The sequence below is a fragment of the Dryobates pubescens genome, chromosome 4, assembly GCF_014839835.1.
Source record: "Dryobates pubescens isolate bDryPub1 chromosome 4, bDryPub1.pri, whole genome shotgun sequence".
NCBI lineage: Eukaryota > Metazoa > Chordata > Aves > Piciformes > Picidae > Dryobates > Dryobates pubescens.
This window is the reverse complement of record NC_071615.1, coordinates 36,480,954-36,553,042: the sequence shown is the minus strand read 5'-3', so window position 1 is coordinate 36,553,042 and position 72,089 is coordinate 36,480,954. Positions and strand designations below refer to the sequence as shown.

At 39.0% G+C, this 72,089-nt stretch overlaps 1 protein-coding gene across 1 annotated transcript; it reads right to left on the bottom strand.

Moving 5' to 3' along the window:
• Positions 1-17,455: 17,455 nt before the first annotated feature.
• On the bottom strand, positions 17,456-45,086 carry LOC128897197 (uncharacterized). Its single transcript, XM_054161277.1, has 2 exons — positions 44,896-45,086; positions 17,456-18,866 (listed from the first exon to the last, which is right to left on the bottom strand). The coding sequence occupies exons 1-2, from the start codon at positions 45,084-45,086 to the stop codon at positions 17,456-17,458; spliced, it is 1,602 nt and encodes a 533-aa protein (XP_054017252.1).
• Between the last annotated feature and the right edge of the window lie 27,003 nt (positions 45,087-72,089).

Genomic DNA, 72,089 nt, shown 5'->3' with positions numbered 1-72,089 from the left:
TAGGACATTTTAAGCATCTCATCTATTTAATCCTTTAAAATGACACACTCGGTTACATGTGAGAAAAAGAAAAAAGAAAACAATACTTTTTAAAAAGTAGAAGATTCACATCTGTTCTTCCAAGAAATGTTATCATTGTTCAACTTAATTTTTATTTAAGCTGACTTATTTTTAAACAAAAGGAAGAAGATTGAATAAAAATTGATATCCACAGCTGATTTTTCTTCCATCCTAAAATATGATGCAATGCAGTTGCTCATGCAGTTTATGTTGAAGGAAGATTCCATACCTGTGCCAAAATAAATGGTTATATCCATTGAAAACATAGATTATAGAAAGAGGGACAGAACAGTTTTTCTGGTTAATTTAAAGACAGAATCTAATTTCTACAGATGAGTAGTACATGCCAACATGGATTAAACAAGCACAGCTGTATACACACAGCAATCAAATGCAGCTATGGGGACAATTATTGACAGCAGAAAACTGACCATAGAAAGAACAGATGAACCATAGATAGATCAATATTGAAATAAATAGTAAAAGGTCATGCTTTTCTTTACCACTGCCTAGAACCACTGCAACAGTGTCTTGAAAGAGAGCAACCAAATGCAATTTATCTCCTTTTTATTTTTCCAATATTGATTTCAGTCAAAAAGAAGGCAGAGAAAGAAGAATAATAATCTATTTTTCTGTAAGATATCAAAAGCTGCCTGTAAGTAAATATTGACACTTGGCAGATGTGTCAGTTTATTGGAAAACATTTTTCCTTTTTTATCCCTGTAATTCTATAAATCTTCATCTGACATACTGGTGTGAGCTTTCTGGGCCAGATGTTCTGCATTTCAGTGAAAGAAAATAGAAGTGAACTCAACTCACAAAGACTGCTGTATAAATCCCATTATTTTTCATATGAAATATCACCCTGTTATGCTGTGTAACTTAATAGGTGACAATTATCATTACCCTTGAGCTGTAGTAGCACACACACAGAACCTTCTTTCCACTCTGATCGCTGTTGTCTTTTAATTGAATCTGAATATTTTATGAGCAAGAGATAGTAGGAACACAACTTTCTGGCCTTGCTAGGTCTTGCAGAAAACATTTTATATGATGCTACTAGGTGCATAATTTAAAACTAAAGGATAATTTCACAGCTCTTAGGAAAGGAGCAGTTACCAAAAAGCCTAAATGCACATTGTCAGAGCATGACATAACACAGTGGAAATGAGAAAGCCATCCCCCAGATGAGATTCAAAATGCCAGTCCAGCAGATACAAAACTAGCCAGTCCCAGCACAATTCATAGGTAAAGAACTACCTACCAATGTGAAAATCATGTACTAATTGGAAATCAATCACAAATTAAAGGAAGCACGTACTTTGTAACCTGCACACCCGCTTCTATTTCTGTCCTTTACAGTTCTGAGTGGATTAAAAGACACAAGCACAAAAATAAGAAATCAAAAGGAGATCATGCCACTCAGTATCCATATTCTCCTGATGCATCAGACTTCAAATGTCATTGTCAACAAAGCAGCCCTAACTGACATATTAAGAGTGGGCAACCGTTTCTTTGACAGAGAGTGTACTGACATTCTAGAGATTAGTAACCTCAGAAACCCAAAATTTCTATATTTTTTTTAATGCATAGACTTGGTATTTTATCCCAAATCTAGACATACCTGAACAGCAAGAGAATATCACTATTCAAGTGTAACTTTATAATCTATTTGACATTTCTGAGAAGGAAGTTATATATCAGGCTATGGACTGGGTGGAGCAAAGTAATATGAGGCAGATTAATAGCCTCTAGGAGAGAGATAGGAATTACTGTTCAGTGAGGCAATAGGTATCACTCACTATAGGATTTAAAAGATGAAAATTACCTAAGATCATCTTTTGACATTTAACTGACAACCTGATTCTTAGTTTACAAGTAGGAAGAATGTAATTGCTAGATGATGAGCAGGCTAGTATCTATTCTCTAGGGTGTCTGAAGAGTACTCTAATTAATGGTTGTATAACAACACCTCTAAATTGCTTTCTAAACAGATATGTCTGCTTCTTCAGCTTCAGTGAAACAGCTTCAAGATGTCAGAGAGTTCATCTTCCTGCCAGATCCTGCAGTTCTCCAGTGGCACAGCAATCTGTGGGAGGTGACAGCTAGCTGAGCATGTATGGTGAGACACCTCAGAATCACAAGCATTCAGGTTTGTTACCCTTAAGTGTTGTATATGAAGGGCTTGTGGTTATCAGGCTTTAACAATGGAACCTAAAGTGCATAAAACCTCACAGATGTAGCTCCACAATTGTGATCAGGTTTATTTTTCCCATCTAAACTCCAAAAGATAAATCTCTCTTAAGTAGCAGAGAGCTGAACCTATAGGTTGGACTTGATGATCTCTGAGGTCTTTTCCAACTTGGTTGGTTCTACGAGTCTATGATTCTACAGTAGCTATAAGCTGTGTTTCCAGTAAAACAGTAGATTCCTAAGAATGGTTTCACAAACTTTGATAAAAATTACTTATTCTGTTTTCACATTGTTAGGTCAAGTAATTTGCTCTATCAGTGTAATCTGGAGATGAGATAAAATCTGGGACAGATCCAAATTACCATTAACAGATTTCAAAATAACTTCAAAAATGCTTTGCATTTGCTTTTCTGTCTTTGGGATAGGGACTGACTGGTTGGAATGGATGCAAGAGATTTAAAACATTGCATGGAAAAGGAAATGAGAAATCCTGCCTTGATTCCACCATGCACACCAAGCATGGTTGCTGCTCCATGTAGATTCATAGAATCAATGAGGTTGGAAAAGACCTCAAAGCTCACCAAATCCAACCTGTCACCCAGCACCTCATGCCTACTAAACCATGTGTGGATTTACAGACCAGATCCAGGCAGAAGACAGAATATTTTCTGACTGCAACCAAAATGTATTGACATTCACTGCTCACTGTCCTTCTTCCTGTCTTCTTCCAAATAATGCTTTAAATAACCTGTGGGAGGCTCTGTTTCATGCTGCTCCATTTCAAATGACAAGATACTTCACACAAAAACAATATAAGGGGGGGTGGGTGTGGGTGGAGTGGAAGAGAAAACCTTCCCTTTTCAACATCAGTAAGGAACAATTCCTTTTGTGAGAAGAGAAAACACGTTTCTTTGTTTGGGTTGTTTTCCCTGTTCAGTTCCTTCAAAGAGGACCAGCTACTAGAATTACAGAGATGGTAAAAGCATTCTGTGAACAACTTCTTGATTCATTATGCCTAGCAAAGTATTTAAACCTCTTATGTCACATAGATTTTACCCATTCCCTGGTCCAGAACAGAAAGACAACTTCAACAGCATATTTTTCTTCAGATAATACTGATTTTTCAGAACTTCACTTCCACTTTTCCTACACATTTATACCTTAGGGTGGAGTTTCTGATCAAAAATAATGTGGGATGCCTGCTTCAGAACAGATCACTGTTTGTTAATGGTTATACTTAGTTATTTGTGGTTATGCTTGGGCTAGGGCAATTTTTGGTTTGGTTTTCTTTTTGTTGTTTTTTTGGTGTTGTAACTGTAATGCCCTTTGTGAATAACTAATGGCATGGTGTTTAGTGAAAGACTTGATGAGATAGTTAGGAGTGTTTATAAATTGATTATTTCAACAACCTCTCTCTACCAAAGAGCAGTGTATTTGTGCTTGTTGAAATCAGTGAAGTCAATGGAAGCAGTGGTATCAGTGCCTTACTCTGAGCCATGCCTGACCGTTTAGTATATATCTTCCCTAAAAAGCACAAACAATTGCCTTGGCACAGAAAAATGTCTCATAAATTCTGTACAACCCTGTTCAACTTATCAAACTCAATGTAAAAAAAAAATGCCAAGTGTACTGATAAGTTTACCAGTAAGCCATACTCTTTTCTGAGAAGCCTGTGTTTTGCTATGGGAAAAGAAACTTGAAGAACAGAATCTTCTGCTTTTTAAAACTTGCTATTTTTCTTATTTAGAATGAAGAATTAAGCACATTGGTATTCTTGTCAAGAAAAGAAGAAATAGCACATTCTGAAGCAAAAGAAAAAAAAGTAACATAGCTACCTTTGTAAAGCTGGCATGGGGTAGGAAACATGAAGGTTTTTCTAAAAGCTGAATTTAACAACAATGTTTTAAGTAGATTGCTACATGGATTTCCAGAGTCCCATGGTACATAATAATGATGTTTTCTGCTGCAGGATTTTTAGCTGACCTGTATAAGCTCTGAATGTTTGGATGAAGCACAGCAGCAGTAGAGAAACACAACAGGAGGCATATGAAGTCTTACAAACAGACTTTGCCTTTGCAGATATGAAGTTAACTGCACTTTTTTCCCCCCTCCACCACTCTCTTTTCTCCCAGGCTGATGCTGAAGGTGAGCAGCTCTGACTTGAACTATGTGAAGATGTTCGTGGTTGAGTGACAGCCTCTCTCTGCTCCTCAGGTTCCTCTGTAAACACAAGTGCCACACTGCCACTTCTTTCAGATTTATCAGGATAGTTTTAGATGCTTTTGTGTGTTTCCTCTCCTTTCTTGGTATTCTTCCTAGCTTTGTCTTTGTTTTTATCCAGAGCTGCTTCATTATTTAACCATACTGTATGACTCCCAGTCATTCAAAGAACTTAGCAAACTAGCCCATAAAGTGCAGCTAAAGATACATCAAGGTGACTCACCCAGGCTTTTCCTTCAGTTTTGCCAAACTTCTGCACTTAAGTATCCATGCTAAGTGTCTGACTCAGCTGAATTCCTGTGAAAAGCTGTGCTTTCTTAGTCCTTGCTGGTATAAACCACCATAATTAACTAATATAGGCAATGAAATTTCAAAGCCTTTTTTCACCATGAGAACAGATAGACATTGGAATAGTCTCTCAAGGGAAGTAGTGGATTCCCCTATACTGGACTATTTTAAGACTCAGCTTGACAGGGGGCTGGGTCATCTCATTTAAGCTTAAAGATGTCTGTGGATAAAGCACTGGATAATGTGATTTTTTAATTGACTTTCCCATTTTACAGGGTATAACTTTTTCTTCTTCATCAGCTTTGCCAGAGTTTTCTGTGCTATAGCCTTCCTGCAAAGCTCTTCAGGAAAGAGAAATCAGAGGTCTGCTATGACCTCTGAATTTCAGTGAGAGTTTTATTGTTGCCAAAGTCCAGCCTGTACCAGATAATTTCTCTCTCACAAGAAAATATCAAAAATCAAAGGTGAGAGCAATTGTGGCTTTATGACTTTCACATTTAGCCATTTTATGGATTCACATTAGCAAGATAACTCTGTTATCCTTTGAAATTATGTAAAACTGAGTCAGCATTTTCTCATAAATTTGAAAGACCAAACATTAACAGATTAATTGGACCAGCTGCCAGAAATAAGCAGTAACACAACTGTAAAAGTTTTTCAGATTGCTGTCTTTGATTTTATCATGCTTTCTAGCTTGCTAGTTTTACAACTGAATATGAGCTGAAAGTACTTATTAAAATAAATTATTGCATTCTATTTATGACAACTGAGCTGTAAGTAAAACTGCATGAAACCACATTTTTCATACTTGCTAGTTATCCCTTACTTTTGAAAGTGGTTTTCTGCATTAAGAAAGACCCACCCAACATTAACAATTTCTCTGCTGTGCCTCAGTTATAGGGATTTAAAGAGAAAGAGTGGTCACGGAAACTCCTGAACTGGTTTCTAACCATTAGTTTACTGAGATTTTATCCATTGAAGGATTTTTTTCTAGCATGGGAAAAGAACTATGGATGGAGTATAAAATATTTTCCAGGCACAGAAAGAGACAATTTTCACTGACTAATTATAGATAGAGGTAGCTAGGGAAAAAAACAACAGAAAAAAAAAAAACTCATGAGGAAAGTTAATTTGGAGGTGGTGGAAATACAATTTGAAAAATGTTTGGTAAATGATCATAAACTTGCCCATTCCTCAAAACAATATCCGTGTATCTGCCCATAATAACAGTGGTTTGATCACAGACAAGTCATAAGGCATATTTTGTAAGGGTACTTTACGTGTAGGTGTGTGTCAACTAAGTATCAGAAACGACAGACTTGGTGTTGAAAACATAATGCCATCAATATATTCCTCCTACGAAGACTCTGGTTTTCTTTTTCCTCAGATTTTAAAAATGAGATTTGATAAGGCAGGAGAATATAACAAATTGTGTGGGAAAATGTTGTGGCCACATCAATAATTTTGGATAATGAGGACCCTAGAGAAATTTCCTACTCCAAAGGTATATCACCTTCTTGGATTCACAAAGGAATACAAGTATTCTGGTAACTTTTTTTTTTTTTCTTGTCTTGTGTGTCCTGAGAGTACATTAATTAAATGATTTAGTAGTTGCAGTTGTTTTCCAATATTTATCTTTAAGGTCTGCAGCACAAAGAGCAGAATGGACATCCTGCACCCCACTGTAATGCTATGGGGCAAATTGATCACTCCAAAATTAGAGCCATGGCTGCCCATAGATTAGCTGAAGGTCACAACAGGGAAGAAACAGATTTTCTTTTTCAAATGCCACATGTTCCAGGCATAAAGACCTGCCTAGTCTATCTGGAAAAGAAGCCTTGATCTATGCTTTGGATTTGCTGTCCTCACCTTTTTATTGAACATTTCTATCAAAAGATGAAAAGGTTTCTCATTTCTGCTGAAATTGCTTCTTCCACCCTTTCCACTTTGCACTTTGTGCAAAGAGGACATTCTAGTTCGGTGTCTTCATCTGCTTTAAATACTCCTTTCTACACAGCCCATTCTTCTGTCCTATTTAGTGAAGAGTAGGTGAGAAAGGAGAGAAGGCTTTTAACTTCTTTTGATGATGTAGTATAAAAATAAAAAAAAAAAAACCAAAAAGGAAAGATAAAAATATTCCTTTGCCCTCTGCTAAGGAGCAACATAGTGTATGGATTGGAACCTTCACTAGGGAACCAGGGACAGCTGTTTCCTGTCTCTCCTTTTCAAATGGGAAACATAACCAATTGGCTAGAGAGTTAATATTTCATTCTTTGTGAAAAATCAACAATTTGAGAAGATGAATACGAGACTATCAGGCTGCACCAGTTCTAGCCCCCACAATTCAAGAAAAGAATTACAGACTGGAAAGGGTCCAAAGGAGTGTCACAAAGGCAATCAAAGGCCATCACAGGAGGTTTTTAAGACTTGACTGGACACGGTGCAAGGCTTTCTTTCACATAAGAGATTGGACCAGAATATCTTTTGATGTCCCTTCCAACCTGAGCTATTCTGTGCTATTCTTTTAAACTCCTATCCAGTTTTGCTGGTCAGAATTCCAGGACAGCCATGGACTGCAGGCCATCAGCAGTTCTGAGTCAGGCAGGACGGCTGACCTGAGTTTGCTATAGGTGTATCCCAGACCATAAGCATCACATTCAGTACAAATAAAAGAGGAAGTCTGGAGAAGGCAGGCTCCTGCTCAGACTTCTCAACCTGCTCTTCTCCCCTCTTCTGCTCTTGAGGACTACCTTCCATTTTCATTTCAATCTGGGGATCTTTTCTTTTCCTGATTGCCCTTCTCTGCTGGAGAGGAGTTGTTGGGTGATAGCACACCTGCTCTAGTTTAGCTCCATAGATGGGCTAAATGTAGGCAACTCCAAAGTAATTTATAAGGGTGCTTGATGAGGATTAACTTCTGGGATGAAGAGTAGTATGTTTGAAATACATCAAAGGAAAAGAAGTCAGCTGAGGACTCTCCTATCTGAACTGCAAGATTATTGTACAAAATATGCTCTGCTTCCTCTTCTTTTCAGCATTGTCTGTCAGAACAGTTTGTTGCTGAGCCAGGGGCTGCTGGCGTGAAACTTGCTATCAGATACATGCTCAAAGGCAATGCCCAGTGACATGTTGAAGACAGAGAAAAGCATCTCTGGAGGACACTCAGAGTTCTCCTTCAGGTACAGGGACAAAAATCTTCTTGCTGTCTGCAAGAAAACTAAGCATTTTGCTCTCAGTCTGTAAATGTGGACTCAGAATTTGTAAGTCTTACAACGCCTAACTAATCTGAGTACGGCTCAATCAATTTTCCAGGTCAGAACCTTTATTTCTCTGCAGTAGAATTTCTCTGTCTTTTAAAGACAAATACACTTAAGATGATGAGCCTTTGAAAAGGGTCATTTAGGATGGGCCAAAGAAGAACCACCAACAGACATATGCACTATGCCTTGATACTCTGAAGGGAGAATGTCTGTTCTCCAAAGTCTTCACAAATCTATGGGAGGAATATGGTCATGTAAGAAGCTCTCATAGGTAAAGCAATCATCCTTCAAGAATATTGCTGCTATAGCAACACAAAGATTATTAAATTTCTGGTCCACAAACTTTGTTAACGAAAAGAGGAATAACTGGGATAAAAATCTCATTTTTTCTTCTCATTCACAATTAAGTACAGCAGGGTTTAATAGCTGGGTGTTTGAGAAGCATTTCAAAGCTAGGTGCAAAATTTTATATCACATTTGTATGTATCATACAACTCACACAGAAAGTTTTATATATTTTACACTCTCTCCTGTAATTCCTTTTAATGATAATGGAAGTTACAAATAAGTTGTGCATTATAAAGACCACAGAGATCTGGCTTTTTGAACCTAGGCTCTTTTGCATTTTTAAATAAAATTCATACATCATCAGGCTACAGAAGAAATGAAGCATTACAAACACAGGGAACAGACTAAGAAGTTAAATAGGGGTGTTACAGAAATATTAGCCTGTTTTGCCATTCATACTCTGAGTGTAATGCACTGGAATTATGACTGATTATCTTCTCTACTTGCTTTTCTCATTTTCTATGGTCAACATTATATTGGAATTATTGCAAGGGCAAACACCATTGTACAGTTACAAGTACTTTCAACAGGTAAAGTATACAGTATAAAGTGTCTACTGTTGCTAAGTAAATGTCATCTTTCCCAAAACCCACTAGCAAATATTGATCAAGAATCTCAAGCTTTTCAGTGAACTCCTAGGTCAGAGTGAAATAGTTTATACAGTTTTAGAACGCTTACAGTTCCAGTGACATCAATCTATGTTGTTAGGTTATGGATGTGGAGTGATTTTTGTAGTCCTCAACTGTGGAAGATGGCTACCTGACAGGCTGTGTGAACAAGTTACCGTGAAATAAGGTGGTTTGTACCTCTTTCATGAAAATCTTGAAGAACGACAATTCACGAGTACTGAGGGAGCTGGCTGTGAATTTTGTGGCTACTCTCAATCTTTGAACAATCAGAGGGACTGGGATAGATGCCAGAAGAAACACTACTCCTACCTTTAAAAATGGCAAGAAGGAAGACCCAGAGAACTATGAGTCTCACTTCAATCCTTAGGAAGAAGATGGAAAGACTAATCCTGGAACCTATTTCTGTACACATGGGGGAAAAAAAAGGGTGAATGAGAGTAGTCAGCATGAATTCACCTAGGAGAAGCCCTGTTTAACCAACCTGATAAACTTCTATGACTATTATTCTCTGAATATCATAGGTCCACATGTCATTGTTAGTAATTTTGAAACTTGATCCTGCAGTAAATATGGCTACATACTTCATATGATTTCTTTCATTACTATTTCTGAGTCTTTTCACTCCTTTTCTTTCTAGCTGGTTTTGGTCCCGATGAAGAGCAACAGCCAAGAATTTCCCAGATTCATTTTGGCAATCACAGACTTTCAAGAAAGTGTTTCATTTGTGGATCAATAGATGATTGTCCTATGTATCACTTTGTGTGGCGAGTCAAACTCCTGGAGATTAATCCACTAATTTTCTATCATCAAAGTGATTGCACTGAATAACATAAACAAACAAACAAAAGACCATGGGCATCATCTGGTGTTCTTCACTTTACTGATCTATCTAAAAATCTTTAACAGAGGGGGTGCATATCTGGAGCACAGTGGAGGAGTTATGGGATATATTAGCAGTGTCCTGAATTACTGCCTTTCCACCTGATCTGTCACAACCCATAATGTACTTTACACTCATGTCAAAAATGGAGTTCTTGCTCTGCAGGTGCTGGGTGATGAAAGGTCATCTTTGTGAGGTTCCTAAAAGCTATCATCCTCTATCTAATAGTAGATGTAGTCCTATACATCACAGGTCTGTCTTGTCAAGTGTTATATCTTCAAGATGGGCCCAGAAAAACAGTTTAGAAAAAGTGTAGAAACTGGGTAAGCTTGCTGTACCATGGAAGTCTCCCAGCCTCTGCAACTTTGCTGAAGTGTTGGAGGTTTTTCAATTTTTTAACATTTTTTTTCAGTGTAGTGACCCTTAGTAGATTTTTTTTGTTTCATGAATTTGGTTGTTTCCCTATCACTTTTCCATCAGTTTAACATTCAGATCTTTCTACAGCAAGAGCTTGTTATGAAGCTATGTTTTGAAATCTCCACCTGCCATTTTATGCCATTTCTTGAAACCCTGGACAATCATTCTATTTTTCTCCTTAACTGCTGTGATTTTACAGACTTCTATTATAGCATTCCCCATCCATTTGTCTGTGGTGGGTTTGATTTTGTTTTGATTTGAGGAAGATTCCAATCTGCTTTGTCCTTCTGTCAAAATGTCCCAGCCCAGGGATAAACTCAAAGCCAGAATGCCTCAGCTCAACAAGACATCTGCTTGTCTAGACATTTTTTGCAGATGCCATCTAAGCTTTGGCTTTAAAAATATCCAGGGTATGCCCTGGTACACAATGCATAGGCACATCATCACAACTGCTAAATCATGGTTCACATGAGGCTGTAAGATGAAGTATCTAATGGTATCTCGAAGATCAGACCTCCATGGAAATTACGGTGCAGAGGCCTTGCCCTAAGAACCCAAAACCGTCAAAGTCCACTGGGCTTGGGATGTGTCTTAACATCTTTAACTAATGATTGCAGTGGTTGTCATAAAAGTTGTTGCAGTAACTGAGAGCAAAAGCTTGGACTGATGGAGATGGCATGCACAGCAGTGTCATCAAGCTCTGCTCCTGGGATAACAGCCAGGATGGAGGTAATAATTCCTGACAGAAACCAGGGGATGAATGCAGTCCAAAGGGCAGGCATTCATAATGCAAAACACTTTTGAGAAAAAAAATAAAATAATAATTCCAGAAGTAATGAGAAAGGTGATACTTTATGAATTCTCATTTCAGGGGCAATTTTGGAATGTGGACAGAGCCAACCAATAGAAAAATCATACTTTCTGTAATGAAGAAAATATATGCATGGAACTGTGCCTATATTTTTAATCCTTCAAAAGTGTCAAGACTTTTTGCTGACTTTCATGAGCTTCAGAAGTTATGAAAGGACTTGGTCTGGTTAAAGGTTGGGATTTTGGGGATATATTTGGCCTACAAAAAATGTTGGGTTCCTCTTCATCTTAGATAGGTTGGCTTGTCTGGTAGAGTGCCTACAGAGATGGTCTCACTGTGCAAGGATATATACAGTATATTGTGAAAGAAAGTACCACCTATGAATTGCTTACAGTTTAAGTAGAAATGGTGTCCAGACAACAGAACAATAAAGAGAAAAGTCAAGCAATAAGCAAACTTCAGACAACTGTCACATTCAACAGGCAGTGTACTCGAAGACACTGCCAGAATATTCACTACCTTATTCTAAGGTTAATAAGTTGTCTCTTAAATCACTCTCCACCATGTATAACTTTGCTTTTCTAAATAACCTGGATGCTGTCATACTGTCTCGGTCCGGAGAGGGAAGGAGACTAGTTCTTTTGAATATTCCCGTGTTGTGAAATTAAAGGCATAAGCGAAGCCAAAATATCAACAGCTAGACTATTTATTATATAGAGAAAATGGAAATAAGAAAGGGAGAGGGTGAAGAAAATAGAGAGAGGGAGAGATAGAGAAGAGGAAAGGAGTTAGGGAAGGGATTATATTACCAACGGTCAGAGGTAGAGGGGAGGTTTTCAGAGTCCAAGATCCGTTGTGTTGCCCCGTGATGTTTCCAGCGTGTGGTGCCGTCTTCTTTCTTCTGACTTGACAGTGTTGCTCAGGTCTTTTTATACAGTTTTTTAGCCCTTAGGCAAGTGTCCAGGTGTTGGTCCCCAGGACATTGTTCTGGGAAATCATCCTTAGGTAAGCATCCAGGTATTGTCCCCCATCAAATCTTTCCAGGAGATCATAAGTATCCAGGTATCGTTCCCCAGGAAGTCTTTTTGTGTATTCATGTGAGTTTGAACAGTGGTCTGGATGGAGGGGGGGGGGGCCTCCGCCTCCTACCTCTCCATCTCCCTGTTTACCCACTTCTCACACATCAGGAGACAGGTGGAGAGTCCATTGACTCATCACCCTCCCTTCCTGGGGGTATCTGATAGCTAGGAATGATCTTGTCTTGAATGCGTGATGGCGGGGTCCTTGGGCTATTGTGGTAGTCCAGCTGCAGTCCGGTTATCCTTTGTTGGGGCACCTCTTGATCCATGATGTAATCACAAGGTGATTTGCATCCAGGATTGGTAGACAGGATTCCTACACCACCCCATGACCTCAATAAAGGATAAGAGAGGGACGGGAAAGAAAGAAAGAGAAAGATTTGCAGGGAAAATATGAAAATGGGTTTACACAATTTTCACAATAGATTTTGATCGCCTAATGGCACGAATCTGTTTTACATCATCATTAGTTACAAATTGCATATTAGACACTACATGTTGAATCAAATGTATAAAACAGGGAATAATACAGGGTAAAAGGAGTAACAAGGCCAGAACACATAACAAATAATACAAAAATTGTTTCATCCACGGTCCTCCTGGGAGCCAGGAGAGCCAGCTCATATCCCATCCCTCCCAGGATTGGACAGGGACATGTGTTAGCTTCCTAAGTCCAGATGATATTTTTTTTACTACTTTTCCATTGTCATCAATTTGTAAACAACAGTTGGAATCATTTAATTTCCCACAAACCCCTCCTTCTTCTGCTAACAAATAATCAAGAACCATCCTATGTTGCAGAATGGCTGTTCGCATCTGTGTAGCTTGATCTGCTAATAAATCTAGGGCACGAGCTGTCTCATTGCTGATTACTTCTAAGATGGCTTGCAGCCTTATGATACGGTTTAAGTTATAGATTGGTTCTCGAGCACCACTAATCCATTCATGGGGGTTCCAGGTGGCAGGACCGTAATATTCAATAATCCGTTGGGGAGTCCATTCACCCTTTCCCCATTGTTGACTACTACCCCCGGTCAAGTGAGTGGAGATGGACCTCTTCCTTTTTCCCAGGTTATCATATACTTTGATCCCCAGGGCATTCCCTTCTCCACCTGGGAGTAGGGAAAATAATGGGTGGATTAGTCCAATATAGCATATCCCGGTCCAATTTGGTGGCAATTTTTTATAGGCCCGGTGCCCGCATATCCAATAATGGCCTTTCAGTGCAGTAGTTCCATTCTCAAACAGGCCTGTGGGGGTTGTAGGCATTTGGAAATATGTAGAATTTATCATGCCCAATGGATTGGGGAAAAGGACACGGTTCCATCTCCCCTCAGGGTGGGCATGACCCACCATTGTACAATACCAAGCACCCGAATCATTTTTCCACTCACACGATTGGTAGAGGAGTGGACCATATCTTTCTCTGAAATCATATACACGAGACACATTTTCACTTGACCAAAACCCCTCAAAGTCCTTAACTCCCCCAGTTTTGTTAACCCATATCCACCCAGATGTGTGTATTTCTCGTTTAAAACTGGGCCTTTTCTTTTGGTTTTGTGATCTCAGATTGCGGTATGTAAATGTCCATTGACATGTACTTATACCTACAAAAACACCACCAGGTTGTGTGCGGTTTAGACAATAGATTCCTTGGCCTGGATACTGGATTGGCCATGGGGCTGTATCGTCTTCAGCCCAAAAGGTGTTTTTGTCCACTTCACTAAGGGAGCTCACAAGCCATTTGGGAGCTAGTGAAGTTGAAACCCACGGCCAGGCTTCGAATCCCTGCGGCCCTCCACACACCCAACAGTTCGTAAGGTTGTATACAGAGGACACTTCTTCTGCTAACTGCATAAATAGATTGGTCACAAGAAATCCCTCATTTGGATCTGAGGAAGCAGATGCAGAAATATCAAAAGTTAATGCTCCGAGGGTACACCAAAAGAGAGAGACAAGCATCTTGTTCATATTATAGGGAATATCACATAGACAATTATAACAAGGCGGTTTCCCAGAAGGTCATGCAGACGATCAATGCAGATGATCAACAGCTCCACGTGTTCTTTGAGGCAGACCTCGGATCCTTCATCTGGAAGGGAAAAAGAAAACGGACTCGGTCCATTTTAGGGAACCGGTAGGCACTTATTATTAGAAAGATGGAATAATCCACCTTGTATTAATCTTGAATTCTTTTCCGTGAGCATCTTTTGCCCTCCAGGTATATTTATTAATTGGAGTTTCGAGTACCAGAGGTACTGTTCCCACAGTGGGGAGTTCAGTCAAAACTGGTTGGCCTGGAGAGTATGAGGGAGATTTGGGATACTCATGGTCAGGTATGGTTGGCATGATTTCTGGGGCTTTGGGGCAAAAGGCTGTAATTTTTGGGCATCCGTTTACCCCCCAACGGCTATTAACGCTGGTCAATGCTTCCCTTAGCCGCTCAGCCCATCCTGGCATATGGGGTTTAAGGAAACGTTTTAGCAGGCCATTGGTTCGTTCCACGATTCCATTTGCCTGTGGGTAATAGGGGGTATGATATACCCAAGTAATTCCCTCCTGGGTTGCCCACTCTTGAACTGTTTTGGCGGTGAAGTGGGAACCATTATCTGATTGGATGGACTGTGGTTTAGGGAATGTACCAAACCATCCCTTCAGTGCCTTTACTGTGTTTTCTCCTGTTGCTCTGGCAAATGCCTCAGCTGAGACCAATCCTGACACTATTTCTACCCCAACCAATACATATTGCTTCCCTTCTGATTTTCGAAAAGGGCCAATATAGTCCACTTGCCAAGCTTCCCACAGCCCTTTCCCCTCTCTTAGGTGCAGGGGGGCATTTTCCAGAGGGTGTCTTTCCAAACGGGTGCGGCATTGGTCACAAGCAGAGACACAAGTCTTGCACTCTTCTCTGCTAACTGGCCAACCCCTTGCTTGGGCCTCACAATACAGATCTTTTATTCCAGAATGTTTTCTTTTCACATGCAGCCATTCTAGCAATCGTTCCCAATTTTCTGTTATTTGGGTGTTTTGCAGGGGAGCCAATCGGGCTAGTTCATCTGCTCTTCCATTCCATTGGCTAGCAGAGGAACCATCCTCTTGGTGGGAAGCCACCCATCCCACTGCAAATTTTCCTTTTTTAGCAATGGCCAGAATATCTTGCCATTTCTCCTTCTGCCATACAGGTATTCTATTAACTTCCCATTCATTCTCCTCCCAGAAGAGTATCCATTCAGTACAGCCCTTAAATACAGCATAGGAATCAGTATAGATGTGGACAGGAGAAGTAGATTCAGCCTCATGTTGAAAAACACTCCAAACTGCAATTAATTCCCCCACTTGGGCACTACCTTCCCCTTCAGTAATTATCTGTTCATCAGTGTCCACACTGAGTGCCACAGATCTGTACTTCCAGGTCTTCCCTTCCCGCTTAGAGGAGGCATCTGTGAACCATGCATTCAGTATCTGTCCAGAGAATGTAGGGGCTACTTGTATTACAGAGGAGGGTTTGTTAGCCTCCCAGTCTGGACCCATTTCTTCCTGGAAGGTCAACATTTTGGTGGTTCCTTCAGATACTGAAAAGATATCACAGTAGTGCTCTATCTGGGCATACCATTTCCTCACAGAGGCCCTTTGAGCCACCCCCTCAGGTGGTGGAGTTCCTGCCAGAATTGTCTTAATTACTTTGAATGGGCCTCTCAGCACTATTTGTTGTTGTTTAATGGTCTTCTCAGCTTCCCGAAGGGCTAAACTAACCACAAACAAACCCTTTTCCCACACCGTATACCTTTTTTCTGCATCCTTAAAGCTACGACTGTAAAATGAAATTGGCCTGACAGGGGCTTCTGGACCCTTTTGCCATAGGTGTACTGATAAACCGGACTTAGCAAATCCCCATTCAATGTGCACAGGGTCAGTAGGGTGAATAGGACCGAGGGCTTGGTGGGCAGTGGCTTCAAATACTAGCAGCTGTAATGCTTCTTCGTGGGCCTCTTCCCACTGCCACTGAGCCCCTTTGCGTAACAAATCATATAGGGGTCTTGCAATAATTGAAAAATCAGGAATATGTTTCCTCCAAAACACAAGTAATCCTAGTGCATGTTGCAAATCCTTTTTGGACTCTGGCATTTTGATCTGGTCCAGGGAGGAAAGGGTGTCTGGTGGAATACAGGTCATTCCCCCCTTCCACCAGATTCCCAAAAACTTCACTTCACTTGAGGGCGTCTGAATTTTTTCAGGTGGTATTCTCAGCCCCAAATTTTCTAGATGTGAAATTATATTATCTTGGGTTATTCGTACCCCTTCAATATTTTCTCCTGCTACCAGAATGTCATCAATATATTGGTAGATACTGACCCCTGGTTCCAGTTGGATCTTTTCCAGTTCCTGTGCCAGGGCATGGTGGGCAAAAGTGGGTGAGTGCTTAAATCCCTGTGGGAGACGTGTGAATGTGAATTGTTGACCACCCCATGTAAAGGCAAAGCGGTCTTGGTCCTCAGGTTGCAGCGGAACCATAAAAAACATATCTTTCACGTCTACTGTACCCATAATTGAGTGTGCTTTCTCCTGGATTGTAGCTATGAGCTCAGCAATATTTGGCACTGCAGCTGTTAATGGTTCAGTATTTGCGTTAAGCCTGCGGTAATCAATGGTTAGCCTCCATGTCCCATTAGGCTTTCGTACAGGCCAAACTGGGGAGTTGAAAGCAGAGTGGGTGGGAACCACGATACCCTGTTTCTTTAAGTCCTCCAGTACAGGCACTATTCCTTCTTTAGCACCCAGAGGTATAGGATAAGGTTTGACATTTGTAAGCTTTGAGTGGGGCAGTAGAGGTACTGCTTTCAGCAGCCGAATGCTCATTATGGGAGACCCAAAAGACCATTTTCGCCCTTTGTTATCTGTCCAGGTCTTCCCTTTTAAAACATCAAGCCCTAGGAGGTTAATTGGAAACTCCCCTACGACCATTAACACCTTTGTGTCCTTATCCTCTCCCGGCAAGCGTAACCGGATGGTTGCTAATGCCTGTGCATGGGTGTTACCCAGAGCATCGGTTACCAGCAATTTCTGTTTGGAGAGCACCACTCCACAATCAGTAGCATCCCTTGTTTTAATAGCTGAAATCTGAGCCCCAGTATCTACTAAAAATGTAATAGGAATTTGTTTTGGTCCTACAATGCCAGTGATTAGTAAATCGCCCTGGCCATTTTCGGTGAGCTGACGAATATACATCCACCCCTCACCCCTCCGCTCACCATTGAGGAGTGAAGACTTCAGTTTCCCTGAGGCTGAAAAGAAGGCACGCCTTTATTCTCATCAGATAAGTCTATTAAGGGGGGAGCGGTGGGCTCAATTTTCTGGTTGGGCTCAGGCCAGTTCTTCACAATCATTTCTAATTGCTTTGTGTTTAGCCCATCTATTACTTCTTTGGGGATATTTTTCTTTAGGCCTAAACCCCACCAATATTGCCGGGTGTTCATATGTTCCCTGCCCCCTGTTCCAAGCCGGCTGGGGGCACGGTTAAACCCCTGAGAGTTTGAGGGTGGGTGGTTCGTTTTTACATGCCTCAAGCCCCTAGTGTCAGGTTTTTTAATTTCTTCAGGAATACTATATTGCCTGGCATAGTCTAATAACTCCCGTCCGACTTCCTCCCATGTCCATGGTTTCAAGTCAGAGTGACTGCCCCCGGATGTCAAGTTGTCTCTTAGAGCAGCCTGCATCCTGGAAGAAAGTGGGGTATCAGCTATTTCCTTTTGGAGCTGGATACCTCTTATTTTAAGCGAGTCAGGGAGACCCCTGACCAGAGGAGTCATTCTGTTTGCATCCACCAGGAGAGAAAGGGGGGATTCAAAATGATGCTTTAGTTCTCTTTCATAGATCATTTGCAGGCATGCAGCCCTTTGCACATTCTCCATTATCTGATTCATCCCTCCTCGCAAAACTACAGGTTCTCCTCTCTCCTTTGGATCAAACCCCCCTGCCCAATACGCAGCTCGCTGGGTAAGGCTCCAGGGTCCACTCCTGTTTTTCGTGGTTAGAAAAACATTATCACCCCAATAACCCATGGCTTCAGCTTCTGTTAACATAATCTGATCACCTCCAGTTTTTGAAACTCTCCACACATATTCCACCTCAGACTCTCCAGCGGAGCGTGTAAATTCTTTACGAATTTTGGCCAGTTCAGTTGAAGAGAAAGGCATCTCTTTGGTTGTGATAGTGGGGGTAGTTTCCCCATCCTCATATAAAATTTCGGTTTTAATGAGAGGTCTCATATGCACAGCAGCTTCCTTAGCTGCTGTCAATTCTGCCCGAGGATATAAGGAGACAGGATCCGGGGAATTCCCCTCCTGCTTTGCTTCTAACTGAATTTTAAGGTCTGCTATTACATTTCTTAAAGTGGCAATATGGCTTCGTAGTGAGCCTACCAAGTCCTGCAAAGAGGAAATAGTTTTATTCTCTTGGTCGTGCCACTCCTCTCTCTCTCTCACTGCAGCTGCTAAACAAGCACCTAATACTGCACAAATAAAAGCTTTCCCTTTTCCGGTTTTTGCCCTCGCTTCCTTTTGCAGAGCCAAAATACGATCAGCCACACTCTGGAAATTATTCCAGTTTTCATAAGCCCAATCAAGACCTTGTATAGATGGGCGAGCACCGTGTGCTTCTAAAAGGTTAAAAAGCCTCTCACTCCGGGCCATCTCTTTTGTTTCACAAAGCATTTCTTAATAGGGCACTAAGTTTCACAGGGAGTCAGATCAAAACACTGTTTGTACGAACAAAATCTTCCCCGGAAAAATTTACACCTTTAAAAGCTTACTCCAAACTAATCTTCCCCAGGAAAAATGCACAATAGATTTTTCAGGAGAGGTCATACACAAGAAAAAACAACCAATCTGGGCTTCTCAAGGAGGTAACACGATTTCCCTGAGAGAACCCACACTTGCAAAAGCTTCTCGGCTTTTGTACCTCAAATTTTCTGTTACACCGGGACAAGAAACCCTATGTTTCTCAGGGAAGAGTCACTCTGTTTCCCTGAGAGAACACACACTTTACAAATATCACAAAAAACTGGGTTTACCAAAACAGGGTACTGAGAATCCTCGGGGAGGCCACACTATAAAATCAACGTTTGTACCCCAGTTAATCTTCCCCGGGAAAGCACACACATGTAAAGCAGGGTACAGAGGATTCTCAAGGAGGTCACACTATAAATTCAACATTTGTACCCCAGATATTCTTCCTCGAGAAAGCACACACATAGAAAGCTTTTGAGAACTCCCACACAGTCTCTCTGAAAATTTCGCTTCGTCCTTCTCCGGCCACTTCCCTCGCGGGAGAGTGAAAACGCGAATCTGGACTCCGCACTCACTTCGTACTCAGAGTACGTCTCAGACACACACACATATCTCGGGGTTCTCAGAAATACAGTAGTTTTGCTGTGATACTTTCACTGCACGGGAATCCTGCCGACTACGCCAATTAAATGTCTCGGTCCGGAGAGGGAAGGAGACTAGTTCTTTTGAATATTCCCGTGTTGTGAAATTAAAGGCATAAGCGAAGCCAAAATATCAACAGCTAGACTATTTATTATATAGAGAAAATGGAAATAAGAAAGGGAGAGGGTGAAGAAAATAGAGAGAGGGAGAGATAGAGAAGAGGAAAGGAGTTAGGGAAGGGATTATATTACCAACGGTCAGAGGTAGAGGGGAGGTTTTCAGAGTCCAAGATCCGTTGTGTTGCCCCGTGATGTTTCCAGCGTGTGGTGCCGTCTTCTTTCTTCTGACTTGACAGTGTTGCTCAGGTCTTTTTATACAGTTTTTTAGCCCTTAGGCAAGTGTCCAGGTGTTGGTCCCCAGGACATTGTTCTGGGAAATCATCCTTAGGTAAGCATCCAGGTATTGTCCCCCATCAAATCTTTCCAGGAGATCATAAGTATCCAGGTATCGTTCCCCAGGAAGTCTTTTTGTGTATTCATGTGAGTTTGAACAGTGGTCTGGATGGAGGGGGGGGGGGCCTCCGCCTCCTACCTCTCCATCTCCCTGTTTACCCACTTCTCACACATCAGGAGACAGGTGGAGAGTCCATTGACTCATCACCCTCCCTTCCTGGGGGTATCTGATAGCTAGGAATGATCTTGTCTTGAATGCGTGATGGCGGGGTCCTTGGGCTATTGTGGTAGTCCAGCTGCAGTCCGGTTATCCTTTGTTGGGGCACCTCTTGATCCATGATGTAATCACAAGGTGATTTGCATCCAGGATTGGTAGACAGGATTCCTACACATACCAATGCCTTTATTTTACATAGAATAGAATAGAATAGAATAGAATAGGATAGGATAGGATAGGATAGGATAGGATAGGATAGGATAGGATAGGATAGAATAGAATAGAATAGAATAGAATAAACCAGGTTGGAAGAGACCTTCAAGATCATCGTGTCCAACCTATCATCCAACACCACCTAATCAATTAAACCAAGGAACCAAGCATCCTGTCAAGCCTTGCCCTGAACACCCCCAGCACCGGCAACCCCACCACCTCCTCAGGCAGCCCATTCCAACGGGCAATCACTCTCTCTGTGTAAAACTTCCTCCTAACCTCCAGCCTAAACCTCCCCTGATGCAGCCTGAAACTGTGTCCTCTTGTTCTGGTACTGGTTGCCTGGGAGAAGAGACCAACCTCTGCCTTACTACAACCCCCCTTCAGGTAGTTGTAGAGAGCAATAAGGTCACCCCTGAGTCTCCTCCTCTCCAGGCTAAGCTCAGCCTCCCTCAGTCTCTCCTCACAGGGCTTGTGCTCCAAGCCCCTCACCAACTTTGTTGCCATTCTCTTAAATATACTGTAGGTCCCGGTTTTTTCCACAGATTTATCTTTCTTCTGTGCAACCTCTTCTAGGTGAACCTGCTTTATCAGGGGAGTTGGACAAGGTGATCTTCAGTGGTGCTTTCCAGACCCTAGTGTTCTGTGATTCCACGAACCACAAAACAGATGTAGAACAAGAATTCAATGTTGAATCTGCTAATTAACACTGTAAATTTAACAAGTCAATTCCATTTCTGTTGACTGTTGCCAGCCTCTATGTAGATAATTAATGGTTATGCAACCAGTGCAATGACAGATATGAATCACTTGCATTGAGTATCAACACAAATTTTTAATAAATATTTAAATAATTGCTATTCTTGAATCATTACTGATGTTAGGTGTACTAAAACACTTAACAGAAGTAAAATATTGAGAGAGTTGCTCTACCAAAAAAAAAAAAATCGTAGATGCTCCTGTCATTTCTTGGATGCTTTGCTTCAGAAACAGAGGTAATGGGCCTTTGAAAGAGGTTTTAAATTTCTGCAGTGGTGGATTGCCCTGTGTGCTTGGGCCAAGAAAGTAACATTGATCTTTGAAGCACAAGGCTTGGTAAAATGGGTACAAGATCTTTTAATAATGGACATATAACAGAAATAGAAAATTATTTGTTTCTTTCCCTTGGATAAAAACTGTGTCATTGAAGCAAAGGAACTAAATATTTGAGAATAAAAAATAATGAGTTGTATCACTTCACACATTAAATTCTTTAACATATACCTATGTGATTTGTTGTTGTTGTTTTTCCTTGTATTTTGAATACCTCCTATTCAAAAACTCGTTAAAAAATAAAGGGAATTGATTATGGAAAAATCAAATTAATTCCTCAGTCTGTTTTTCCTTATTTAATAAACATTCATAAAGGAACAATAAAGAAGAGCTTTATCAAAAGCTTATAATGGGGAAGACACATTCTCCTAAAACATAAAAGCACAGTATAACATACAAGTAGCTGCAGTTAAGTGTGTAATACAAGCCTAATACTCTCTACTTGGGCAGCAAAATATATTTACAGTGTTTGCTACTTGATTATGTTGTCAAATAAGTAAAAAAACCATCCAGACATTGAGCGCTGTATCTGAATTTTAACTCAGCTGAGATTTAGTTCTGCTTTAGATTTGAAGGCCTGAAACTCATTTTAATCTAAGTGATATTTGCTGTTATCACTAAAAAAATCAGATTTGATCTTCTTGTTACAAATTCAAACTTATCTCTCTCACAGGGTTGTCTGTAAATTACAGAACGAAGATACATTTAAAGCTCTTGGGTCAAACTGGAGGAATTTTAAACAGGCAAACACAAACTGCCTTGTGAATCTTCCAGGTTGCTTGTTTTGACTTTTACCATTTTAAAATAAGAATTTGAACTGGTCTTTATTTGTACTGTAAAGAACAGAATTGCTTTCTTTTTAAAGAGATGTTTTAGTAACTTGGTCAAGATGTCATATATAACATCCTTAAAATGAATTGCCAAGACAAAGGTTTTCTGTTAAAATAAACTTCTGGGAACTTAGGTTGTTGAAACTTTCTATATTATAGTCAGTAATGCCTTGTCTAGAAAGTGTACACAATTTAACTTTGAGCTCATTTAATTTCCAATGTGTCTCCAGGAAAGAGATTCTTACAATTATATTAAAAGACAAAAATGGCAAATAAAGTACAGAGGAAGATATTTCATTGGAAAGGTGTTGGCTTAGAATCATCTCTGTATTTCATTATCATCCAATCAAGCAATCAAACTTCTTCACCTCTGGATTTCACATTCTGCTGATTATCATTTATGTACTTTAATTGGTTACATTGCAATTTTGGGCTAGACCCTTATGAACAAAAGGGCTGTTACTGATGGTTCATTTACAGTTCTAGTCCCCTTTTTGTAGTTGGCTAACAGATTCCCTCCAGATTTCTCTATCATCACCTACACAGCACTCCCACTGGCTATAAAATACTGCAGCAGCTTGTAGGTAATTGATCAGACAAGTGAACTGTAAAATATTCATTTTCTACTTCAACAGCTAGATAAATCTCTTGGGAAGTGGATGAAAATATTGCTTATGCACATCAGGGTCGGTGTAGTAATAGCAAGGTTGCTGATAAGCAGGGGTCTGCTACAGAGTTAATGCTTAATTCTGTTCCACGCCAGAGATGGGAAAGCATGCAGCTTCTCTTTGCCTCCAGCTACCAGTCTCATTATATACTGAACCCAAGGCATCAACACCAGTCCACCAGCCATGGTGCTTCGGGAATGGTGCTTCCTATTTTAATCAATCAGGTTCATCTTGGTGTAACATGCCAAAAAACAAATTAACACTTAGTTACTGTAACCAACATGCTAAATACCAAAATATTAATGAACAGAAAAGCAGGAGTGAAAAGGGACTGACAGAAGAGGGAAAGGAGAGATGAAACCCGCTTTTTCTTCCCCCCACCCTTTCATCAACATTCATCTTTGCAATTCCCTTTCTGAGGTTTTACTGGGTTTGGATTTTTTCTTTCGTACCAAGATTTTAAGTCTCTCTCAAGGTGCTTTACTTGAAAGCCTTTAAGAGCAAACTGCATACAGACTTGTAGAACAAAAGCAGAAGTTAGTGAATTCTTTGTGTCTTTATCTTGCTGTGTTGCCATAGTCAGAGAATTAGCAATAGCTTTGCTTTTATCTCAAGCTAAATGTATGTTAGGCAACCTTGCTCAAGCCCAAACTATACTAATCTGAAAAGACATGCAGTCCCTCTAACTGTTTTCTTCTCACACAAGAAGGAGAAAGCTAAAATTTAAGAATTGGAATATTAGCAGCATTTTTTCCCCAGTGGCTATTTTTTGAAGCAGCAGAGAACATACATTTGTTTCCAATGTCCTTGGAGTGTGGTGTCAGTCAGCTTAAGAAGAGGCATTTCAAGTAAAAAAGTCAATACTATGTATGCCACGGTGTTCTGACCACCTGGGGAAGACAAATGGAGTGCTGCAATTTTGCAGTGGAAAAGTGAGTGTATTATAGGTGCTGCAGTGTCTACTGTAGAGATGCTGACAAGTAAATCAGCCTTTCTTGGATCAGAATAGTCATTTGCTGCAACAGCACAAGATAGCTTCACATTTCTTTACATATCAGCTAACTTCTGTTGATTTAAATTTAGTGCCAGAGAAAATGATGGTAATAAATTGGCCAGTCAGAAAATTTGGATAGCTTTCTAACACCAGAGTGCATTAGCCAAAGATATTATTTTTCCCATTATCCTAGTAAATTGACTTGTTCACACATAATCATGGTCTTGAGGTGAATCACCCAGGCTGGAATCAGCTCCATTACAAATACATGCCTTCAAGACTCTTTCAGGTGTTGTCTAGTCACTTGACAATCCAAGTGTTCTGAAATGTATTCAAACACCATCCCACTTCCAGAAAAGACAGGCTGTGGTATTCTAAACGAATTTCATTGGCCAAGTTAAGGTGGGAGGCGAGGTTAGTCCCAGCGCGGCTGGAACTTCCTCTCAGTCTTCCTTCCTTCGCTGTCCCTTTCGGCTGGATTCTGCTTCTGGGATTCTGGCCAACTAAGATAAGAACTAACTCCCTGTGCATAGGCCTCTGTCTGCTGTACTAACTCCCCTTTCTTCTCGTCTTCTACCTCTTTGGGGGAGAAGGGAGGTAGGGGGGTGAAGGGGGCACAGGGGGAAGCCCCCTCTGTGGGGGGGTCTGGTTTCTGGTTGAGTTTATTTGCTGTATATTCCTGTATATATTGTAAAATACCTGTATTTGTTGTGTTACATATAATCTGTTTCCTTGTAAAATATACTCTCATTTCTCTGACTGGGTTTAGCTGTGGTATCTTTCTCAGTGGGGGAGGGAAAGCAGAGCCTTTCCTTTCAAACCACTACAGTGCAACTAAAGAAAGTAACCTCTTTAACATACATTCTGAAAAACATTTTCTGGTGCAGAGTGCAGTTCCCTATCTCTCTTTTTTTTTTTTTCTGAAAAAGATTGGTGAAGATGAAAGTACCTATTCATAATGAGAAAACTATTCAAAACAAAGAAATATTAGATAACAACACAAAGCAGAGAAACAGAAATGAAAGCAAATGCTGGAAATACAACACAGTTTCCATTTGTGTCCTCAATACAATAAATTCTGCTATTTTAGCACTTTCTAAATTCTCACTCAGTTAAAAGGATAATTAAAAACAAAAATAAAGTTCCCTTAGTAATGAGGTGATAATGAAGTACACCATGAAAATCAAGTGTCTGTTTAATAACTGTGTGTAACCTTTGCTCTTTAAATACCAGTTGTGATGATGGCAATGTATTTAAAGGGAAATAGATGGATCAGGAGTTGTCTTTTCTATCTACTATTTAAAGGATATTATTTTCCTCTAATATGTAATTAAAGTAAAATAGCTCCTTCTTAATTTTTCTTTTTTTTTTTCATTTCCCCTCTCCTTCTCTTCTTTCCTTCCAGTCTTTCCCTTTCAATTTTCCTTTCCCTCTCCCTTTCAATTTTCCTTTCTCTCTCCCTTCTCCTGTTCCCCCTCCCCCCTTCTCTCTCTCCTTTTTCGTCTCTCCCCTCTTCCTTTTGTCTTTATTTGGATAAAAGGTGTTATGAAAAGGCTTTAATTTTTTTAATCTGAAAATATTTTGCTATTTATTTCTGCCCTTGTTTTCTTCTCCAGGCTTCTATTCATACTTCACTGAGCTGTACAGATTTGGTTTTGGTAGGTTTCTAGGTAACTCTTTAGTATAAGCCACTCATCTCTGAAAATAGAAATGCCTTTGTTTTCCAAGACTATCTTTATATGATTTTAGCATTTCCTTTTTATTCCAGCTAGCTACTGAAATTAGTAACAGCCTATTTAAGCATGTACTGGATTTTACAGGTTTCACCCAGTATTAAAATCATCTGCTTCCCATGAAGTTTTGTGAAGGACCAACTCTCCTTTATGGGTCAGAGCTGCTTGGAAACATTCAAGCACTGCTGAACCTTAATCACCTTGGGTACTTCTCAATCACCTTTATGTCTATCTCATCACTCTTTTTTTCCTGCCTATATGACACACAAAATACATTTAGTCTTCAAGCTGATTTTTTTCCTTTTTTTTTTTTAATAAATACTGTGTTGTTGAGAAGCATGAAGAGGACACTGAGCTATGCTCCTGTGGAGAAACTACTAGAGGGAAGATGTCCAAATGTTTGTCGCTGCTTCTCAAGCTTAAGGCATTTTGCAGAGCACTGGTGGTGGGTTGGAAAAGGGTTGAATGTGAAGAAAAAGACAAAGGCTGCAGATCTTCCAACACAAACAAAAATAATGGCAGAAACAAAAATGAGGGAGAACAGGGCTAAAGTTAAAGAGGAGACTAGAAAGAGCAGAAATCCTGAAAGAAGAAGGGGAAATAAATACAAGGAAAAGCATAGATAAGGCAAGGCAGTTCTCTTTCCTCTTGCTCTGCCCTTTAATTACAGGTTTCTTTGGTTGTTTTCTTCCACTTAACTGGTATGAGTTCCTTACTGTAAGAATTATAGTAAAAAGAAGCATTTTTTTAACAGAAAACCAGGCTACAATCAGACTGTGGCCGCCTGCTTTGAAGTCATTGTACTCTCCTAGCTGCTGCTGCCTGTTTCATTAAAAAGGAAATAAAATTCTCTATGCATCTCTGAATCTGCTCCCAAACATGATTGTCTCTGTTCAAGCACCTTGTTACTTGCAGCAGCCTAAGTTCAAGAAAGTTCTAGAAAGATGTTTTAGTCCTTAGAGTAGTCATTTAAACAAGATATAGGGTTTGCATGGCAAGATTTTGATATGAACCATAGCTGCAGAGGATGTCTTCTATGAGGAAACAGTAGAAGCTGTGACCCTGTCAAATTCAGTTCTACAGGGCTCCAAGACAGACCCACTTCTGGCCAAAGCTGAGCCAATGAGCAATGTTGGAGGTACCTCTGTGATAACATACTTAAGAAAGGATAAAAAACACTGTGCAGCACCCATGAGAGAGGGGAGTAGGAATGTATAGGAGGATCAGTTGTGCAGATAACAGGGTCAGTGAAGGAGGGGAAGAAGGTGATACAGGCACCAAGGTAGATTCCCCTACAGCCTGTGATGAAGACCAGGGTAACGCAGGTTGTCCTTCTGCAGCCGATGGAGGACTCCATGCTGGAGCAGGTGGATGTGCCCAGTGGCCCTGAGGAAAGCCTGCACAGGGGCTAGCAAGACTTATGACTCCATGGAGAGAGAGGCCCACAAGGGAGCAAGTTTTCTGGCAGGATGTGTGACCCTGTAGGGGACCCATGCTTGAGCAGTTCATTTCTAAAGGACTTCACCGTGTAGAAAAATCCATGCTGGAAAAGGACCCATGCTGCAGAATTTCATGAAGGACTGTATCCTCTAGGTGGGATCCCTCACTAAAGCAGGGAAAGAGCATGAGGAGGAAGGGGCAGCAGAGAAAAAGCATTATGAAGTCATCCCAATCCCTGTTCCCCATCCCTCTGCACCACTCATGGGGAAGAGAAACAGAATTCATTTGAACCTTGCAAGAAGAAAAACATGAGGGAAAGGCATTGTTTGCTCTTATTTCTCACTACCCTACTCTATTACAATTAATTTCAAATACATTAAATTATTTTCCCCAAGTCAAGATTGTTTTGTCATGACAGTAATTAGTAAGTGATCTCTCTGTCCTTATCTCATTCCATGAGCTTTTCGTCATCTTTTCTTCTACTGTTCTGCTGAGAAAATAAAGTAAGGAGAGTGGTTTCTTGGGAAGGTGGTGGCCAGCCAAGGCCAGCTCACCCCAAACAAGCAGCCAGGGATTATGTTCCACAGATGTATAAGAAATTACAGAGGGATTTTTTTTAATTTAAAATTTTCTTTTAAATGAGGAAGACAAAATGATCAGGATCTACTTAAAATAAAGAAGGAGAATTGCTTCTACACAGCCCTCCTGTTCTGGGTAACACAGATGCAGACCTGTCACTTCCTAGGAAATGCCATTGTTTCCAAGCTGTGCTCCATACTGTCTGGAGTGTAAGGAACAGCTCTGATGAAAGGCTGAATTGCAGTGCTCGGGGCTTGCAAATGGGAGGGTCAGGTATTCTGATCCTTGTCTCACAGAATGTGTTTTGTATCTTACATCTAATAGCAGCTGGAAAGATGAATGTCATCTCATGAACAGACAGCTTGGTGTGCAGTATTGATATAGTCCCAGAGGAACAAAAGCTGTGTCTCCTGCTTAACAGGTAAGACCTCTAAGCTGCAGGCCATTACAGAAGATGATCTGCAAGTCCCAGATCCCATGTGTTAAGGAAACAGAAATAGAAGATGCATTCTTTTCCCTAAGTATAATATTTTCTCTGTGAAAGTAACAGTGAATTTAAGACCACTTTCTGTGGACTACTATATATAGCAAAAGTCTAAATATTTGCAGCAATATTTCAAGTGGGAAAAAAGCTAAAAACTCACAGGAAATAATGTTAAAAACTCCAAAGAAATACAAATCTTAGTACACCTTGTATACATCTATAAGCAGAATAAAGAGAGCTGTCTTATTGTCTGAACATCCTTCTGCTGCTTTTCATCCTCTCTGAATACTTTATCTGGCTGAACTTGGCCATTTTGAGGTTCTTTATGCTATGACAGTTTTTCTTTTAACCACTGTAGTTTTTCCAAGCTTTAACAATAGTTGTTATATAATTCATTTAAATGCTGATAAACCTTTTCCTTTTGTTGTACAAATCTGATGTGTCAGTTTTCCCCTCAGCACTCAAGTACAGGGCTCTATGCAAGATAGTTCTTTTGTTCAGTTAATCATCTGCCTGCCTTTCCATAAAGGACTCTAACCCATTTTCAGTATTTCAAAAGCCCATTTCACCATTTTATTTTCTTTCCAGTTGTGGTTGGTTATCAGAGGTCTTACTCAATAGATGTAGTCAATGCCTTTGCAGTCAAAAAGTTCAATTACTCTAGTCACTGCCATGAATCTAGATCATTTACAAAGATCTTACTTCCCAGTTCATTCACTTTCTTTTAAGTAGAACTCTCCCAAGTACTGTGTACATATACCAGCTGTGATTTGCATGAATACCACATCTCCAGCGGGTTTGGGGGAAAAGAACCAAGAGAAAGGCAAGTATATATGGCCTTGATCAAAATACTTGCAGATTCACAGATTTTTAATTATTTAATATTTATTTCATTATTTATTATGTCCCTTATTTGAGTCTCATCACCTCTGTGCCCACTTGATTCAAATAAGGTGGAAATAAAGATTCTTTTCTATTTTCACATTACCATTGCTCTTACTCAAGCCTTTGCATGGTTATTTAGCAAGACCTGGATTGCATTCTCACATTCAGGGATTTTTTCAAGCAACTGGGATAATTCATTCCAGAATTTCCTGTGCAAATGGGGTAGTTGGAGACCAAAAGGAGACTAGACAAGAAATAATTTGGAGCACAACAGAGGAAAAAGAAATGCATTCTACAGAAAGAGGGAAATAAGTTAATCCTTCCTATGGACAAGAGAAAACAATGAAAACAAAACGCATAAAACACAACACAAACAATCATGAAACCTAAGAACATAGGAATTATACTTTTTGCTAGAGCTATTCCTTGGTGGTGCAGTTGACTTTAAGACTACACCTGGCATGGCAAAACTGGCAGGGGGAACCCTCATAAAGAAAAGTGCCTCCTACACTGATCATGGGCATTTTATTCAATACAGTGCTTATTTAGTCCACACTCAATTTCAGATGGTCCTCTCCATTTCCAAAACCTTTCTTTCCTTTTGAAAACATTTATGGACTTTGCTCTGGAGTTTGGCAGAAACATCTACCATTAAATCAGGATAAAATTATTGGTTTACATGCAGATACTTAGGACTCTGATGGCCAACTGTTTGTGTTTAGAATGCATCACACACCATCCCATCTCTAATTGCACAACTGAATGCCTTGTATCCATGCCCAGAGCTGTGTTTTCACATTCATAAAATCACAACTGTGATATAGCATCACTCAGCTGGTGTTTTGGGAGAGTATATCCAAGCTAACTACTATCAGGAATTCAGATTCAATATAAGGTTGTTAAAAAGCAATTCAGCTGTGATTTAGAAGCAGCAAAAGAGGCATAGGAAACCCAGTGTGTTTGTGTTTGAAGCATAATCCCTGAGAGTTTATAGAAAGCATAGCAAACGTTTAACATGTTTACAAAATTTAACACCTTCATTGTTGTTCTACACTATACTTTTCATAACCTATCTTTTGAAACAGAAATCTCACATTTGGCAAGCTTGAACAGCCAAACTAGAACATGAAAGAAATATTTTTACTACTGATAAAAATACATCCCCCCCAAATGACAAACAGAGTAAGATAAAATGTGTAAGTCCTTAGCCTTTAATAGCAAGCTGAAGAAGGAAGATCTATTTTTCAGCAGCCATTTCATTGTAATCCAAAGAGCAAACAGATACTTCAAATGAATGTTTGATCCATCATTGATTTATCTTTTTAGAATTATTATTACAGTTAGCATATTACTATATTTAAAAAAAAAAATATGTTCCTGTCTGCTTGTGTTAAGGATTTTCACATATAAAGAGGGCAGACGCTGTCTAGATATGTACCCACCCAGTAAACATCTTGCAAAACCACCTATTTAAAGTACAGGTTTGTTGCTATTCAGTCAGTTCAGGGCACAATTAACTGTCTTTCCAGATCTGTTGTTGCCTTTTGTACCAACTGTTCTGCAGAAGGCAGCTTATGCACAGTATAAGGATAAGGAGAAGAGCATGTGAAAAGAGCCAACAGCAACTTGGAATACAATGAAGCATTGAGAAAAAGCCTCTGGTTGCTCAGTGAAGAAAGAGTAAAGCCACATTAAAAAAAGTATTTCAGAAAGATTGGGGAAAATAGTAAGAATGATCTTATATGTATTTTAAAGAGTTCCTTTTGAAAGGAAACTAACAGAAATGGTTTTCCTTTTCTTGTTTCCTTTGCAGGAAGATGGTTAAAATTTTATCTTTGGGTGTTCATAGAATCCTAGAATTAGAGAATGGTCTAGGTTGGAAGGGACCTCCAAAGTTCATCTAGTCCATCCCTCCTCTGCAGCAAGCAGGGGTATCCTCAACCAGATCATGTTGCCCAGAGTCCTATGAAGCCTCACTTTGAATATCTCCAGGGATGGGGCCTCAACCACCTCCTCAGGCAACCTGTTCCAGTGTTCCACCACCATCATGGTGAAGAACCTGTTCCTAACAGCCAACCTAAATCTGCACTTCTCTTGAGTTCTGCATCTTCATGCAAGTACTTTGAAACTCCAGCCCTACCACTACATGCTGTTTATTTGTTCCAGTGCCAAAAGGCATTAAAAAATGGGGACCCGGTGTGCTGGGCACGGTCCATAGTGAATGATATCTCTAGCCTTGAAGATGCTGTTCCTCTAAGATGCAGGAGAAAAAGCAAGGGATAAACCAAGTGAGCTAGAATGAGATGTTAGGTCAGATAACACACAGGCAATGAATACCTGTGTTCCTCTGGCCTGCTGCAGTAACTGTTCTTGTTAACAGGAATTGCATTTTACTGTTCACAGTTGAACTTAAATGGATTCTTTGATGTAATGGAGGGAAATGAAGACTCCTCACTGGGATGATATATTTACAGACATCAAGTATGACACATTAAAAAGTCTCTGTGGAAGACTTGTTGCTTCTGGGATGGAAAGGGTAGTATCATTAGTCCAGTATATCTGAGAATGCTCATATTCTCTACTAAGAAATAAAGAAATAAAACTTGGACAAAATTAACATACCACTTCTCTTTAAATAGATGTTCTGAGGATGCTATATTTTTCTGTGATCAATACAGCAGGAGTTCATGCAAGTTGCATTTAAATTAGGCAAAATAAGTTTAATCAGATTCAAGTTTCAGGTTCCCAGAAGAAATCTCAGACATCCAAATAGAAATCTATGTCTGGCAATTGTGGAAAACCTGGCAATGTTTCTTAACCTCCTACAATACCACTAGTGTCAGAGAAATCAGTGGTGTTCTTTGACATATTTGAAGTCATACCTATGCAGAACAGTATATAAAAGCATTTACAAATTAGGAATTTAACCTTTCTAAATGATAATAATTTTATCTACAGCCTGCAAAGTTCTTAGTTTAGCAACATTATGGAAAGTAAATATGTTTTTCTGTGTTCTTACTAACTCTTTTAAAAGAAAACTACTATTACCTGTTAATTTACAATTAGTAGCTAATAAATGTTGAGTTTTCTTTCCTAACAACATTCACTTTTCCAGTGAAATACATACCCTTTGGGATTCAGACATTTTTCTGGTAATGAGCAGCTTTCTCCTTGCATCATTTCAACCTTCTCATTGTAAAATCTGACTCCTATTAGAGCCAGCTCTTTTAGCTCTGCAGATTCTTCTTCTCCAATTAAGGCTTCCTGTCGAGTAGACCAGATTCCTTCAGGAGAGAAATGTTAAAAGTCAGTGAATTATAAAACATCATAAAACACACAAAAGCATAAAAAAGTGTTCCTAAATTAAAATGCTTTCTTGTATAATAATTGGTTGTAATTTTTGTTGAATATTCTGTAAAGCAATAACACGGTACAGTCCTCTTGATCATTGTGAAAGGTTGTGAGCAGCATTGAAGGAAGTGAAATGCCAAGAAGGATTTAGAGTCGGGGGAAAAAAAGGAAAACAAAATTTAGATTGGACAAATTCAGTATAATACATCCATGTGAAGATAATCCAAACACACAGATACACACACAGGAGAGACTTTTAGTAGCCAGGCGTGTTGGAAGAGATTTAAAGATTGGATGGCACACAGATTAGGTATAAATTGTAATGTAGTATGGAAAGGGAAAAAAAAAGTATTAATCATTTTTTTGTCACAAAATTTGGAGCAGTAAAATAGTATGGGGTTTGGAGCAGTAAAATAATACCCTTGCTGGCTTGACCCTGTCACTCATTAGTTTTCCTTCCAACCTGTTTGAGAGGTGGATCAGCCTTTCTAAGGAATTAATCCACTTAACATTCTGTGAAATCAATAAGAATCTATACAATAACTTTGAGATCTGTGAAAGAATTTTGTACTGTTCTGGGCCACTTCTTAGTAGAAAGATATGCTGCACAGAAATCAAGGAAAAGATCCCATGCAAAGCTACAGAGGTGTTAAGAATGGATGTCTATAGTATGGCTACAAAAACGCATACTAACAAAGAGGACAATTAAGAGAAAAAGAACAAATTTCTGATTATAAACAGGAAAAATAGAATAAAATTCTGACAGCAACCTGCATTCAGCAGTGGAATAGTCTCCTTACAAGAAGAGTTGGAGATCCATGCACAATGAAACTTTGAATGAAAAAACCAAAAAACTCATTAGGAAAAAATAAAATTCTGAAACAGTGGTCAGACATTGGAACGGGGAGGTGGTGGAGTCACCATCCCCGGAGGTGTTCTGAAAACTTGTAGACTTGTCACTTCAGGACATGATTTACTGGACATGGTGGTGTTTGGTTGATGGCTGGACTTGATGTTAGAGGTTTTTTGCAACCTTAATGACTCTATGATAAGGGAAAGGGAGTGTAAACTAGCAGAAAGGCGGCCTTGTTGCAGTTTCACCATCCGTACGTAGTCTTCCAAAGCTTCTTCCTTCAAGTGGCAGCAAGGGTTTTAAACTGATGACAAACAGGAATTCACATGTGGCTATCAAGTGCAAATACTTTCTTACATCCCTTCCAAAATTACATTTGTCACAACCTGCTGAAGCTGCAAATTGTAGCTCTTGGTGTGAGTTTGCCATGGCTATAAGTGCAGCCACAGCAGGAAATCTTTTGTGAGGTGTTGCTTCTGAACAGCAGGATGAAATACCTGACGGAAAAGCTTTTAGCCTTATTTTTCCTCTTTAAAACAAAACATGCTAACTAGAGATGCCTCTATGACAGCCTTGGGTAAGAAGGGCTTCACTAGGATAACAATTTTTTGTCAACTCCTCCTCTAAACAGCTGTGAATATCTGAACTCCTTTTTCTCACATATCTGAGCACATTAGTGTTAAGTAGGACAGTACTTTTCATCCATCACTGCAAAGTAAGCTCAGTTTAGTGTATTTTGGAATGTCAGCTCATCCAATTTCCTTTCATTTGCCCTGCTGAGAAACAAAAGTTAAGCTTGAATAGAATGGACCAATGCATAGTCAGATTTAGTAACTTCAGAGTGTTAGTAGCTTGGACTAGATTCAACCTTCTAAGCTGAAGGAATAAACTGCTGTAGACATCAGCAGGATAGGACACCAGACTGCATCAGGAAACATGGGAGCTGTTTCTGTCTGAGTTGTGTGACTGGGAGTTGCAGAGTAGTGGTGAGAAATGTCCCCTTAACAGCAAGCTTGCTTCTTTCTGCAGTTCAAATGATCCACACCTTTTAGCAAGAGAAGCATCTCCAGTCTTCAGACCATCTTTTACTCTTAAAACATATATATTTACTTGAAATAGCATAAGCTGTGTTTTTAATTCATACTCTCAACACATCTACTTAAATCACAGAATCACTAAGCATTAGGAGTTGGAAGGGACCTGGAAAGATTGTCCAGTCCAAACCCCCTGCCAGTGTAGGTCACACAGGAACATATCCAGGTGGGTTTTGAATATCGCCAAAGAAGGAGACTCCACAACATCTTTGGGCAGCACATTCCAGTGTTTTGTCACCCTCGCAGCGAAAAGGTTTTTCCTTTTGTTCACATGGAACCTTCTATGCTCTAGCTTGTACCCATTGCATCTTCCCCTATCATTGGGCATGTCTGAGAAGAACCTGGCTCTGTCTTCCTGACTCTTGCCTCTTGCCCTTCACATGTTTAAAAATATGAATGATGCCACTTCCCAGTCTCCTTGATAGTTAACTTTCAAAAAGCATTTTGGCTTTGATTTGAAGATTTTAGTATGATTTATAAATCAATTTGATCTCTGGATCATTGTTTTATGATTAAGTGGTCTATACAACCTGTGTGTAGTTGGGCTGACAACCTTGACTTGAAGGCAACTACCCTAGCCCAGCAGTGCTGAGATCAGCTTGTTGTGTGCAGAAGGGCAAATTAAGTCTACTGGGAGGCGAAATCAGCAGTGAGTTTGGCAAATCTCCTGAGAAATTCAAGTCCTCCTGGCTGGTGCTACTTGATTCAGCTGATGTTACTTGATTCAATCCTCTTTGCTCTTCCATGAGGCAGGGTTTTACCAGAAAATTTTTACAGCAGAGTCAGTCCAACCTCAGAAATAGAAACAGAAGACTTGTTTGCTACTGAACACTGAAGAACAACTTGGGTTTTTTAAACCACCTCTGCAATTTCACTCACCAGTTGGTACTCTTATTACGAAGTCAAAGTAAAGGCTTAGTCAGGCTATAAAAACATTTCAGGAAAGCACAAGAATGCCAAATTTTTGTGAAGACAGTTACACAGCCTCCTTCCCAAAAGTTTTTTTGTTTGTTTTTATTTATTTTTATGTTCAGAGTAATAAAAGTGCCAGCGATTTCTCACTTTCTACACAAAATTAAATGCTTAATAAGCTGAACAAGTTTCAGCTAAATTTCTCTAATTGCCGACTTCAGGGTATTTTTTATTTGCTAGCCTCCCAGTGGAAAAGAGTACACAGCATTTCTAAAATAACAATAAAACACTGGAAAATCTGCTCTCCTGTACTATTTTTCATGGACTTACTAGTAATGGCTTCTCATTTTCTGGAGACGATGAAATATATCCCAGAAAAGTAACAACAAAAATATAGAGCTTATTTGTCAGCTCTATGATCCCCAATGTGCTGACACTCTTCATATAGAGTTTAACATCATCATCATCAAGCATCTTTTGAATGGTGATTTTTCTTAGGTAAATCTCAAGTGCTCAGCATAAGAAATCAATATGCTTGCCCTCATTTTGCAGCTAAGGGAGCAGAGGACATGAATCAAGATCTTTCACCAAGCCAATATCAGAGCTGGGAAACATGAACAAGAGTCTTAGTTTATTTGAATCTTAGTCATTGACACACAAACATATGGAAGTTTCTTACTCAATTCTATGTTAGAAGATGATAATAAAAACAAGCATGCAAGGTGAAGAAAGGCATCTTCTTGAAAAGTAAGGGCTTTGACATGCAGTACGGTATTTGCAAAAGCATTGGGAACTTCACAGAACAAAATACTGGGTAGTTTTTGTATCTCCCAGGACAAACAGGACTGTTAGAAAAGTCTGTGGTATCTACAGGACTAAGCTCATCAATTATGAATTTTTATAAATGTCAGGAAGTTAATTTGATCAGAATCTGCATCAGAAAATTCAGGGGCTTCTGTTTTCTGATAAAAAACCCCAACAAATTCTAACCTTGAAAAAAATAAACAAACCCCAAAATGTTACAGAAAGCGCAGTCAGGAATATAGAGGAATATACAGGCATTCCTTCCAAAATTGCTATTTTGGAAGAAAAACTCAAGGAATAATTAAAGGGAGTAGAAACAGATTGTGGCCATTCCACGCATACATTGAATAGAGACAAAACCTCTCTACTATCTTTGCACGCAGCTGTAGCTGAGAAAATATTCCACTCAGTGACTGACTAATCTAGCTGCTAATAAGAATCTGATAGTTCTTGGTTATTTTGATTCCAGTTATTATGGCAATAAAATGAGTTAACAGAAATCCAAAGCAAGGCAGCATTGTGTAAATTATTTTAAAGACATAACATGACAGAGATAACAATAGAGAATCATGACTGAGAAATACTGAATGATTACTTTAAAATCTGGAAAGTAAGGGGAAAATTCATGATACTAATTAAACTTCTCATTAGAGTCCCATTTTAAGAAATAAGAGAAAAAGACTCTCTATTTCTCCAGAGACAGCTTTAGCAATATGACAACAGCAACAAAAAGAACCCACAAAAAAACAGGCTTAGTATTAAATCATTTGTCTCTTTCCCTTACAAGCACACACACAGTGAATTGGATTGCATTGTAGATGGTAAAGGGATGTTATCTAAATTACAGCAAATGCTTAACTATTTATAGTTCCCTCTTAAAAACAAAACAGACATCTGATGGGTGTGAGCATGTGCAGTTCTCTGCCAGTGGAGAAGATTCAGCAATCTTTGGTACACTAAACAGAATGCTGGTATTGAAAACTTGAAATTGAGAATTAGAGATAAACCTTCAGATTACACTCTCAGTTCCTACTGAGTCTAATTATTTAGGTGAGTGGTCCAAAGAGCATTTTCTGTCTCATCATTGTCATCAAGAATTGGGACCTCCATACCCCAAAATCTGGGCTAATAGTCAAGCTAACATCTTAGCATGTGTTTGCAGCAGCCTGCTCTATAATAAGTTAGTGGTTAAGTTACTGAGCCTCTTCAGTGGAATGCAGTCTCTATGGATTTACAGGTGCAGGCCCCATGGGAAGAGGCCTAGCTGGTACCAAGTACCTGTACCTGTCAAGTATGATGGATGACCCCACTGTCCCCAGTTATTCCTTTGGAACCAAGAACTGGAACTGTTACCAAAAGGGAGCGATGCTCTGGTATTGCTAAGGGAATCATGGACCTTAGTGAACTTTGCTCTTCATAATGTCATCATAACATGAAAACATACCTCCTGGCCTAAAGCTACCTGCCTCCAATGCAGACCATGCCTTGGGCATGATTCCCTGGGCCCAAACCACACCTCAGTCACTCCTCCTTGGGCATGTGTGGAAGCCTTACACTTGAGGGGGACATGAGGGGTGGAAAGAGGTAGTGTTCGGACATCGGCAGGTGTGAAATTGATTATAAAAGATGTCTCCTTTGCAACAAGACTCAGGGAGCTTTTGCCACCAGGATCCAGAAAGGATCAGAAGGACCAGCAAGACTTGACCCGGAACCAGAGAGATGTCTTTGGACCCTCGTGTTGGTGGAAGCTATAAATCTCTTTCTCTTTTCACTTTACTTTACTTTTCCCCTTCTCTCCTCTCACTTTTCATTACCTATTGTGTGCCATCTTATGAACAAATAATAAAATGTACTGTTGATTGAACTGGTGTGGTTGCCCTGAGTTTTGCACTTTGAGATGACACTAATGAACCATCATGGGTCCTCTTCATGGGCCATGACAAAGACCATAGATACACTTCATACCACTATGTGATCTGCAGACACTGATATAAAAAAAAAAATCTCTTTTGCCCTCAATATTTGGGGAATTCCTGGAGTGATAAGAGCAGCATATTTACTTCAAGATTTAGGAAATGTGTTGTGTAAGCAGAGGAACGGTGCTTTCTGACCCCAAATACATGCCTTCAATAAGCTCTTGACCAGATGCTCTGTTTTTTCACATGTATTTTGTTTGTACACCTACAGTGTAGGTGTGCAACATTAAGTAGCTCCTCACTGATTACCTTAATAAGACTGACCTGATCTATTTTGGAAACTTGGATTAATAATTTGTGAAACAGAAAAAACCCCAAACCAAGCAGTTTAGCATTTTTGAAGAAAAAGCTGCTACATACTTACATTTAAGCCTTACAGCTCTCAGATCTGCAGAAGTATGTGTGGAATTTTTAAGCAATCCATGCAGATGTGAGTGAGCTGATCTTGAAGATGTGAGGCTCTTCATTACAGTGTAAAAGTAGTTGCCAAAGTGGTACAGTTCAGAATCTAGAAGTGCCTTCAAAGCCTGGCTTTCAAGAAGGTGTGATCTCAAATCGGCTTTTTAGATGTTTACACAAAAAGTACCAGGATATGGAAACAAGAATTTGTTCTTTCAGGGTTCTTATCTGGAAAGAAAAGTTCCTGTTGGCAGATGTGGTCACATGCTTTCAGATGCAAATATTATTTTGCTTATACAATAGGAGGATGACAGTGAAGGTCAAGAAGGTTTGGATTAGGACTTAATATATGAATGAGCATGTGTAGGTTTGAATGTTATGAAAAATAGCATTAACATACACAAATGTATCATACAACAATTAAATATCAACTCTATAACATTGATTTTTTTTTCCTTCTGAAGATGGTAAGTTTCAACCCTTCTCAGACTTGATTTTGTCACACTTCGAGTCCTCTGTTCTCCTTGATGAAAGACCCTGACTTTCATGATGCTCTGTAAAAGAGGAATTAGCTTTCCTTCAGGAAAATGAAAGATAGTGCTGTTCAATATAAATATATTTCTTCTGTATTTTCTATCTTCTCTTTCTGATTTTCCTGTCCATCAGTTTTTATTTATATTCTACAATGAAACCCCAGAACACTGGAATGACCATGAAAGGTCATATACATCTGCGAATGTGGCTGGCTCAAGATACTTGAGAGAAATTTAAAATACCTCTGAGGTAGATTAATCTGAAGCAGCATCCTATTCTCATTGATTTCTAAGAATTACAGTCTGAGTTAAAACCCAAAGGAAACAATAAATGCACCTTTAAAAATTGCTAACAACATTAAGTAGTCTTGATTAACACATATTTCTTATAGTTTTTTGTTGTTGTTGTTGACATTGATTTTTACGGGCAAAGTATTTTATGGCTTTGCTTAGAGAATATGACGAAGTATTTTTTTTTCCCCCAAATCATATTCTTTCACTTAGAAATTGAGTGCTTCTCAGATATATTAATAATAATAAAAAAAACAAACCAGCAAATCTTTGATTTAACATTACACACAGAATCATAGAATCACAAAATTTTCTGGGTTGGAAGGGACCTCCAAAGAGCATCTAGTCCCTCTGCAGTAAGCAGGGGCATCCTCAACTAGATGAGGTTGCCCAGAACCCTAGAGCCTCACCTTGAATTGGTGAGGGACCCCAACCACTTCCTTGGGTAACCTGTTCCAGTGCTCCACTACTCTCAGGGTAAAGAACTTGTTCCTAACATCCAATCTAAATCTTCTCTTCTGTAGCTTGAAGCCATTGCCCCTTGGCCTATCACTACAGGCTTTTGTAAACAGTTTCTATCCTTCTTGTAGGCCACCTTCAAGTACTGGAAGGCTGCTATTAGGTCTCCCTGGAGCTTTCTCTTTTCCAGGTTGACCAACCCCAGTTCCCTCAGCCCATCTTTGCATCAGATGTGCTCCAACCCCCTGATCATTTTTGTGGCCCTCTTCTGGACCTGCTCCATCAGGTCCATGTCCTTTCTGTATTGAGGGCTCCAGACCTGGACACAGTACTCCAGGTGAAATCTCACCAGAGAAAAGTGGCAAAATCACTTCACTTGCTCTACTGGCCACACTTCTTTTGGTGCAGCCCAGCATGCATAGTATTTATGCCACTTATGCCATTTATGGTTTAGTTGATTAGATAGTGCTGGATGATAGGTTGGACTCAATGATCTCATAGGTCTCTTCCAACCTAGTTAATTCCATTCCATTCCATTCCATTCTATGATGTACACATTTAAACCTATGTGTCACTTTATGTTGATTCTTTCCACTATTCACCTTCTTCTGAATGTAACTCTTCCAATCTTTCAAACTGGTTTTTAACTTTGCTTTCACCAAAGCTGTCACATCCTCTTTTCAAGTACACTTTGGTTATGACTACTATCCTGGGAAAGGCTATTTGTTTAAAAAAAGGTGTTATGTTGCCCATTTCATCATCATTCAAGTTGTTGTAATATATTACTATATAACATATTACTGTTTGTGATTGAAGTAGCACATGAGTGTTGACCTCTGCAAAGAAACCTGTAGGATGATTAGTGTTCCGCTGCTTAATTTAGAAGTGGTTAATTTAGAAAGCTACATTGTGCACCACATTTTTAAGGTAGTTCCCTCCAGCATGACCAGCACTGATAAACTCTGCTTGCATGCTACTCATTCGTCTAATCCATTTTGTTTCTCTGAAATTCTTCATGGTCCTCCTTATACCTGAATAACATTTTTTTCCTGATTGCACTCTTCAGATTTCAGTTTCATTCCCCTCCCTTCCAGTTCATTAGTGAAGAATAAATGAAGCCATAATGAGAATTCTCAATCATTTCACATATTTTTCTTCTGTAATGAAAGCTCTCTAGATGTGATGCTCAGGGGTATGGTGTAGTAGTGGCAGCCCTGGGAGAGGTAGATAATGGTTGGTCTTGATCTTTGAGGTCTTTACCAACCATGGTGACTCTGTGATTCTGTAAACGGTTTTTTTTCCCCTGTTAGGTGCTTTTTGATCCTGCCTTGTCCCACACATAAAGGAAACCATTTAGTTTCCAGTCCTAAGAAATCAGAAATTCTAGAAGTCTAAAGAAATTTTTTTAAAACCTTTTTTTTCCTTCTGAAATATAACAATCTGGGAACTATTGTATTGTGAAATTTTGTTTTTCATAATTTATAGAATATCAGGTTGAAAGGGACCCTAAGGACCATCTAGTCCAACCTTTCAGGGTAAGACTACAGTTTAAACAAGATGGCCCATCACCATGTCAAGCTGGGCCTTGAAACTATCTACTTCAGGCAAGCTTCTAAAAATAGGCAAAAAAGTTGATTTCCAGTTTACTTTCTTTAAACATAGGAGGCATTTTTTTTCCTCCTCCATTTCTGTGGAACAGTGAGTACTTATAAGGAAAAATTTGGGAGTCTTGAGGTTCACTCATCATCTTTGTTATATACATGAAATTACAGGAAACTTTTGTAGTATGTAGGGCTTTAGTAGCCCCACATTTTTACATATCACTGTAGATTTTATAGTAACCATCAAAAAAAAATTACTGAGTGAAAATTAATGCAAAAAGTCATTTAAATTCTCAGAAGCATTCTTATCTTTCTTTGCTGCTTTCCAGGGGTTTAGAAAACCTGTTGGTTCTATTGCAGTTGTCTTCTTTCAGATGTATTTCTACAGATTTTGAGTATTGGTTTTAAAAGACTAATTTTTTTTTGTGGAAATATGAAGGCACTTCAGCACCTCAGTGATTTATTTGTAAAGAGGCACCCAAAACTGAACCAAATACTCAAGGTGTGGCTTTACCAGTGCTGAATACAGGGGCAAAATCACTTCCCTGGTCCTGCTTTTCATACTAGACACTGATCATAACTTCATCTGATCATAATAACAAGGTCAGATAAAGTTGTATCAAGATGTGAGCCAAAATCACAAATTAATAAATTGTATATGCCTTTTGAACCTGTTCAAATTGGAAACAATAATTTCTATTGCCCTTGCTTTAAAAAGATAGTAAATTTATACTTACTGAAGGTTCCGTAGCACTTTTGGCAACCATTTTACATCTTTAGTGTCTGCACTGTTACACTGGTCTTGTTTACAGGATATTTTTCATCTTATCTCTTATTGCATCCATGTAAAACTTTAATCCTTGATGCCCTCATTTCAACAACCAGAAAAACAGCCATTAGATATGAAGCAGCACTTAACTATATAAGCTTCTCTGACACTAGCTATAACCTGTTAATTTGCATGCAGTAAAGGGCTGCATATTTACAGAGACCTCAGACAGCATACCTTGGAAAGCAGGAAAGGAATTCAAGATAACTAGCTTTTTTAAGGGTGCAGCTGTGAGTTGTGACAATCCTAGACAAGCCATTTTATAATGGCTTCCCTAATGAGCACTTTCTTTCTGTTGTTGAGAGTTCTTAACTCTTTTGTTTGTTTATGTCTTGTTTTTTTATGTGTTAGCAACCATTATAGTAAGAACTTGTCCATCATACTGAGATCTCTAGAAATTCCTATATAAATATCAGCCTTATTTGTCCTGTCTGGGCTGGAAGGTCCAGTGGAGTGTTCTTTACCTTAGTAATTTGGTTGTTGTTATCCAAAACCAGTAGGTGAAGGAATAAATTTTAGGGAAAATATGTTTTACAAATCATTTAAGCAGTGACTGAAAAAAAACAGATTCATTTTAAGTTTAAAACTAGTATCAGAATTGCTTCTTTATCCCAATTAGTTATTTACTCAAATGTTCTACACTTGTCCGAGCACTCTTAAAAGAGATTATTAACAACCTGATAAAATAATAAATAAAAACACTGAAGGAATAAGAAGTATTGATTCTTGGAAGTCCAGCCTAGGCAGGTCCAATCCCTCTCTACTCAATACTTGCTGCTCTCTCTAAGGTTCCTGTGATAAGCTCCCATACAATCTTTTACTTAATCAGACCCTTTTAATGTCCAGTATATCCTTCCACTGAAGGAAATAGATATGGGCACCATTTTTTTTCCATGAATTTATCTGCCAGCTGCCCATTACTTTTGGGACAAATCACATCTTCTAGTACAAGTGTTTGCAGTCAGTGCATGAGTCATTGAAGTTAGCTTGTCAAATTATTAGATTATTGTAATTTTAGGATAAAAAGGATTCTGTTTTCATTGAGGTGACTAATTTTTTTTCTTTCTTACCAACTGTTTTAATCCAGGACGGTATTTATTTAGTCATTTTCTTCATCACGCTTGTTCAGGCAGTTACATTTTGTTCTGTAATATTAATAAAAAGTACAAAGATACAGTCTATAAGAAGTTATGTCATCAACAGAGAGGCCCTGAAATGTGATTGAATGTGACAAAAACTGTTCACCATGCTCAGGTACTCTTTGTTCATACCTACTCTCTGGCAAAATCGTATCTTCTCATATATTAATGTAAGAAAAATTCATGTTGTATACTGATGTTATGTAGTAGAGGTGATTAAAGTGAAGAAAAAGTGAGAAAGAGGTAATGGAAGGAGTGGAATTATAAAAAGAAAAGTCACTGCCAGCCAGAAAGACAACACTGAAAAGACGATTTTAAATTGTTCTCCTTAGTAGTTTTTCTAAACTTGCTAACAGTCTTTCTGCAGCCAAATTTAATGGTCTAATGAAGTCTGAGCCAACATTTTGGAGTTTCACTTTATTATCATGTAGAAAATGTGTGTGATACTTCATGGTAATTTCCTGTTTTTCTAATGTGTCCTTGACTGAAATGTCCCAAAATGTAGTGAGTTACATTTTAGGGACTAATTCCTCTGACCAGATACGGAGCTGAAAGAGATGCAGAAAACTGAATGTGTAGAAATAGAATGACTCAATGTGAGAATTTGGAAGAGAACTAGAAACCCTGGTCTTAAAATGCAGATTTAATATGAATTGTGGCTGCCTGACTTTAGAAAACCATAGCCAGACTGTTTTAACAGCAGGCATACCTGCTTTTATTTTCTTTTATGTTCCTGTCACACACACAACAATCCAGGCTGCCAATTCAGCATTGAGAAGTGGCCATTACCTAGGAAAAAAATAATAATAATATTGTTTTAAAATACATACTTTGGCCCTGTAAGATGGCCAAAGTATTAAGCTGTGACTTTCTTTGATGCTGAAAATGATGAGCACCAAGCTATAAGGGTGAATCTGAAGGATACTTGAATGGGATGCCTGCTGCACTTTGCAAAGAGAGGTTTTATAGATCAGTTTTAAATCACTTTGTTATAACTATGTGGGAATAATAAGCATTATAGCCATAAGTCCTCATAATCTTCCAAGTGCCTACAACATCCAAGAGTCTATGTAATATTCATATGAGGTAGACCACATCTTTATTTTACCCATAGAAACTGTTGCAGGAGCTCAGGAGCGTTAATAGCTGAATGTCCACTGACTTCAGGAATGTTGCTCACAGTGTGTATTTCTCAATGCCTCATTCCTGATTTTCTGTGGTACAAATCAAAGTCAGTGTGAAGTCACTTAACTTTGTGTCAAAATGCAGTTGCAAGGAATACAAAGCTGAGCACAGAAGGCTCTTGGATTGCAGGAAGTGAGGCAATCAGGTCTTCAAATTACTCCAAAACAAGAAGACAGATTCAGAGTTGTATAAAAGATACAAGAATTGAGGATCACCAGCTCGTAGCCTTTATCTGCCAGTGCACAGTTCCCTCTGGATGTGACCAACCTCATCGACAGAACAATCCACCCATCAAATCCATATTTGGAGAGGAGCATGTTGTGGGAGACAGCATCAAAAGCCTTACAGAAGTTCAGGAAGATGACATCCATAGCTCTTCTGTTGTCCACAGATGTAGTCACTCCATCACAGAAGTCTCCTAGGTTGGTCAGGCGGGACTTGCCTCTTGGTGAAGCCATGTTGGTTGTCTTAAAGCACCTCCCTGTCCACCATGTGCCTTTTCCACTGGACACATTTGCAGAAAACATAAAACCAAATATTTTTGAAGCTAGGCATACCTCAAAGCTATGATTAATGAAATGGGAATAAGATTTTCTGACCACGGTATGTAGAGCCTCGAATGTTCAGATGCCAATTGGACAGCATAATCCTTGTAACATTTCCTTGTAACAACTTTGGAAGAAGCATCTGAAAAGGACTACATATTTATAGAGAAACACCTCTTTTATGTAAATGTTGATATAACCATTCTTGTACTGTCAGAGACATGCTGCATCATTTGTCATTTGATAGCTTATTGCAGCAAGAAGATGGAACATGAATTTATTTGTTAAGAGTGAGTCTGTCAGGGTGTGCTGGTAGCTAGAGAGCTTTTTATGTGAGAGTGAAATATAATAGAGTGATCACTTATATGGATAAAAAATTACTTTCCAAGAGTCATTTCCCATAGGTGTTGGTACTCTTATTCCCATTCATACAGAGCAGTGTGAATGATTAGTTCAAAGGACAAGAATTAAAATATGTTCTTTGGGTTTTTTTTTCCATCATTCTGCTTGATAGAAAAGACATTCACACCCTTCTGAGCTGCCACTCAGCAGCACATAAAGAATGTTACAGCTTGTGTAAGTGCCAATTAGAGATAATTACAACCTCAGTGACCTGTCCTGCCACTAAAACACTTAGCAGACTTTATTCTGTCTTTACAGTGTGGAGATTGGGGACATAATCCTGATCCCAGTGACACTATTATAAATCAGGAGACACTGCACTAAAGTCAACCAAGTTACACCCTCACAAATACAATGTACAGTGAGAAAGGAAATCAGATATTCTGCTTTTGTGCTGCTTCTGATTTTGTAAATCTTGTAGTTTTGTGTCCTGGTTTTGAGTGTATTCAAATACAATGATAACTAGAGATAAGTTAGCCAACAGATATAATGGGATTTCATTGTTCTCCAAGACAGACAATGAGAGAAAATGAGTAGGAGATAAACCTATGGGAAACACTTGCAATTGCCAAGCATAACAACTTTAAACAAATGCCTCTGCTAACAGTTTCAATAAAGTATTTGTTGTCTTTATTTAGGCACAATCAATTTGTACAAATAAAAAGAATGTAGAAGACATCATGGTTCATTTTCCAGTACACTTAAGCTTTGATTTTGGGAATAGATTTGCAGGGCAAAGAAACAGTAAGCTTTCAGAAGTTCAGAAGCTTTCATGAACATTCCTTATGGTGCTACTAGAAATGGAAAGGAAGTGAACCCATAAAGAAGAGGATGCCAAATAGGAAGAGGACTGTGTGTTAGTGTGTGGAGCCTTATACATTTGTGGCTTATTCTATGTCTTGAGTGAATTTGAAGTATAATTTTATAATATTCCTTCTCAGATATCATTTCACAAAACATTATGTATTAATAATGTTACTGTTCTATATATTTTCTCACATTTGTCCTTGAAAATTGTTTAGTTACTCCAGCTAATTTTTTTTCAACCTTGACATATCAACATTTAAAATGTGTTGACACCAAGATTTCTTTCATGAATGTACTCATCAAACCACACATTGAATTAAAAGAGTAAGAAAATGGTCACATTTTTTTATGAATCACAAAAAGAAAAAAAAAAAAGAGAATTTTCTTCCTTTAAAAATAGGATTGAAATTGTTTGTTCCAAACCCCCTGACATGGGCAGGGACACCCCACACTAGATCAGGCTGGCCAGAGCCTCATCCAGCCTGGTCTTAAACACCTCCAGGGATGACGCCCCAACCACCTCCCTGGACAACCCATTCCAGGATTTCACCACTCTCATGGTGAAGAACTTCCTCCTCACATCCAGCCTGAATCTCCCCACCTCCAGCTTCATTCCATTCCCCCTAGTCCTATCACTACCTGACATCCTGAGAAGTCCCTCCCCAGCCTTCTTGTAGGCCCCCTTCAGATACTGGAATGCCACAATTAGGTCACCTCGGAGCCGCCTTTTCTCCAGACTGAACAGCCTCAACTCCTTCAGTCTGTCCTCATAAGAGAGGTGCTCCAGCCCTGATCATCCTCATGGCCCTTCTCTGGACACGCTCCAGCACATCCATATCCTTGTAATAGGGGCTCCAGAACTGGATGCAGTACTCCAGGTGGGGTCTCACCAGAGCTGAGTAGAGGGGGAGAATCACCTCCCTTGACCTGCTGGCCACACTTCTCTTGCTGCAGCCCAGGATCTGATTGGGTTTCCAGGCTGCAAGTGCACAATGAGAGCTCATGTTGAGCTTCTCGTCCACCAGCAATAAAATCAAGATCAATAAAATATGATTTGGTGAAAAAATATCAGGTATGTTACCTGATTTTTTTTCTCCCTTCAAATTTTCAAATATCAAGAAAAAAATAATAATGAAAAAACCCAAAACTAAAACCCCAAACAAAACAGACTTGAGGAAAATACTCTTGAAAGCCACCACCTATTTATTTTAAAATAATACTGATTTCTTTTTTTTTTTTTTTTGACATATAATGATAAACTGTTCTGTTACAAATCAGAAGATATCTATAAAGATTAAAAAAAATAGCTTTCAGTGCAGAATATGTTGTCAAAAGACATGTAGGTCTGCCTCACAAAAAGCATTACAGCACTTTGTTCCACTACCTTATTCATTTGTGAGGTAATCCTCAAATCCACTCTAACCTTTAGAAGTTATCAACAGCTTATAAACATGACTGTGCCTGTCAAGAGCCAGAAAGAGATGATGATGCTGAGAGTACAGTTGTCTTCTACTTCTCCTTTGACTGTCTGGTGCTGCTCAAGCTGACTACACCATGCCTAACTTTAGGACAAGCAGTCAGTCTCGGTGCTGTCTGTACTTTCACCTATAGCAAGGTCATGCATACTTGCCTTTCTGTAGGCACACAATCATAAAATTTCAGTATGCCTCTAAAAATTTAAATCTTAAAGCAGGGCTTGGTGCTGTAAATCTTTTGGCAGAAGTTTTCTGATCATTAGGAATATGAATGCATTCTGATAGCATCCCTCTCTGTTCCTAATTATCCTTGATTTTGGGGAGACTTTTGAAATCCCCTTAGATATCGATCTTAATTTTTAAACATTAAGATACTCCTTAAAAGCTTAAGGACTTGCTAGAGTTGCAGTCCTGAAGAAAGCAATACATATTTGCATTAAAAAGATGAACTTGCAGTTCTAAATTTCATGTTTCTAGAATAGAATATTCTCCTATTCAGTGAAGTGTTGAAAATATAAATTTGTGTTTATGAGACACACAGCTTTATTATTATCACTAGCTTTGCATATGGAATTAAATATGAATCAACAGGTTGACTTCCTGAGAAAATAACCTGAAATGAGACCTTCAAAGTCCCCAGAATATTTGATTAACTTGGCGTGCATGCAAAGAAACAAGAATTTCTGACATAAAAATCACAGAACTCGAGAAATTAACTATGACTTTCCCCTCCAATGTATTAGTTTCAATACTCAGAGGAATTACTGCTTTTTTAATCAAGAAGAAATTAGAACACAATTTCTGCACTTATTATTTCTTCAAAGCATCTGTGCTTGCTATGATTTAGAGAAGATTTTTCTTCTATGAATAAAGTGGGTTTTCCTTCTGTTAGGACTCTTATCAGAACATCCACAGAAAAGGATCCAATCGACTGGTCCCAAGGAGGTCAGGATGCATGAAAAGCAACCACGAACCTCTTCCTGTGGTACCACTACTTGGCTCTTTGGCCTTGCAGGAACAATTCAAAACAGAGTAACACAATTTCAGGTCAGGCAGCAGACAAAACTAATGCAGATTTTTCTCTCTCCACCTGGTATGTACATGTTCAGGATCTGTGCAGTGCTAGGAGGCAGCAGTTTATTAAAAGTTAACAGGAAAACGAAATGGTCTTGGCATTGTAATACTGGGAAAACAAAACAAACTCACCACATTCTCTGAAAGCTTAGTCACTGATGGTGTGAAGCAATGTGCTGTGTGAAAAGGGAAAATAAATATCCTTTTTTTTTTTTGAACAACGATATCTCCCTCTCTCCACATCCCCCCAGTATTTGGTGATATTTTCAACCAATCCAGAACCTTCTAGTTATAACTGGGCACATCTGCCTACATTAGCTTTCAAGAACACCCATACAATTTCCAGTATAGTCTCTGGAAAGGTATGCAGTTGATGGCTGTTGGCTTATATGACTGTGTTTTGGCTGGCTGTTGGTCTGCACATTAAGGATATTTTCTCTTTAATAATGTCAATTTGGAACCTCGGTTGCCACATTAAGCTTTTCATCCACAACAGGAAATAATACAGTGAAGCAAATGCATGCTGGATCCCATGCTGCCATGGAGTCTGACTACTGCTCACACACTGCAAGCTTCTAAATTCATTTCACAGGTTACTTAGAAACAGCCAGTTTCCATGGACTATATGCACCTTTGAAGAGACATTTATGTACCATAAATCCTACATATGATTTGAAAAGCACTGATTTGAGTCTTCCTCCCATGTAGGCTTAGCCCATGTTATTAGCTACTCATATAATAAATATGCATCACAAAGTAAAGCGCTTGTGGCTGACACAAGGCTTCCTTAACCTCAGCCAAACAGAGAATATTGAAGCTGTACATACACATTCTTCAGTAAGTACTCAGCTGCAGTTTCCAGTAGAGTAACTGTTATGGCTAACAGCGGCAATAGAATATTTCAGAGCACTCTGTGTCCTGCAGTGCAGGAAACAACTCTTTGCTGATATCACTGCTGTTGAAATGTTTTGATAACTTGTTGATATTTGGCTGTCAATACTTATAATCTGAGCCACGTTGTCCAGACATTTCCAGAATCAAGCCCAGTCACCATGTCTCCTGTCCCTCTCCAGCCATTCTTCTAGTGCTTGGACAATAGAGCAAAACAATATTTTCTCTAGTTTATCCTTCTTGAGGATACTATAGCAACCTAAATTTATCCAATGTCAACTCATCTTTCTCTCTTGGTTTTAAAGTGCTGACAGCCTTTTGCAGTGAAAAAAACCCTGTAACTCTTTGTCTTGGAAATACCAGGTCTCTTCCCAGTGAAGAAATGACAGTCCACACAATCCTCTGCTTTACTTTGCTCTGCTCTGCTTTGCTTTCCTTTGTTTTGCTTTGGTTTCTCAGAAGGGTGAAGTGGCGACGGGACAGGAAATGTCCAGTAGAAGCTTCAAAGAGTCCAGGAAGCCCATAAGGTGGTTTTACAAAAGTGGTTGCAGAGCTGATTAGAGCCTTTCTGTGGAGACAAACAGGAGGGCAAGGAGATGGGTAGAAAAAGAAAGGGATCTGCATGATCTTAGAGTAGTTTATTGCCTATTGTACTTATAAATAATAATTCAGATTCTCTTTGCAATTCTTTCCCTGTCAACTGATTGCTGGTGTTCAAAATACAGAATTAGTAGTGGCAGGTTGAACTGGTGTATTTTCTTAACCAGTTCAAATTTCCCCTGAGATTTCTCTTTTTGAAGGAGTAAAATTTATTTCTTCCAAAGAGAGATTGTGTTTCCAAATGTCACTTACACTTTTTTGCAGATCTTTAAAGCAAATGGTATTTATTAATATTTTTGTCTTTAATATGGGTTTTGACCTTCTTTTTGTGGATATGTTTTGAAAATGAAAAAGAACTACAGATTAAGGAGCTGTCAGTGGCAAAATGTGAAGTTTTGTAAAAATAAAGGGAAAATAAATAGTGTCAGTTCTTGCTTCTCATGGAAGCATTCTGAGCATTTAATCCTGCTAGCTCTCAGGTACCTGTTATTGTATCAGATAACAGCTAATGAAATTCATGTTTTCTGAGGGTAAAAAAGGCTGGGGAAAAACAAACATGTTTCTTTTTATTTTATTTTTGATTTCACAAAACTTTTCTGTCTTCCATGGAAAGCTGTATTTCCTGGTGTGTTTCCCATTTTGTGCACTATGGGAGAGAGGAGTTATAGGCATGCACACACCTGCAGGGCTATGATCTCATTGTGGAGATGTGGCAGGATGATTGGAGTGCTGGAATGGAAGGATATAGGCTACTTAGGAAGGACAGCCAGGGTAGGCAAGGAAGAGGTGTCATTGAGAGTTTATGGATCAGGATTAAAGGGAGGGCAGGGACAGATGACACGAGAGTGGGGGTCTACTACAGGCCACTCAACCAGAAAGACCAAGCAGATGGGGCCTTCTATAGACAAATAGGAGCAGTCTCATGTTCTCAAGACCTAGTTCTCATGGGGTACTTCAACCACCCTGATATCTATTGGAGCAGAGCATAAGCTAGCCAAGGGACTGCTCTAACATTTAGATGATAACTTCCTTCTCTAAGAGACAGAAGATCCAAAGAGGAGAGGGGCTTTGCTGAGCCTGGTTCTCACCAATTACAAGCACAGATACAGACTGAATGATGAATGCATCAAAAGCAGCCCTGGGGAGAAGGATTTGAAGGTGTTGATGGATGAGTAGGAACCAGCAATGTGCACTCACAGTGAAGAAAGCCATATCCTGCGTTGCATCAAATGAAGCATGGTGATTCTCTCCTACTCCACTATCATGAGGCCCCCACCTGGAATACTGCAGTCAGCTCTGGAGCCCCTAATATAAGGACATGAACCTGTTGGAGCCATGCAAAGGAAGGAAAACAAAAATGAAAAGGAAAGGAACACCTCTTGTGAAGACAGCCTAAGACAATGGGGGTCATTTAGCATAGAGAAAGGAAGGCTTGAGGGAGAACTTATAGGAGGTTTCCAATATCTAAATGTGCCTTACAAGAAAGCTGGGGAGGGATTGTTTACAAGGGCATGTAGTAATAGGACAAGGGATAATAGTGTTAAACTGAAAGAGGGTAGATTTAGACTAGGTATAAAGATGTTCTTCAGTGTGAGGACAGTGAGACACTGGAACACATTGCCCAGGGATGTGGTGGATGTCTTGTCCCTGGAAATATTCAAGGACAAGTTGGATTAGGTTTAAGTAACCTCATTCTGTGGACGTTGTCCTTGACTGTGTCAGGGTGATTGGAACCAGAGCATCTCTAAGGTTCCCTCCAACTGAAACTATTCCATGACCATGATTCTATGACATGTATTTCATAGAGATTGTCAAGTTTGTTTTTCCAACAGAAATATAAACTTTTCAGAGGGAAAAAAAAAAAAAAAAGTGCAACTCCTGGAATTTTTGACAAAGCCCAAGGTATTTCCACTGATATTATATATGTTTTGTGTTGAACTTCCTCCAAAACACACATTAATTATTTTTTTTTATCAAGATTGAATTAGTCAAATTTAAAATTTTATCCAGCAAAGACTTTTAACCAGAGGTTTTTATTTGTTCTGTAGTATTATTTGCCTGCTCCACATAGATTAGTCTAACTGATTGTCTCAAAATGTTATTCATATTTATGTTATGTTATTCATATTTTTCAGGTAATTTTGTATTCTAAAACCACAGCTGATTTGGATTCCACACAGATAGTCTTATACTTAAGTCAAAGCCATATATCCAATACACATGAAATATACCTTTGACAGGAAGCCAAATAAAATGTGTTTTAAATTGTAAAGATAGTAGTAGTTAGAACATCTTTTTTTTCAACAGGCACATCTGCTAGAAGTCAAATTTATTGCTTATTCCCTTAGTGCACATCAAAGAAATACAATGGTCAAGCAGAAAGTTTTTAAGACAGTATTCCAAAGTCTGTTGATAATATCTTTTGTTATGCCTTCAGACATCACATTGCTGGGTACCTACAGATACCATGACAGAATGAAAGGAAGTTATGCTGGTATTTTCAACCAGAAAATGGGTAACAACCACAGCAGAATTGTCAGAATAGCAGAAGAGTAAACACTGGGATCCATTTGATTAGAAACACTGGTTAAGCTTATTTCTTTTGTTTCCCTTAAATAAATTTACATGTAAGAGCATGTGAAGTGTTTTTGTCTTCTCTTAGGAACATGATGTGAGCACAAACTTTTAATATTTGTGTGGTTTTCCATATAAAAATCCATTAACAAAGGACTTCACCACTCTAAAGGTTACATAGAATTTCAACAATAGGTTTAGTTGATTTGAATAGCCGTTTGGCATGCTGATTTATGCTAGAAGAGTGGCCAAGGTTTTTAGCAGTTTAAACAGGATAATGGGGTAGAGAAAGCATGCTGAGCGAAATGCATTCCAAGATTTAAGGACTTAAAATGTCTGAATTAAACTAAACTGACATGTATTCATTCTTAGCAAATTTGCTGTAATTATATCTGGAAATTCTGAAGCAAGGCTGAGATCACCTGCCAGTTGATCTGAGGGGATACTGGTTCCCATTATAGGAATTACATTTCACGCTGTTGGCCACATACCTAGACATTAAGTAAATGGTGCAATATCTCAGTTAGTATAAAAGGGTTTCAGAACTAAGGCCATTTCAGCTTTGACCAGTCTTTGCTAAAGTTACAAATGGAGAAATACTAAAAATATATAAAATAATAAAATAAGCCAAACCAAACCACTCTAGCATGAAAAGTGTATTACTGAATTAATCTAGAACCGGTACAATACAATGGAGTCATCGTGCACTAATAGTGCTTGTTGGTACATGTTTCTACAACAAAGTCAACAACTTAAACATCTAAAAAGGCCTCATAATTCTGAGAGAACAGTGATTTGTTTTCTGGCTAAATAGAAACAGCTGTAAAATAAATTAATTTTTATTATAACAAGCATTATATTGTCTTCTGACTTAATCTGTGAAGTCCAGTAAATCTCAGTTAAATCTGGGTCATCCAGGGAGCTATTTCTCTTCATCAGCTATTTCGTCTTCTCATCACAGGCCCTCAGTTAACATTCTTCACCAACCCTGTTTTTTCCTATTGACACAAATTTGGTGATCTCCAAAACTCTTCTTTCCTGCACCATCTTTCAGCATACATGCCATAAGGATATTGGATCTGGTGTAACAAAATATTTTACTACTGCATTCTAGTGCACTGGGACCCACTAGCATTAATAAAGGGGTTGATGTGAGATACTGTGAAAACAATATTTTTCTAGGAAATGGGCTGAAATTTCTGATGTTTCTCAGTATGACCCATATGTATATTCTTTTTTCTTGTATGTGACACGGAGGTGAGTCAAAGCTGTATGAGCTATATTATAACCTGTGACATGCTGCCTATACATGGATGATTTCTCTTGTCCCTGATCCTTCTCCTGCGATCCCTTGCTGTTTCAGTGGAAGCAGAGATCCCTTAGTGTTTAACAGTTGATTTATTCTTCTGTAATGCTTAGAGTTCTACATCTAAATTGCACCAGTTTTTGAGGATGGGAGCTGTAAATTGCTGAGAGTTTGCAGGATTTAGCAGGAAGGGCACAAAAAAAGATTCTTATGTTGGACATTTCTAATATTAGGTATCTAAATATTCAGTTAGACCCTGAAGTATCTGGACTGTATGCTGAGCAGCTGCTGTTCTAGCTGACTTGAATTGACATCATGGGTGAAAAAGAGCTTGAGATTGGAATCTCTAAAAATAGAAGGACAAAAATTAAAGAGTAAATGAAAATGCATTTTTAGTTAGCATGAAACATCATGCTTAGGTCTAGTAAAACAAAAAGTGTTGTTGTTGTGTTGGGTTTTTTTTGTTTGTTTGTTGTGGGTTTTTTTAAGAAGTTGTAAGCAGTTTTTAAAAGAAGTTTAACAAAGAAAAAGGTTAAGGATGCATCCCTACTGGCTCTATCCACTAAGCAAGCCTGGCTGACAGGCCACATCTATTAGCCTAAGCTGCTACAGGGAGCAGGGAAAACTTTGGTGCTGTGCTTTCAATAGGTGAGATATGAAGAAGTTCCAAATCACCACATGTAATGCATGAGACTTGAAAAAACTGTAAGCAGATAAATCCTCAGATTTTAAATATTATTACTAAAATATCAATGTAGAACCTCCTACAAATTTCATTTTTTCTATTTTCATAGCTCTATTTATTTATTTCTCTTTTATTTGGTGTCATGTGCATCTGGGTGTATTATCCCTTACAGTGTTCACAGCCTTGCATTTACTATAGTAAACAATTTCCTCTTAACCACCAAGGAAACCATGGCAGCCTCCCTTCAAGATACTGTGGGCTCTGAGTGCTGCCCTCTTGGGGATCCCTGCCCTCTAAGAGAGTTTCACTTTCCAGAAGGTATCCCCTCTATTACTCATCATGATTAAGTATCCTACAGACTTGGAATTCTTCTTTCTATGGATGAAGTATGTTCTTTCATATACTTATGCATTCAAGCTGACATTTTGATTCAAGATGAACCTAAGTCATACATCTCTGCTTGCTGATAAAGCATCAGACCTGTTGTAACCAACTTTTCTAGGCACCTGTCATTTACTGGAATCATAGACTAAGTGGGCACATGGAGATAAATGGGGTCAGTGTGTCTGGCTAAGTGTTCCACAAGGAAAGCTTGTACAAACATTTGGGCTTGCGTGAAAACCTTTGCAGGAAGGAACAAATTTGACAAGATTTTCCTTCAGTCTCTGTTACAAGTTCATTTACATGGACAAAAAACTGTAGTTTATATCGTTGGCATCTATGGACTCAAGCTGGATTATAACAGCTCCTTTTATAGTTTTCAGACTACTGCAAGTGCTCCACCAGAAAAATCCAGAAGATTTGCTATTTAGCCTTGGAATGCAGCTGTAACCATGTAATTTTTTTTACTTCTAGCTCCTCTAGTATTAGATGTATCTTCTAGCTCTACTGTTAACACATCTTCTAATACACTTAAACTTAAGAAATACATCTATATATGTATTTAAATACCTTGGGTTTTTTTGTTCTCTTTTGCCATGACTACAGATGTCTTACTCAGAGAAATACTTTTTCTTGATTTGTGCTTTACCAATTGTCACAAATATGTACCATTTTTCTATTTTATGTTTCTGAGTGCAAGCAGAGCCAGAAAGGGCTTCACACTGTGATGCACATTCAAAACAATTTAGCTACTTTGAATGTAAATTTGATAACTGCAAACACAACTGACATAGCTGCTGTACAACTTGCAAAGCTTTAAGCAGGTGCAAATGAATTCATTTTGTCCTGAGAACTTACATCTGCTGGAGAGCTCTTCTTACAGCCAGCCTGCATGGGACTGAACAGCTTCCTTCCAAACTCAGACAAATGCTTGTGCTGAATGACTAGGACAAAGGTCTGCTGCAGGACCCACTTAACTTTTGAGGATGCCCCTGCTTACTGCAGAGGATGTTAGACTAGATAACCTTTGGAGGTAACTTCCAACCCAGATGATTCCATGATTCCATTATTCTAACTCTAATGAGCAAATGCAGAAGTACTAACTGATGGGTTTGGGAATTTAAGTCTACTGAAGACACTCTAACTCTTGGATGAAAAATGTTTTTAGATTTCTTTTTCTTTATTACAGAAATTATATCTATGTTTAGAGCAGGGGGAAAAAGCTAATACAAGAAAACCCTGGAACTGGAGGCTATTTCTGCTGAACTTTAAATTAAAAACTAGCTATGTCTCTGAATAAGTGTTACAAATGTGTGTATTTTCATGATGTTGCTTGATTTGCTGGTACGGGGAGATGAAAAACACTGCTGTGAGTCCCTCATTCCAAACAGCAAAAATAAATAGCCTGAATTTTTTAAGACTGCTTCTAGGTACATTTGCCAAATAACTTTAACTTAATTAAGATTATTATTTTTTGTTAATGTTCTTTCCTACTGACAATGTCCAAATTCCCTTCCTGTTTTCCATTTTCTGTTTTCCATTTTCTGCATTCTTCACTATTTCTCCGTCATTTTTTTTACTGTTTGTTTTCCTTTAATATGTTTGGTCTGGTTTGGTTTTTGTGTGTACCTATCTCTCATTCTCCCTCTCTTCTAGAAGTGGGTTTCTTTATTCTTTCACAAGAAAAATGCCCCTCCCTTAGCACACATATGCACACACTCAAATTCACCAGGTGCTAAGCTTGCTGCAGCTCCTTCACTGCCACTTCTTTGTCCAATAGAATATTACCTTTCTCTTTTTTTTGTTGGTCTTTCTTTCTTTCTTTCCTTCTTTCTTTCTTTCTTTCTTTCTCTCTTTCTTTCTATCTTTCATTCTTTTTTCCCCCAACTCAGTTCCCTGTGGGTCAAGTGTTCTGCTACACTGTCTGGAGTCACAGCAATGCAGCAGATGCCAGCCCAATGATTTGATGCACACTGACTAGCTTTCCAAAAAGTCCTCTCTGCTGAAAAACAAGGAGGTAGATGTCACACTTTGGTTTCTCCATGGACAGAGCAGCAATGCCTTTTTCTTTTGGGCTTCTCTGCATCCTTTCCCCTCACGCCACCACCCTGAAATCCAGAAGTGAGTAGCTCAGGCTTACAGGATAAAAACTGTTCCCTCATTACTATATCATAATCTGATATAAAAGCCCAAAACATAAATGCTGTTGCTTTCTTAAAGGCAAAGATGGGCTATTACTGGGGCCAGAGAAATCTTCAGGGGTATTAGTGTTCTTTTCCTCAGGTAAGATACATTAATTATATATATATATATATATATATATTTTAACTCTTGACAGTATTTCCTTGAGTTAATCTTCTCTGGTGGCTGTTGGGATTTGCAGTGTCTACCAATGTCAGTCACTGCTGGTTATGCCATGCAATAGGATATGTTCTGAAACGACTCACATGTCGATCATTCGGGAGAATAAAATTGTGCTCCAGTGCTAGAAAAGGTGGGTCACAATGGACTTCATTTGCAGCTGGTGTGAACTAAGAGATGCCATGCAGAGGTTTAATCTGCTTCCAGTGAATTCAACATATTCTATTCATGAATAATCAGTAGCTTCTAGATGGGGGTGGTGCTGATGTTTTCTGTGGGTTGTTTTGCTTTGTTTTGTTTGTTTGGTTTTTTTTGTTTTGGTCTGGATTTGTTTGTTTTTCTGTATTTGTTTCTTGGTGGGTTTTTTGTTGGTTTGGTTTTGGTTTTGGTTTTTGTTGATTGGTTGGTTTTGGTGTGTTTTGGCTTTTTTGTTTATTTGTTTGGCTTTGGTTTGGACTTTATTTTTGCCTTTTTCAAGATCTGAATTATTCTGTTTGTTCATCTTGTGAAAAAAAAAACACCACAACCAAACAACAAAACAACAAACAACAACAACAAAATGGTTCCTGGACTGTTCATTGTTGATTTTGAAAATCTGAGGTGGTTGTGATTCAGTTTTTAAGGTTGAAATATCATTGCTTTTGTTTCCTGACAGGGTGAATGTAATTAGTGGGCTCAAACTCACTGCTGGGCGAGCATTTGAAATTCCATTGAGAAGATCAACCAGGAGCATGTTTAGCCAGTCACAGGATTTGACCTGCATTATCTATTATCTATTATCATTATCTATTATCTATTCTATGTATCAGGTTAATCAGAGCCCACTGGATTTCCAAAACTGTTTTGATAGAAAATTGGATGAATATTATGCGGGGATGGGTAAATGGAGATTTTGGGTTGCTTACTGAATTGATTCCAGCAACCCCATGCAAGACTATTGCTTCATACTAGCCTTTTCTCTCCCATCTTCTCCACAAATGTATTTATTTGAGAAACTGAAAGACAAAGAAAAAAGTAGGCACTTAGAGGATCACTGGCAAATCATTTAGGGTACAGGAAGGTCACACAGCTGTGATGCATTTTAGCTAATGTGACTCACTGGAGTTTTAAAAAGTGATCTTTTACATGGGAATTTGATCCAAAAAGATTTACCATTTTTTAAACTTTGCTGTAATAGTACTTCACCATGGAAAAATGCAGAACTTCACATCATAAAAATTAATGATGGCTTCAGTTGCCTTCAGCATTACTCTGCATTGCTTCTGAATGAAAACATAAACTTGAATGCCCCTTGCCTAACATTTTTTGTTGACTGCTCTGGAGTATACAGTAGAATCATGGAACCATAGAACTGTTGAGGTTGGAAGAGACCTTTAAGATGATGAAATCCAGCCCCTCCCTGGGAGCCCACTACTGCTAAGATACTACTACTAAACCACGTCCCTCAGAACCATATCCAGACGTCTTTTAAATACCTCATATCTGAAAATTCACAGAGATAAAATGAACACTATGAGATTTTAGCGACCTTGGATGGTAGGGGTTATTAATCTGTAAATGGTCTCTGTCTTTTATGGGGTGTATGCCTGGTTTTAACGCCTAAGAGCCTATACCATCTGCGTCAGAACGGATCCTCTGTAAGGAACGGGAGGGAAGGAGGGAGGGGAGCAGAAAAATGCAGAAGCAGCTGCAGGACGCAGCCAGCGAGATGCCGCGGTGCCGACCGCTGCCGCCGACGGAGACGGAGATGCCGGGAGGGAGGGAAAGATGGAGGAGGGAGGTGCCACCAGACCCTTCCCCTTGTCCCTTTCGTTATGTGGCCGTTCTCCCGCGCGATGGCAGCATTTCTGAGCAATCCCGCAGGCATCGAGCGAGGGACGGAGGGAGGCGGCTGGGGAAGGACGGTGGCACCCCCCGGAGACCCTTCGGGGCGCCGGCTCCTGCCCCAGCAGCGCCTTGCCGCGGGCTGTGGGGGAGAGGGGAAAAGGGAAAGGTGGACGTGGGTCCTCGCTCAAGAGCATGATGCATGTCTCTTCCCAGCTCCATAGTGGAGGGTAAGCAGGAGGTTTGGTACCTTCTGACGTGTTTGGGGAGTGGGGAACTTAAGCTGTGTACCCTAGGGTCTCTGGAGAGTCATCACCAAGCACCGTTGAGCTGCTGCAGTCCCTATCTGAAGTTTTCTCTGCTTGGGAAACAGGCAAAGGAAAAGGCCAGAGCTTGTCAATCTCTTTGGAAAATGGGAACTGGGGAAGGAAAGTGGGAGCAAAATGCTTTTCTGGGTGGTGACCTTCCCAGAATTCAAATGCAAGTTAGACTTGAGAGATAAGGAGTGGTTTTTCCTGATCTGCTCAACACTTCTAGGTTTGCTTTTATCTGAGGACATTTTCAGAGCACCAGTTATGAAGCAGGCAGCCTGAATTACATCCCTCGGTAATCACTGAATCATTAACGTTGGAAAAGACCTCTAAGATCATGAAGTGCAACTGTTAACTAAATACCACCATGCCTACTAATACATGCCCCAAAGTGCCATGTCTACATGTTTTTTGAACACCTCCAGGGATGGTGACTCCATCATCTCTTTGGGCAGCCTGTTCCAATGGCTGACCACTCTTGCAGGAAAGAAATTTTTCCTAATGTCCAATCTAAATCTATCCTGGTGCAACTTGAGGCTGTTTCATTTCATCCTATTGCTTGTTACTTGGGAAAAGAAACCAGCACCCACCTCACTATGATCTCCTTTGAAGTAGTTGTAGAGAGCAATATGGTCTCCTTTCACTCACAACTAGCCTGCAGCTTCTTTTGAAATCAGAAACGCACAGACAGTGTTTAAAAAAGTGATCTATTATTTTTAAACTTGTTTCTCCCCAAGTTTGCAAGACCAAATGCATTTTTATTGGGTTGATATACAAGGCTTTCATGATACTGAAGTAATTTATGAAGATGGAACTGGACTAAAGCCTTTTATACCAGTCTTGAAGAGTGGGGTAACTGCCTTTTGCTGAAATACAGTTTTATGACATGCTATAAAATACTCTATAACCTATTTGATAGAGTGAGAAAATAAATTTTCTTCAGTATCACCTTTATGTTTTCACATGTACTTTTTTGTATATTATCTGACTCCTTATTCAGTGAGGGACTACTCTTTTGTATAGCTCTACTATATTCATACAGCTATACTTCCAATGTAGTTTGGGCAACAGGTTGCAAATACTAAATTATTGTTAATTACACAAGCTAAGTTTGGAAATCATCAGGGAAGCTAGATGTCTTATGCAAAGTCTCTTTGTTTGTCTAGAAGTTGTCTCCATGAAGAAAATTCAGTGTCTGAAAACAAAGAGAGAGATGTTTTAGGGATGTGCAAACATGCTTTTGCCTAGAGTTTTGGTATGGAGACTCAAATTTTGAAATTAAATTCAAAGCAATAGAAACAAAAGCTTGACACTGGGTGCAGTTATGCAATGAATTCAAATAACCCATATCTTATTTTTCACTAAAGTTCTGAATTTAGGTTCTTTGACTCATCCTAAATGAGACTGATTACTGTGGAGGAATCTCAGGGGGAAGCAAGAACATTTTCTACCATTTTTCTTGGATTCCATCTGTTTTTTTACCACACATTCACCACTTCAAACTTTGGAATTGGCACATGAGTACCACAACCACCAATCTGTTGTGATTCTTTTTATTTATTTGACAGGCCCATTGAATAGTGGAGATGCTTCTTCTAAATTAGTCCCTCTAAGAAATGAAGAAACCTTCTTACTACAGCCTCTTGATTTGGGTATTCCATTCAGGTATATGTAATCCATATTCAAATCCATTTGGGAAGAGATCTGAATTTAGTTTTCTGATATTTCAAGAGAGACACTAAGACAGCACACTCTTATTGAGAAGAAAGTCCTAAGAGAGATCCTAATTCTTGTCTAACTTCTGGGCAAAACAAAAGATTTTGCTTTTTCAGCTATTTCAGAGATTCAAAATTTTAAGGCAATAACAAGGGATTATGGATTGGAAGGGAACTCTAAAGGTCATTTAACCCAAATCCCCAGCAGTAAGCAAGGACAACCCCAACTAGATTGGGTTGCTGGGAGCCACATCAAGCTTGACCTTGAATGTCAACAGGGATGGGGCCTTCACCTGGACATCTTGTTCCAGTTCTCCATCACCCTCATAGGAAATAACTACTTAATATATAATCTAAATGTATCCTTGTGTAGTTTAAAACCACTACCAAAATCTAAAGCTTGAAGTTTGCTCTTAAATATTTTTTGTCTTCTCTGTGCTTCTATTTTCCCTTGCAAAAGTGAATATAATGCTTATTATAACCTCTTTCATTACTTTGTCTTCCAGTAAGTGAAAAGCATTTCTTTATTATTATAATTCATCACTGAGGGGTTATTTTAGCAGTTTTGAAAGCAAGGGTAGCTTCCACCAGAACCAGGGTGAATTCCTACTCATACTCTCAATGAATAGAAATATTCAGTATGATACTGGCAGGAGATACAGGAATTAAACTTTCCTTTTTTATCCTAATATTATAAATCCAAATACATTAATGATCTGGGCTAAGCATGTCTTCTTGAGAATTAGTAACTAGATGAAAACAGATTCCCAAAAGGGACAGTGATTAACTCTCAGTAAAATTCAGTGGGCATCAATCAGTCTAGTAAAACACTCAATAATGTTGCGGAAGAATTTCAAAAGACATTTATGAATCTGAATGTTTGTCTTAAAAACTTACAGACTTGTAAAAGAATATGTTGAGCATGAACCTCAAGGATATTATGATTACTAGATTTCCTATGTGTAATGAGAAAGTAATATAATATTATCTCATCCAAGCTGTATGGAACACACAGCAAGTGCATCCATGACCGCATAATAAACAGTGGAGGAAAGTAGTGAGTTTTGTGGTAGTGCCTGGAATGTAATCATGGAAAGACAGAAATTATGCTTTGCCTTTCTGTAAATAAAAAAGATAACATTTTCCCAGGTAGTTTTCGATTTCTCTTCTAAATTGGCCAGGCCTGAATGTCCTCAAGTTGATCTGCTTAAATTACAACAAAATGTTCTCTGTGGAGGAAACTTCATGCTGCTAATAGTTTTTGCAATCTGCTTGGGTTTCTGAAGGTTCAAAATTCATTGTATATGGGTAGAACTATCCAATATGCTGGTGAGGACAGTGTTCAATATGTGATGTATGGGCAGACATGTCACATGTGGGTTGTTCAATGACTGATGTGCCACTTCCTTTGAAATAAAACCTGCCTTGATAGGAAGAACAGGCTTCAGAAGTGGAAGGTTGTTGCATGAAACTAGCAATAAGACCAGTGTGAGGTCAAAAGCCATTACTAACAAGTGTGTTTAAATTCACCAGTATTTGATCTTTGCAGCCTTGAAGCATTTTTGGATCATCATAGCAAATAATACATTTTGTAGCCCTTTATCTCTCCAGAAGAGAGACAATTAAAGAAGGAAGATGAAGCACTTGAGTTTGTGGGTTGAGAATCAGATTCTTTTATAAAGTGAGGTATAGAAAGCATGTCCTTCTAGTCTAAACACCTCTTTGTCTTAAGGCTGGTCATCATCTCAGGTTTCATATATCATCTACAAAGGTCTTTGTTCAGGAAAACCTTTCCATTCTCCACTCTTCAAAGTTATCTACTAAAGCCTATCTTTTTAGCCTACCAAGCACTGCAAGAGGTCATATGGATGTATGAATTGTACTTTGTAGCAGCAGGACTAAGCTTTTAAAGGCAATGGGGTTTGACAAGCTACAATGGTGGCCTTAACATTAACTGTGCTAAGAGCTGCTACATGCTAGATTATTTAGAATTTATTATTTTTGAATGTGTCCCAAGTATACATGTCCTGCTTTGGAGGGGAGCTGCAAGCTGTGTCTAAGTTCAGTGATATTAGCTATTGCTTGTGAGCTAAGGAGGATTCTGAGCAAGGAAATTACACTCTTAAGGTGTAGTGTGCTATCAAGGCCATTCTATGTTTGAACTTGTTCGTGTCACTTTGGTGTGCTGTGGAGTTTAAAGACAGAACAGCATCTGCTGTGACATGAAGGAGCCTTAGTTTGCCAGTAAATCTTAAATGAACACCAATTTTAGTCCTTTGAGCAGCAGAATTCTTTTGAACTCCTGCTGGATACAGGGATCTCAGGGATCAATCAGACTACTGCAGGCAGGATGTGTTCATTCAGTAGCAGCAGCTTTGGCAATGAAAGAAGATTGTTAGAGCCCATTTTCCTTTTAGCGGCAGGAGTAAGAACTGTAAAGAAACAGGACTCAGTGAGATTGTATGATGCATAAACAGTGTGTAATCCTCTGAATGTGCAGGGAATTATACACGAATGAAGAAGGACAAAAATCCAGTTGTTGCTGTTGCGCATGCCTAGTGCTGAATATCCAAGCTTGAATTGTCGGTCAGGGATGCCTTTGTCTTCAGAGGGGAACTCTGAAACCACACAGCACATTCTAGTTCGTCCTCTGGGATTTAATCAGAGAAGTCCAGAAGGTAAATGGATCTGTATTCAGTAGTTTCTGCTCCACAGGTTTCTATTTTGTATATCAGATGAAATGTATTCCTTTTTATATTAACAGAGTAGTCTGAGGGGAAAAGTATTTATTGGATAGGTTTCTATAAACAAGCATGGAATAAAACCTAGGGCTTTAGCAATCAGAAGCCAGAAGGGAAGAAGAATGAAAAACCCCCAACCTGATATACAGTTTCCTGGAAGTTACACTACTGAATACTAAGTGTCATACAATCAGAAAATGGTAAGAAATAAGATCTGCTGCAGAGACCGGGTTGTGACAATATTAGCTTTTTTTATTGTTGTTCCTTCCCTAGGAATGCTTGTATGTACACAATTAAAACAGAAATAGCTTTCAAAAGTATCAAGAATCACATGCATTTATTTTTCCTAGATTCTTTCTTCCCTTGTTTTCACAGAGACATTTTTGGCAAAATAGTGAATGGCTATAATAAAGGGGTTAAAAATGTCTGCATGCAGACATGAATGCATACACATACATGCATCCATCAGTGCTGTATCTTGGGTTGCAAACTTTTGCTAATTGTTTTAAGGACACACATTAAACAGAGGAACTGAAAGATCAGTAGCATAAGGGTTTTGACAAACATAATACCTGCAGCTGCAGTTCTGTTTCTATAAGAGATTTGATTTGACATCTGCTCATGTTAGCATTTGAAAGAGAACAAGGCTTGGCATATGCTACTATGTATTTTCTTCCTACAGAGGACAGAAGTGGCAGGCGCCCTGCTATACCTTTTAAATCGTTCCATTATTGTACAAATTAAAAGAGAAATATTTAAACACACTTCAGAGATTAATTCATAAGAATTAGTTTCTCTCTTTAAAGGCACATTTGTTTCCTATTGTTTGAAATCTCTAAAAATACAAACCACAGCAGATCAATAAGTCTTTCTAATTTCCTAATAAGACAGACAAGCTTTTTTAAGGAATTACTTTACCCAGTGCCTGAAAAGTACATCACATCTCTCTACCTTTTCCTTCTCAGGAAACCAGAGATAGAATCACCTAAACTACACATAAGAATATGAACCCAGCATGCAGGAATTGTTGAAAACAGAAGTTCTATTCCAATTATTACCCCCAAATTCAGAAGATGCTGATGGTCCTAACTGTAAAGGCTGTTGAGGTTATACAGATGCATTTATTAAGCTGATGTCAAAGATGTTGTCTAGCTGCAAGCAACAGAGCAAGACTCATCAGCTGAAGATGGACAAACAGAAACAGAAAATGGGGTGTGCTTTTTTAACAGTGAGGAGCAGTTATTTGACAGCTATGCAGATCTATGCAGTGCTTCCTCTCACTGAGCTGCAAACCAAACCTGCTTGTCTCTTGAAATAATACTTTCTAGCTCTGCAAGAGATTTTAGGGCTTAGTTCAGGATTGATGTAGGGATTCTCATGTTTTTAGTTACAGGTCAGATGAGCTTATATAACTGTCTCATCTGGTCCTCAGCCCCGTGAGTCTCTTCCCCAGCTAAACACAGGGGTTAATGTGCGCATCTGAAAGGATCCCTCTCATCCTCTTTTCTGCAATGTGAAGCTGTCTTCCAGTGTGTTGGTATTTGGCCATGTGAAGCACGTATGTCACCTGGCTTTTAAGCACCCTGATGCTACATGTGCGGTGACAGCGTGCTTGGAATGGTATAGTGACACATAGTTGTCAAAGGTTGTGTCAAACCTCCACACTTCAGCTAATATACAGCAAGCTGCTGTAATACAGTGACTAATTAGTCTGACCTCCTGAATGAGAGCAGCCCAAGTTCATCAGTACTTACCTGATTAGGGGCCTCTGGATTTGCTGCAGACCTATTCTGCCTGCAGAATTAAAAAAAAAAAATCACAAAGAGCAGGGTCCATTTCATGTTTCAGGGAAAGAAGAGGAATCATGTTTTGTCATATACTCTGAAGTCTGACCTACAAAAAAAGTAGTATATTGTTATTTTCATAATTTAAAATACACCTTTTCTCCAAGTGTTTCAAGACCATTTAGGAAACCTAAAGACACATGAGTCCATGGGACCTGAAAAGAGATCTGAGGGATGTGGTAGATGAAGGTTCTGAAGTGTTATGCATCACATCTGAGAAATCATGGCAGTCTGGGAAAGTTCCCATTGACTGGGAAAGGGCTAACATGACCCTCAATTTTTAAAAGGTAAACCAAAGATGACCTAAGGAACTGCAGACCAGTCAGCCTTACCCCTTTGCACAGCAAGATCACAGAGCATATGCTCCTGAAAACTATGCTAAGGAACACGGCAAATAAAGAGATGATTGGTGAAAGCTAACATGACTTCACTGAGGGCAAATCCTGCCTCACAAATTCAGCGGTCTTCTAAGATGATGTTACAGGATTGGTGGATAGGGGAAAATAACTGACATCCTCTACCTGGACTTGTGCAAAACATTTGACATGGTCCTGCATGACAAGTTTATCACTGCATTCGAGAGACTTAGGTTTGACAGATGGACTACTCAATGGATAAGGAGTTGGCTGGATTGTCACACTCAAAGACTTGTGGTCAATGGTTTGATGTCCAGCAGGATACCAGTGATGAATTGTGTACCTCAGGGGTGAATATGGGACTGGTGCTATTTGAAATCTTTGTGGACAATATGGACAGTGGGGTCCTATGACTATGGGCTAAAACAATTTGGGTTTTGTTTAGCCTAGAGAAGAGAACTCTCCAGGGAGACCTTATAGTGGCCTTCCAGTACTTAAAAGGAGCCTACAGGAAAGATGAGGGAGTCCAGTGTCAGGACAAGTGGAAATGGTTTTAAATTGAAAGAAGGGGTATGTAAGTTAGATATAAGGAAGAAATTCTTTACTGTGAGGGTGGTGGGTGCAGGTTACTCAGAGGGGTGGTGGATGCCTCTCACTGGAAGTGTTCATGGCCAGGTCGGATGGGGCTTTGAGCAAGCTGATCTAGTAGAAGGTGTCCCTGTGTGTGACATGGAGTTTGGAACTATATGATCATTAGATTCTTCAAATTATTCTGTATTTCTATGGAACGGGCAGAATGTTTTGCAAAGTGCTGTGTATCCCAACAAGTAGGAGGAGGAGAAGAAATAGGCAACAGCAGTAAACTAAGTCATTTAACGTGTGTGGAATCATGGACAAGAAGCTTTTCCATGGGGAGCTCAACTATCACTACAGTGATGGAAAACTCTCTCTTTGGGAAAACAGAGAGGGGAATAATTTTGAGAGATGAGTCCTGTTATAGACTTAAGTTTTCAAGGTTACTCATGCTTGGACTTGAAGACTCGGTTATCAGAATCTACTTTTCTACATAGCTGTATTCTGTTTTCACTGAGGCCAGGCATTGATTGTAATTATTAGCTGACCTAGGAGATTATTTGCATTCTCAAGTGTCTGTCTTTAGTTGGGCATTACTCTTACCACTTTTATTTCATTCAAATGACCAACGACTTGTGTTTTCCTGCTCTTAATATGACAGATAACAAGGACTATGGAAAGCGCTCTGTGACAGATGCAACCTTGTTGGCATCTGCAGGTGCAAACATATTTTCAGTTTAGCATGCTAAAGGGCATCATTTCAGAGCCTTAGGTGGTTTGGAGCATATGCTGCTGCTGAAAATTATAAGAGTATTTTGAAGACAGTCGTGTAGGCCAGTGTGTGTGTAGCAGTTAACTCTCTGAACACTGAGAAGGAATGTCTAGACTGTGTCAAGTTAATGAAATACCTGTGATGATAAAAATAAGTCTGCTAGAAGTTCTCTTGCAAGCAAAATACATCAGTGCTCCTGTCTACTGCTGCAGCTCTTAATGTTTTCTGTTGCAGCTTCCTTAGAAGACAATTGCCCTTGATATCACAGTGATATTTCAACACTTCTTTACAGCCTCTACCCAGACCTCTATTATTAAGCATTTTTTTCTTCATTAATAATTGATGCCTGTGTTTAAGGCTTCCATTTGAAAATATCTCTCAAATCTGCTTTATTAGATTTTGAGTAAATGTTCCCCAAATCTCCTCAGCATTTTGTTAAAAATGAATGTCATATATCTTTTGATAAAACCTACAGAGTTAAGTGCCTAATAAAATACTACATGACTAAAATGACTATTAATATTTTAGCATTATGCTGAAGTATGAGTGTTCTCCCGGCAAAGGTATGAATCACTGGTTTTTCATTTCTTTAATTCTTTATTAATTGGTACTTGAGGCAATAAACCATAACATATAACTTTGGCTTCAGATAAGGTTTAATGAGTGCCTGACCTTTGCTTGGATAATTCTCTGTCAGTGAACCAATTCAGGGTAACCCTTTGAAGCTTGGATTCCTGCGTTGAACATTATTTGCTATTCACTGTCCTTGACTGAAATGGACAGAACTGAAAGTTGGCCTTGCATCTAAAAAAGGCTTCCATAAGAAAGCTTTCATTTAAATGACTAATTTAGCAGAAATTTAATGTCTTAATATCTGTTTTGTTAATTATTCTGTAATAGAACAGAAGTCTGATTATAGCTGGATCTAAGGACTACCCATCCCAGCACAACTGAGTTATATAACCTACTAAACTGTCATAAGCTGTCTGGGGACCCTTCCACCTATCATGCATATGGGTGCACAGTTAAAAATCTAGCAGAGTAAGTCCTGATTCTTTTTGAGACCCACAGAATATAGTTGGAGAAGTCAGAAAATCATTACCCTAAATGAAATTGTATATTAGGTAGGGGACCTGGGTAGGTTTTATACTTTTCAGGTAATTCTGAAAAAAAAAATGTAAAAATATAAGGGGGGGAAAAGAAAAGGGGGGGGGAGGGGGGGGCGCACACAGATACCTAGATGGAAAAGGGGAGGGGGTGCACACAGATACCCGGATGATACAGGATGAAAACTTGAATGAAGCCTCCTGAGAACAGGCTTCCCCCAAGAGGACTCTCCAGTACTTTCAAGTTCCCTCTGGATTTGAAATACTAGGAGAGCAATCACTCATGCTTTAAATTGGGATTTTTGTTGTCTATTTCTCCCCAAATCCCAGTGTGAAGCTAGGCATGAGGAAGTGTGAAAATGACCCAACTTATTCCAGCTCTGAAAATATTTAATGATTTTAGACACTACTGAAAGATTAGACAGCGTGTTCTGTACCTTAAAATAGCTTATTTCTAGGCGTGGGTCTGACTACCGTGCCTAGTGGTAGCATCACCTCTAATATTTGGTTGTGAAAAAAAGTAGATCCTGATTAAAAAAAGAAAAATAATCCAAGGGGCTGGGGGGGGGGGGGGGGGGGGGGGGAGAAGAAAGAAAGGGGAAAAAAAAAAAGAAAAAAGAAAGAAAGAAAAGATAAAAAGCAGCCAAATCTTTTAGACATACATGGGGAAGACAATATTATTCTGTTCTTTGGCAAGTATATAAGTTAAGGCCAGACGCTTATAAACACTGCCCTACACACTGGCTAGTGTGTCCAGTGTATATTTCTGTGTGAATAAAACCAACGATAGTCACTGGATCAGGGTTTGGATTTTGAGTCATGCTTCTGAGCCATTTAACCCTCAACAACAAATATCTAGTGACTGCAAATTACAACAGCTTCAAAATGTCTTAGAACAGCAGTATTTGAAATATATTCAGGGGTCAAATTCCAGGTTTCTGTCAGAAAACCTGAAACTACCTGTCAAGGATATGCAAAGAAGGGAGAGTTTATCATTGTCCGTCTGTGCAGGCAGATAACTAACATGTATTAAAACAATATAGCTATGCCTACATGGGATCAGATTATATCAGTGTATCTAGCTTGAATATTAGAATATTTCTATTTTCCAAATTACAAGCAACTTTTGGGCTTTGTTTTGGGTTGTTATTGTTATTTTTCTTAATTCTACATTTAGCTAATGCTATTTATTGCAAACAATTCACATATTTAGGCATTCACAAGTAATTTAATGAATTACAATTGCACCCTTCAGTAAAAGGATGCTGAAAAGAAAAATAGCAAGTCCTAATTACATGCTTAAATAAACATGTGCTTCAATGCTTTACTAAAACTTGTGCCCCAGGCCCTGGTCTTATCATTTGCATAAGGTGATTCGAAAGATTTGAGAATGTTTACCTGCAAAATCTGCCAGTTTCCTTGTGGAGCCACACTCAGTTCTGTATGAAGGTTTGGACTCATTCTTCACACTGAATGTGCCATTTGGAAAGACAAGATATCAGGGCTCACAGAAGCAAGCTAGAAAGGAAAAATAGATCTAGCCGCTTACAGCTAAAAGCATAAACCTATGGAAACAAGCTGCCTCACCATGGTTAAGAGACTTCACTCCAGTGAACAGAATTAATTAAGTTCATTTCCACGCAGGACTGCCCTTGGTCCACAGAGAGTCAAAGGGCAGTTGAAGAGTATAATTACTTGTGTTAAAGAGAAAATGGCAATGGGAGTTAGCCCAGCCTCACAATGTGATTTAAAAGAACATCACGCCTTTATTGTACTTTTAGTTTGATGTGGGTGAATTACAAAGCAGACTGGGGGGGGTGGGGTGGGGGAGGCTCTCTGTGAAACAGTATTTACCAGATATAAATGGAAACGCTCATTCAAATTCTTCATTCCTTTTAAGTAGTGAAGGAGAAAAAGAGAAAAGGAAAAAGCCAGCTGTTCTGAGAAAACGTCCAGCAGTAGGAAAACAAAACAAACCATGATCAATTACAGTTTGCTTGAAATTGTCATGAGAATAAGGCACAAAGGCCAAGTAAGGACTACCAATTTTGACCTTATTACAAAATATTAGATGTTGTGTCCAGTCATCCCCTTTGATCCAGTATGCACTAAGATTTTTTTCCATTTTCACCTGCTCTGTACTGCTCTGTTCACTGAAGTGTTGCAGGTATTTTAACAGACTCTGTATCCCCCCAGGCCTTTTTGAAAGCTTATGTAGCAACATATATTTTTTTGTTGCCAACTTCCAGATGATTGCCAGGTTTCTCTGGCACCTATTTTTATTTTTTATTCCCCAACCACAGTGGTATTTGGAATAATTTTGTACAATTTGGGATTACATTTTTACCTTAACCAAGTGATAGGAAGGTAGTGAGAGCCAGATATTCTTCTCTTCTTTGCTTGGTACCAGTCGAATAAACCAGCCACACAGGAAGGAAGGAGCTGTAGCATCTGTCTCACTTCAACAACCTGTCACTCTCTCTTTTTCTCCTGCCCCATATTGGGAGGATTCGAATAGATGGGAGTTTATCAGAAGCAGACATAATGCTACTGTTCCCTTTATTGTGATATATCCATTACACCATTACAGTCCAACAGTGTTTCAGTGCCACAGGCAGCTCTAAGAAGCATCATTTATTCATGTAAATTTTTGTTCTGGCCTGAGCAGATCTTTTTGTATTGGAGAGTGCCAGAAACTGATGCTGGATGAAATGGAAGTGTAGGGGAGGCTGCATCTCTGTGTTACAGGACTAGTAAAACTATATCCATCCAAACATAGAGAAAAGAACATGGTGAACATATTGGCACAGGGATTTTTTTGGGGGGTTAGGTGCTAGGAATATTTTTTCTAATTCTCATTTCTAGTATCTAATTGAGAATGAAAGATTATGCAGAATATACAGAAGAAAGCTTTGAAAGTTTTCCCATATGGGGGCAGTAAATGCGAGACGTGGACTTTTTTCCTGAACATCTGCATTTCTCTCTGTTTCCCTATTTTTCTACAGTATATCTGGATATTTTTGAAGCTAATAATATCCAGTTGCAATCTGCATCTCCTCAAAGGATATTGGCCAGCTTGAAAATCCAGGCAAAGATGCTGAAGTAATCGTGTGTTGTT

Coding starts and splice junctions, on each gene's coding strand:
- LOC128897197 (XM_054161277.1), bottom strand. CDS start 45,086: ATGGCTTCACCAAGAGGCAAGTCCCGCCTGACCAACCTAGGAGACTTC. Junction 18,867..44,895: donor TGGATTGTTCTGTCGATGAG/GTTGGTCACATC, acceptor GATGGCCCGGAG/TGAGAGGCTTTTTAACCTTT.